Genomic DNA, 55,274 nt, shown 5'->3' on the forward strand with positions numbered 1-55,274 from the left:
TCCCCCACCCGAAGATAACTCATTTCTCCAGTGTGACCTAAGAGCCCCTCAGAGGGGATTGGGCGGAATTGAGAAGGTGGGATTAGCTCTGGAGAGGGTTGGAGACTGGACAGAGCAGGGAAGAGATGACTGATAAGCCTGGGGAATTCCTTTGCGAAACAGCAGGGAGGCCAGGGGAGAATTTTAGAGCCAAAGAAGGTAGAGTGTGTGTGTGTGTGTGTGTGTGTGTGAGAGAGAGAGAGAGAGAGAGAGAGAGAGAAACAGAGAGAGAGAGAGGGAGAAAAAGAGAGAGAGAGGGAGGATGGGAGGAAGGAAGGGAGAAAAGAAGGAGGGAAGGAAGGAAAGAATGGAGAAAGAAAGGAAGAAAGTGATCTGTATCCCAGATAGAAGCTGCCTGCGGGCAGAATGAAATTCCTCTAAATTCCTTTCTTTCTGTCAAAGGCCATTTGGATATTTATAACGTCCTTTGCAGGCCATACAAAATTATCAGCTTAAAAATTAGCCTTCTACATTTGGTCAAACTCACTCCTAAAGCCGTGGCAGAGCCAGACCAAAGGATTTCGAGGGCCTTATATGGCCCATAGGCAGTTCCCCATCCTGCAAAGGCAGCAGTCAGGGAGGCAGGTAAGGACCCTCAGCTGGAGTAAGTTCTTTTTTTTAATATATATAATTGATTTCAGAGAGTAAGGGAGAGGGAGAGCGAGATAGAAACATCATGATGAGAGAGAATCATTGATTGGCAGCCTCCTGCATGCCCCCTACTGGGGATCGAGCCCGTAACCCTTGACAGGAATCGAACCCAGGACCCTTCAGTCTGCAGACTGTTGCTCTATCCACTGAGGCAAACCAGCTAGGGCTGGAGTAAGTTCTCAGACTTCAGTGTGATCAGAGCCACTCGCCAGGCTTGTTAAAACGCTGATTCCCGGGCCGCGGTGGGCTGTGCTCAATCCCCAGTGACCTGAGGGAGGAAGTTCTGAGAGGCAGGAAGAAGCTTGGAGTTGGAGGGCTGGCTCATCCTCGGGGAGCCGGGTGACATTTCTAATGTTGTTATAAAACCTGCGAAAGCCTTTCAGGATGTGCAGCTGTGGAGTTTCAGAGCCAGAGGGTCTTGAGAAGCCGTTTAGTACAGCCCCAGCCCCTCATGGCATAGATGGGTAAACCGCGTCTCAGGAAAGTTCGACTATACGAAGGACCATTTCCCCCCAGCCTTCTGTCTTCCCTAAGAGGGAGCCCCTTGGTCTTCCTCAGAAGAAAGCCAACCCCAACCTGGCAAATTGCCTCCCCAGCTCAGCAACACCCACCTCCCCTACTAGCAAACTTCCACTAGCAACGTATCAGCCACGGAAGCAACTGTGTTCCTATTCAATAAAGTCCTAGACTCTACAACTCAGAAACTTCTGAGATCACCTAGTCCCACATTCCATCCCTAGCAGGAATTCCTTCTCACAATTCCTAAATCCCTATCTTCAATTCTCATCTCCTCAAATTGCAGATGCCTTATACATCTTATCGCCACTGGAGGCCTAAGTGCTCCCAGGCCCCCCCACCCCCACCCCCACACACAACCCTTCCTGGTCTCAGCTAATGGCCACTTCATCCTTCAAGTCCTTCAGGCCAAAGGTCATGGAGTTGACTTCCCACCCCCCAGCTATTCTTAAAAGCAAAAGTCAGATCATGCCACACCCCTTGTTCAAAACTGGCTCCCCATTTCGTTCAGAATAAAAGCCAGAGCCTGTCCAATGTGAGCTACTCCCCACCCCTCATCCCTCTTGACCCTCTCTCTCTCCATGCACTCTGCTCCGGCCTCACTGGCTGTTCTAGAACTTGCCCGACCTGCTCCCACCCGACAGTCTGTGCTTGGCTGTTCCCCCCATTGGAACACTGTTCCTCCAAATATCCGCATGGTTAGCTTCCTCCCCTCCACAGGTCTTTGCGCAAATGCCACATTCTCGGTGAGCCTTCCTCTGGTCATTCCTATTTGAAATTGTATTCCCTGTCCCCTCCATTCCAATGCCCCATCCTCATTCTCCTAATACTTACTGCCTGTTGATATAGTATATACTTTTTAAAGAGGATATTAAATTGTTTCTTGACTGCAGATGATAATAGATGCCACACAAGCTTTTTTCCCATCAATAACTGTGTCTGGTACTACAATTCAACTTAGATATATTGCATAGGATGTGCCAACATTCATTCATGACCAAATACACTTTTAATGGTGAACTCCAGGTCACAGCACAGTAACTGTCCATTCGACCACACCCAGGTTTCTGAAGACAGCGGCTTCTTGCCCCAGCATGCTGTGAATACATTTCAAATGGAAGCTAGCATCACCCTGAAGGAATTCTAACTTCACCTGATGACTTCAGAGTAGACAAACTTTACACAGCACATTTTTAAAAAGGCATTTATCAGCATCATGATCAGACGATTACATTTAGCAGTCAACAGCACAGGCACACAAAAAAATCTACATGAAAACCCTTTGTGGGAATGCTTCCCACTTTCCACTGAACAGAAATGAAAATAACCTGTTTCACAATTAGTCACAAACACAGTCCTCGTGGTTCTTGCCCTTTCACGTGAGTGGTGTCTAAACCATGTCTTCTTGGTAGCACGAGGCCCTGCCCCCTCTGAGCTGGGCTGCGTTCACAAATCGCTGTAAGCTGTGGCTGCCCTGGCCCTTCGCCGGCTCTCCTCTCCTGCTAAGCATTGTTTCTGGCAGCAATTCAAACCTTCGGCCACTGCCACAGCCACGGCCACGGCTACTGCTGCTGCCGGCACCGCCCAGCCACCTCGGTTGTGGGTTTGGCCAAGTGCGGCCTCCACCACCACAGGGGTCAGCGCTTCTGCCTCCCAGGTTTCCTCCTTTCATGGATCCAACATTTGAAGTTTAATTGTAATTGCCGAAATCATTGTAGCCTCTGCCCCCTCCCAAACCACTTCCCTCGTTACCAAATCCGTTACAGCCATCCCCATGCCGCCACCACCATATCCACCACCACCCGCTGCCACCTCTGAAGTTTCCTCCACGGCCAGAGTTGTCATTCCCACCAAAACCACCTCCACAAGCAACACCGAAGTTTCCAGAACCACTGTGGCCGAGGAAGCACTGGCCGTCTCTGCTTAGACGGGGCTCTGCGTACTCCACAGCCGTGGCATTCGCAGTGTGGTGCTTCCGAACGGCAGCCTTGTCTAGAGTCACGGTCAGCAAAGGTCACCCAAGCAAAGCCTCCTTCCTGCCACTGCCTCGGTCAGCCGTGATTTCAGTCACTTCATTCTTCCCACGCTGTTCAAACAGCCTCTCGGCGATGTTCTTCAGTTAAGCGGGCACCGGGTCTTTGAGAATTCTCTCTTGAGACAGCCCTCTCAGTCCCTCCCTCTTCCGTCCACCCCGTGTGGCCCTCACTCGTGGCTGCATCCACCTCCCCCACAGTGGCATCGTGACAAACCAGAGCCCCCGGAGCCCTTGGTGTTTGGGTCTCTCGTCCCCACAGCCTGTGAGCGTCCCCATGGCTCAGGATGGCTCCTCAGCGCCCATCGGCTGTTTCAAAGCTCAAAGCTCCGCTGAAGAGCTTTCCGCAGCTGTTCCAGCCCTTGGGGGGACTGACTTAGACATGAGGACCACGGGAGAGACGTCCATCGGCGGAACGTGATATACTATGTAGTTTACTTATCTATCACACCTATGGCTTTATCTTCCTCCACTAGAATGGAAGCCCCGTGGGGTGGAGATTGTTGTCAGTTTGTTCAATGAATCCTCAGTGTACAGGGTAGGCACTCAGTAAGTAATTACTTACGGAAGGAATGAATGGACACATCATGTAGCCAGCTGCCCTACAAGCGGAATCCTGGCTCTCAGGACCCCCTACCCAGGTCTCGGTCCTGCTCTCTGAGCCTTGAACCTACAAGTCTATTTCCTCTTTTCAGAAGACCACGCCTACCATCTATTATGTGGTTTCTCCTCCGTCTCCTCTTTTGCTTAAAAATGCCAAGCTCTTGCCGAAACCGGTTTGGCTCAGTGGATAGAGCGTCGGCCTGCAGACTGAAGGGTCCCAGGTTCGATTCCGGTCAAGGGCACGTACCTTGGTTGCGGGCACATCCCCAGTAGGAGGTGTGCAGGAGGCAGCTGATCGATGTTTCTCTCTCATCGATGTTTCTGACTCTCTATCCCTCTCTCTTCCTCTCTGTAAAAAATCAATAAAATATATTTTAAAAAAAAAAAATGCCAAGCTCTTCAGCTAATCCTTTGTCCTGGGTCCATCCTGGTCTTCAGTCCTCAGGACATGCTTCAACTGCCAGTCAGGTGTCAGATTCTGACTTGAGCTGACCCAGAAGCTCCAGCAGGATGTGGGCACTGTGCCTGGAGGGGAAGGTGTTCCCCACACAGCAGAGTCTGAGTCCCCATGCCCCTTCACTTGGGCCCACCAGGAGGGTCCAAGGCAGCCCTCTGAAGGGGTGGTCCTGACCTGGGGACAGGCTAACATGCCAGGGGGTGTCCCTCCTTCCACACAGAGGAGACTTGGTTCTACGAAGGGACTTCCACTCAGGGACAGCCTGGATGGACTTGCCCAGGAAAGGGCTGAGGACGGGAGAAGATTCTGACCAAGACATTTCTTGTCTTGGTTTCCGAGGGCCCTTTCCTGTCGCCCAACACTGGCCCTTGTCTTTGTCTGGGTTATTCACATTCCGGAAGCGCTCATGTGGCACTAAATATTCCTAGGACTCCAGCATTCTCCCCTGGGGTCCAGCGTCATCTCTCGGAGCCTGCTTCAGGAATGTTTTTGGTATGAAGCTTCGTGGCAGGTGAGGCGAAGGGCTGTGCTGCGTGGGATTCACAGCCCGCGTCCCGGTCTCTTTAGGGCGGAGTAATAGGTATTCTCTATCCACCCAGATTCTCCTTCCCTAGCAGGCTTCCCCCACATCACCCCCTCTGCCTGTGTGCCCTGCCAGCCCCGGGATTAGAAGGGGTTAAGCAAACAGGTCAGTAGGCGGACAGCTATCGCAGGATCTTTAAGTTCCTTCTTCCCTGAAATGCCAACTTCCCCCCTGCTGAGATAGTGCTAATGGGATGAGGCAGCAGGGACTATGGCCTCCTTCTCCCTCCTGCTCCCCCATTTTCTTTATGTGGCTGCCCTTCCTGCCAGTCCCTCCTCTCACTTTAGCTTCTCCCACTCACCCTCTTCTTTCCCAGCTTCCTTTGGGGCTTGTAGAGATAAGGGGAAGACATTTTTGTAGGAGGAACTACTATATATTTTCTACCTGGAAAAGAGCCTGGCATGTAATAAATGCTCAATAAATATTTGTAGTTCTATTCACTTATATTCTTGCTCTCAACTCTCCAATCCAATCCAGATAAAATGTACCCCCACCCCATCCCACTAAGATTTGGCATCCCACAGACCTGGATTTGAAGTCTGGTTTTCCCACTTGCTAAGTAGGCACGTTATTTAATGTTTTAATTTCTTCTTCTGTAATACGAGAATGAAGAAAATTGTATTGAATGAAATAACGCAACACAGTGCTTGACGCATAAGCACTTAATAAATGGTAGCCCCTATTATATTATTTTTTTAAAATATATTTTTGTTGCCGAAACCGGTTTGGCTCAGTGGATAGAGCGTCGGCCTGTGGACTGAAGGGTCCCAGGTTCGATTCCGGTCAAGGGCATGTACCTGGGTTGCGGGCACATCCCCAGTAGGAGGTGTGCAGGAGGCAGCTGATCGATGTTTCTCTCTCATCGATGTTTCTGACTCTCTATCCCTCTCCCTTCCTCTCTGTAAAATATCAATAAAATATATTTAAAAAATATATATATATATATTTGTTGATTTCAGAGAGGAAGGGAGAGAGAGAGAGAGATAGAAACATCAATGGTGAGAGAGAATCATTCCTGCACGCCCTCAAAGGGGGACCAAGCCTGCATCCCGGGCATGTGCCCTGACCTGGAATTGAACCGTGACCTCCTGGTTCATAGGTCGATGCTCAACCATAGGCCGGCCAGGCTGTAACCCCTATTATTATCTCCTAAGTTTCAGTTCTTTTTTCCATCATTCAAAGTCCCCTTCCACATTCTCTGAACTGACAATTTCTATGTTGAATTTTACTTATTTTTAAAAATCATTTTTATTTTTCAATTACAGGTATAAAAGGCTAATATGTGAAGTGTCCCCTCGGGATTTCGACTGGGAGTTCAATCACTTGCTATGATGTGCGCTGACCACCAGGGAGCAGCACGGAATGAAGGAAGTCCCCAGCTGGCAGCCAGAAGGCCCCAATTGGCCCTGATCACTGGCCAGGCCTAGGGACCCTACCCATGCATGAATTTCATGCACTGGGCCTCTAGTAATATTATATTAGATTCAGGTGTGCACTACAGTGATTAGATATTATACAACTTACTAAGTGATTATGCTGATAAATCTCATACTCATCTGACACTATACAAATACATTTTTATTGATTTCAGAGAGGAAGGGAGAGGGAGAGAGATATATAAACATCAATGATGAGAGAGAATCATTGATCAGCTGCCTCCTACACTCCCCACACTGGGATCAAGCCCACAACCTGGGGAATGTTGAGAAATCAGCTGACAGTCTAATGGGAACTCCCCTGTAGGTAATTAACTGGTTTTCTCTTGCTGCTATTAAGATTCTCTTTGTCTTTAAACTTTTGCATTTTAATTATGATGTATCTTGGTGTGGGCCTCTTTGGGTACATCTTGAACTCTCTGTGCTTCCTGGACTTGTATGTCTATTTCCTTCACCAGGTTAGGGGAGTTTTCTGTCATTGTTTTTCAAATAGGTTTTTAATTCCTTGCTGTCTCTCTTCTTCCAGCACCCCCATGATGCAAATATTGGTACGCTTGAAGTTGTCCCAGAGGCTCCTTACCCTGTCCTCATTCTTTTTGGAGGGGAGGGGGGGTTCTTTTTTCTTTTTGGGTAGTTTTTGCTTCCTTACATTCCAAATTGCTGATTTCATTCTTGGCTTCATCTACTCTAATGTTGATTCCCTGTAAATTATTCTTTATTTCAGTTAATGTATCCTTCATTTCTGACTGGTTCTTTTTTATGGTTTCCATGTCCTTTTCTACGCTGTTGAAGTTCTCACTAAGTTCATGGAGCATCCTAATAACCAGTGTTTTAAACTCTGCATCTAGTAGATTGCTTGTCTCCGTTTTGTTTCGTTCTTTTTCTGGACTTTTGTTCTGTTCTTTCATCTGGGCCATGTTTCTTTTCTCCTCATTTTAGCTGCCTCCCTGTATTTGTTTCTAGGTATTAGGTAGAGCTGCTATGTCTCCCAGACTTAGTCAAGTGGTTTAATGTAATAGGTGTCTTGTAGGGTCCAGTGGTGTAGCCTCCCTGGGCACTCCAGGTATATCCCTCCCCCCACCCCATGTGAGCTGTGTAAACCCTCCTATTGTAGTTGAGTTTTGATTAATGTTGGCATGTTAGGGGGAGGGGCCAATCAGCTGCAAAGACTGGCTGCGACCACTAACCACCAACCTCTGAGGAGAATCAACTGTGCAGGTGCCCACTCCACAGAGCTGGACTTACTTCAGCAGGGCTCTGTGCCTGCTGGGTCTGCCCCTTGAATATGTCACTTGCGGAGATGATTGGGTGATGCTCCGAAGCTGCCCACCAGGTGCACTAGCTTTTGGGCCTCCTGGAAGGTGCAAGCCAAGGTCAGCTGCTGCCTGTGTTCTGCCTGGGGTCACCTTGGAGGTGCTCAGGTGAGGCTCAAGGCTGTGAACCAAGTGTGGCTGCTGCTAGTGCCAGGCCTGGGGCCACTTAGTGAGAGGTATAGGGAATACTGAGGCCAGATGCTGCTTGTTTGAGAGATTTTAGGAAAGTCTGAAGCATGAGCCAAGACAGGCCATTTGTATTGAAAAGCCACTGGTGGGCACTCAGGTTGGGTGGGGCAGGTTCTCTGGGAATCACCAGGGCAGAGTGAACAGTGTGATCCAGGTTGATTGAGATTCAACTATGGAGCCCACCTGCTGGCTCTAGGAGGGTAATGGAGGGGGGGGGGTCTCTAGAAAGGAGCAATGGCCTCTGCCAGCACTTTTGTCGGCAGAAAGCTGCTCCCCTCCAGCTCTCCCCCTGATGCCAGACAATTCAGTTCCTCCCTATATGTTATTGGTGCCTTTTGAGTTGCTGCTTGAGCTCAGAGGGAGTGAGTCTGAATAAGTCTGTGTGTAGGCCCTTTAAGAGAAACTGCCTGGGACTCCAGATGTCCTCTGACTCACTGAGTTACAATCCCTGCTGGGTTTTATAACCAGAAGTTATGGGGACTTCTCTTCCTGGTACTGGAACCCTGGACTTGAGGGCCTGATGTGGGACTGGGGCCCCTCACTCCTCAATTTTTATCCATCACACATGGGTGTGGGACCAGCCCGTTCCGTTCTCCATCCTCCTACCAGTCTCAGTGAGGTTTCTTCTTTAATTCCCTAGTTGTCAGACTTGGATTCAGCCAGATTTCAGGCAGTTCTGAAAGATGGTTTTGTTCTGTAGTTTAGTTGTAATTTTGATGTGGTTGTGGGAGGAGGCGAATATCACATTTACCTACACCACCATCTTGACTGGAAGTCCGAATTTTACTTATTTTTACGCATGCCACCTTACTGTCCAATCTGCAGCCTCCTTGAGGCTAAGATCTTATGCATTGCACCAGAGATATAGCAATAACCTTTGTCTCCACAGAGCTTAGCAGAGAATAGGGCTGATTCCTAAGCTGAATGAATAAAGGAGTCAGCCAACTCTGCAGCTGAACTCTATGCTTCTTGAGTGTAAAAACCCGGCGTTCACCCGGAGTTTATAGCCCAGAGCTCCAGTCCTCAGTAGGACCTTGAAGATATCAGGCTGAAATATTCCAGGTAGTCTGAGCAATTTCTTGTTAGCTCTAGCATCTTGCCCCATACTTGCCTGGACTCCTCACTTATTCCCCAGACCCAGCGACTTTGCAGAGAAGGGGAGGGAAGATCTTGAGGCTCCGAGGCTCCACCCAGAAGAGCAGGTGTGCTGAGGAAAGGGAGCTGGAGCTGGCTAGGACTGGGGATGTGTTGGGGGTAGGGAGTAGGGCATAGGGAGGGAGCCTGCTTGAAGCTGGAGCCTTCAGGCTGCTTGCCTGCACTTTGTCCTTATTCTCCCTTTCATCTGTCCTCATGGAACCCTGGAGTTTCTCTAAGGAGCAGAGCGGGCTGGGCATGCTCTGCTGGGGGTTGAAGGACAGCCTTCGAGGGGGGGCATTCCAAGCATTCTTTATTTCACTAGGGGTCAGGCGGTGGGGGCAGAGTGGGGGCCCGCCCAACACTGAGTAAAGAGGATTTCTTTGGGGAGAGAATAAAGGCAGTGGGGGTGTCTTCAAGCAGCGGGGGACAGAACTGGGTGGGGGAGGGGTGGAAGAAGAGGCAGAGAAGGCTGGGGGCAGGGCTGGACAATCAGCCAAGCCTAGTTCTCCCTTTAGTGCCAATGATGGGAAGAGCAAATTGGGACCTTCAGCCCAGGGCTCCCCCACCTGCGTTTAACAGGGCAGAACTGGGAATGCAGGTATCTCAAGGAGCTTTTGGGGGCTACAGCTGGGTGTTTGTTGTTGGCTTGTTTTTATTAAGTAGCTTCTCTATTTCTCAGCAGGAGTGTGTTAAGGCTCAAAGATCTGTGCCCCACCTCCTCACAGAGAACAACAGAGGCTGTTTTCAATCGCAGTTCTGGTTTTTAATGGAGTGGTTCTTTTCCTGGCCACAGAGAAGGGAAGAGGGACCATCAGGTAGACTGAATCAGGGTGTGGATGAGGGAGCCAGAGAACTCCTCTGGCCAGTGCAACGGAACACGCGGATTTATAAAAGGGCCCCCTTCCCCATGATCAGTAGGGAATCACTGCAAAAATATTCCTCTGTACACAAAAGTTACACATATAGCGGACTTTCCAGAACACAGTATTCACAGTATAGAAAACAGCAAAATCCACTTTTTTAAGAACACAGAGCTTGAAAACATAAATAGGACATTCTAGGGTCCTGAAAACCCAGAGAAATAGGCACATCCATTCTCAGGAGCCGGAGCAGCTTAGAGGCCGGAGAAGGTCACAGAGCCGATGAGGTTCAAGGTGGGGTCCTGAGGCATCTGGGCCCCTTGAGATGAAGTCCAGTAGCAGCCTGAGCCTGTTCAAGTCTTTTAGATTCATAGCAGCGACGCCAGGAGGCCTGGGCCAGGCTTGAAGGACAGGAAAGGGGCGAGAGCCTTTGAGGAAACAGGTTGTGTGCTCTCTTACTGCTGGAGAAATAAGGACGGGCACACGCAGGAGACTGTCCGAGGATGTCCCAGGCACATAAGCGGTTTCCATATTCCAGTTTTAGTGCTGGGTGGGGATGGGGTGGGGATGTGGAGAGTTTCCATCCCTACCGTGGCGCAGGCACCATGCACAGCAAGGAAGGACATGGCTGCTGAAAAGAGTGCTGTGTACACGAGACAGAGAACCTGGACTTGGCCACAGGCCTTCCCTCTACTTCTCTACCCTTTTCCCCTCCTCTATCTTCTTGGTTCCACAGAGCTGAGGACATTGAACCCTCAATGCCTTTCACGTGCCCATTGTGCCCATATCCGTTCCTCCCCAGGACTAAACTGCCAACCATCTCAGCCTTCTGGGCTGGGATGCTGGTCCTAGGAGGCAGGGGAGAAGGTGTCTCCCCTCAGGGTGTTGCCAGGTGCATCTTAGAGCCTATCCGCTGGGGCGATGCCCCCCACCCCCTCAGCTGAGCTTTGAGCAGATGCCCAGGGCCTGTCGGTAGGCCTCCGTCACCTCCTGGCAGTCCATCAGGGAAAAGCAGCTTTCCCCCAGGGGGTCTTGCCTCCAGCGCCTCAGGCCCCTGCTTCCTGGGCCCTCTGAGGGGGGCTCCTCCAGCCCCGTGAGGTTGTCCACAGACACACAGCCCCGCAGCAGAGGCTCGGGGAACCGCTCAGGCAGGTCCAGCTGGTCAAAGGACTCGGAGGACAGGATGCTGTCCTCACTTACAGCTCCCGAGGGGCGGCTGGCCCTGGACGGAGGGCGGGGTGAGGCCAGTTCATTCAAGGAGCAGAAGGTGGCGGGCGTTGTGAGTTGCCGGGCCATGTGGGAGAACTTGCCGTTGTGTTTGAGGATGCCCTTGCGATGGTGGAGCAGCCCCGAGGCCTGGGGCGGCTTCTGCTCCACGGAGTCCCCGCCCATAAACACGTCCCCCGCATCCAGGAGCTCCCCAGAATCGCTGGGTTCAGGAGAGGAGTAGTACCCGGATTCCCGCTGCCGAGACTTCTTGAGGATGCCCTTCTTGGGGAGCAGGGGGGCAGCCTGCTCTGGGCCTGCGGGGGCCGGGCTGAGCTCAGAGTCCTCCCCCGCCCAATCCGAGGAGGCAGCGACCTTCTTCTTGAGAATGCCCTTTGGTAGTTTCAGGTTGTCCTTGCTGGGGCGAGGGGCAGTGTCATCAGCCGGGTCCCCCTGGAGAGACTGGGCCATGTCGTTCTCTTTGCGGGACTTCTTGAGTGAATGCTGGCGCTCCAGGCTGGGGGCCACGCTGCCCCCTCCAGGCGCGTGCTGCTTGAAGAAGCTGCACACCTTGGCCCCGTTCTCCAGGAGGGGGCGGGAGGACCGCCGGAGCCAGTCGGCCATGGAGGCCCGGCCAGAGTCACTGCCAGGGTGCCCTCCCTCATGCAGAGCCTCCTGCTGCCCCACACGGGTGGCATAGCCCCAGTTGACCCACCAGTGACTGGTTACATCCTCCAGGGTGGCCCGGCGGGTGGGGTTCACCATTAACAGCCACCGGATCAGGCCACAGGCGTCTGGAAGACAAAGACAAGGGGCTTCAGATTGGCAGCCATGAGAACGGGCACCCACCGCCCCTCTCACTGGCTTACCCCCACCTGTGCTAAGATACCACTCACTCCGGGGTAAGTTACGTTGACTCCCACTGAGGGCTCTACACACTCCCAAGCCCGGCCACCTCCCAGCCTCTGGCTCTTCTGGATGGACTCTGCCAATTTCCTCTCTCATGCCACGCCCCTCAGGGCTCGGGCCCCTTCATTAGCCTTGTTGTATGTGAGTGCATCCTCGTTCTCCCCAGAGATGCAACCCGCCGAGGATGTGGACTGTGCTGAAGGGTAAACCAAGGTTCTTACAATGTAGGTAGAAAGGACAAAAAGATTTCAAAGGATGAGGGCAAAAGCAGTGGAAAGTGAGACAACTAAAGCAAAAGGGATCTAAGTTAGACCTTAGGAAGTATTTCCCAAATACAACAGAGCATGTCCATAAGGGAAGGAAGAGATATCCCTCCTTTTCCAGGTCACAGACACTGGAGGCAGAGAGATAACAGCAGGAGGTGGTGGAGGGTCCTCTCATCTGCATGGGGTGTCCTCCTCACTCTGTTGCCACTAACTCCCGCCTCAGGAATTAGCTCAGGACACCAGGTCCTGGATGCGAACACCCATACGTCCCACTCACCTGAGGGTTTAGGTGGCTCCCGGTAGGCCCCGTTGCTGATCTGTTTCACCAGTGTCTTATGGTCTTGCCCGTCAAAGGGCATGGTGCCATGCACCAGGATGTACAGTAGAACACCCAGGGACCAGCTGTCCACCTGAGAGGGGACGGGGGGAGATCAGCAAGGATGCTGGAGGGCCTCCAGCCCCCCTTGCACACCAGAGAGAGAGGCCAGTGCATCTGAGGGTCACCTCCCTCTAGTATCTGGGGGCAAAGGGGGCAAAGGAGTGACGCTTCAGGAGGGACTGAGGCTCAGGGGAGAGGTGCTGTCCATCATCTCTCCTTGGCAGGGGCAGCCACAAACATGAGAGCAGTGGCGAGGCCATCCTTCGGGGACAGGAAGGGGTGGCTGGCTGGGTGCTGGGAAAGGTGATGGGAACCAGGAAGGTGAGCAGCACAGAACCAGACTGAGGGTCAAGAGATTTAAGTTCTTGTTCCAGTTTGGCCACTGCTGGCTACAGACCGGGCAAATCACTACTTTGGAGGAGTGGGGGTGAACGAACAGTGTTGAATTTTATGCTCTGCGGAGCTAAAGTCACACAGGAAATGCCTGAGGAGGCTGGTGGTGGAGGGCGGATACCCACCTCTGGGCCCGTGTAGGGCTTCCCGTTGACGATCTCGGGCGAGGCGTAGAGAGGGCTCCCGCAGAATGTCTGCAGGAACTTGCCTTGGTGGTAGAGGTTGGAGAGGCCAAAGTCAGCAATCTGCAGGGTGGGACAAACACGCAGGGTCACGCCAAGGCCTGGGATGGTCTGCTGCTTTCAGCCTGCCCCTCCCAGACCCTGGGGAAACCCAGGCCCCAGCAAGAGGAAAGGCTGCCCATGACTCCCACCCCACACTGGGCACTGTCAACCCAGCTCAGGCCCTGGAAGAAAGAGCCCTGTGGAAGTTGTGTCAATGAGCACTCCGGTAGAGGTGTGGGAGGGTTCCAGGGTCCTCACTGTTCCCAGGCTCCTCTGCTCATGCTTGTACTCCACCCCAGGCATATGCATCCCCCGGATCCAGCAGGCCCACCTCCCCTGGGAAGCCCTCCATTGCCCTGAGATCTTCTCCCCCGAAGCCCTACAGTTTCCAATGGCTTGCTATAGCCACTGCCTAAAGGGGTCCTCAAACTACGGCCCGCGGGCCACGTGCGGCCCGCCGAGGACATTTATCCGGCCCGCCGGGTGCCGCTGCCTGTCCTGCTTAGCAGCCAACTTGTCCCAGGCCCGCAGTGCGCATAGGAATTTGTTCATAGTTGTTTTTTTTTAAACTATAGTCCGGCCCTCCAACGGTCTGAGGGACAGTGAACTGGCCCCCTGTTTAAAAAGTTTGAGGACCCCTGGGGCCCTAGCAGTTCTGTCTCCTCATATTGCCACATCAATGCTCCCTGTGCGGACTTCCTTCTGTCTCCATCCCTCCCGCAGCTCCTAGCACAGGTGTGACCCATGAATGGGACTCAGTGGGAAGGTTGACCAGATGGAGGAGGAGACTCAACATCTCATGCCAGTGTCACGACCCTCAGCAGCATGCCACCCTAGCTCTGAGTAAGCACGCAAGGCTGGGCCGCCCTTCCTAGCAAAGGGTTTGTTTGTGTCCACACCCGGGCAGGATCATGGGGTCAGCCCAATATGGCTGAGAAGCAAAAGCGAGGACAGAACAAAGATCATGGTCAGAGTTATAGCCCAGGAGAGGGAATCTCTTCACAGGACTCCCTGAGCCATCTGATACTGAGGCTGTGAGAGGCCCCAAGTCCACCTCTTGTTCTCCAGAGAGACCTTTCCCCAACCAGCCTCTCAGCAGAGGCTGAGGCCAGTGCCCTTCTGCTCCTGACCTCTTCACCCCCAGCAGAGGGTCATGTGTGTCCAGGGTGGAGAGGGCCTGTTTATGAAACCCTGGCTCCTTCATTTATGGTTTTATTGGCCTCTTATCAAGCGGTTTCCAGTTGAAGCCCATAATGAGGCAGGTGATTGGTGCAGATGGAGAGTTTGTGCCAGTCCAGGGTTTATTGGCTCTGCTCCCCTCCCCCATCCCATACATCAAAGCAAGCTCCACCTGCTCCGGGAATTGGCTGGGAAGGGGGAATGAAGTCAGCACAGGGCACCTCAAAGCACAGGTCAGGAGCCACTGGAGAAAGGACTATGCCCTGAGTTCAAGAAGATTCTGAGGAAGTCTGAGTGCAGAGTCAGTGCTCTCCCAGGTACATGCAGGGGCCGGCCTGGCATCTCCCCCTTCCAGCGCTGTGATCTGAGTTTATCTCATCAGTGTGCCCTTCTCATTCCTAAATTAAACTGCTTAGGCTCAGGGAAGCAGAAGCTGCAGGAAGCTGGCGCTGGAAGGCCTGGCCTTTGGGGAAAAGTGCCAAAGGGTTACCTAACTGCAGCAGATTAACGTGTGCATGTGTGTGCGCATGTGTGCATGCATGCACATAGGCAGGGAGAACTAAGGCCATGGTCTGCTCCCTGCCAGTCCCAAATGAGCAAAAACTGCCCCTAGACCTAGACTTCCGTCAGTCTTGTGATGTCGAGAGCACTGGTTGTGGAGTCAGAAGACCTTGGTTCTAGCCCATGCTCAGCCTCTCGTTAGCCATAGAACCTTGTGCAAGTCACCCCTTATTTTGAAGCCTTGGTTTTCCATCCACAAAACAAAGTGGGAACCAACATGTAAGTTGGAGCTTGTTCGACTCCTCCTGGGACCCCCTAAGGGCTTAGAGATACTTGGCGAAAGGCTGCGGAAAGGCTGGGAGGAGTGGGAGCGGCTGGAAACAAGAAGTGGGCTCACCTTGATATTGCCATTGGCATCGAGGAGGATGTTCTCCAGCTTGAGATCCCGGTGGACAACCCCATTCTGAAAGAGGGAGGAGGAGGTTCAGGGGGAGGTCAGCAGGGAGGGCAGTGCATGAGGGCCTCGTCTGGAAAGTGAGGCAAACACAAGGCGATGGGGTGAAGGGGGCACAAGTAGGCTGGGAATACCCATGGTTATCACAGGCCCTTCCAGCCCTGGCCAAGGGACTCAGAGCCTAGTATCCCCTGGGCCGAGAGCCCAGAATCGAGTCTTGCCTCTGCCCATCTCCCTGTGTGATCCTGGAGAAATCTGGAATCTCTCTGGCCCAAACCAGCCCCGGAGCCCAGGGACCACCCCTCGGAGCAGGGCTGGGTGGGTAGAGGCCCACCTGGTGGCAATAGTGCACAGCGGAGACGATCTGCCGGAAGAAGTGACGGGCCTCGTGCTCGCTGAGCCGCTGCCGCTCACTGATGTAGTCATACAGGTCGCCCCGGCTGGCGTACTCCATGACAATCACAATCTTGCTGCTGTTCTCGAACACTGGGCAGAACAAGATGGGACATCAGGACCCTCCCGAGCACACTGCTCCCCCTGGGGGCCACTGGCCTCTCCCTGGCCCTGGACCAGACACCTCCCTCCAGAACCTTCCTCTAGGGATGTCTGTGATGGGGCAGGAGGGTGGCAAGTAAGGGCAGGAGAAGGACATCTGAAGTTCTCCACATCTTCCAGTATCAACTAGTTAAGGCCAAGGAAACTGGCTCACCCACCCTCTCTGGAAGTTCTGGCTTTTGTGGGTTCTTGAAACCACCTTGCAAGTTCCCAAAGGGCAGAGCCATCATTGGATGAGGATGGAAAGGCTGTCGGATTCAGAATTCGGTGCTTTTTGCTTTGGGACGTAGGGCAAATCTCTTCTAGACCCAGCAGTAAGAATGTCGGTTTGGGGTTGGAATCCTAGCCCCATAACTTACTAGCTGGCTGACCTTGGCAAGTTATTCAACCGGCGTGCCTCAGTTTCCTCATTTGAAGAGGGGGATGATAATGGCAACCTCTGAGGGCTGCGGTGAGAACTAGATAAAAGCCGGTGACAGCCAGGGGCTGGCTGAGCAAGCTGGCAGAGGGGCTGACATAAACAAGCCCTCAATACATGCCACCTACTGTTAGATTTATTAGCAGCGTCCTCCTATGTATAATATATATAATAATGCCCACACAGTGCCTGCCTTGAGGATCAGAAAAGGAACAGAAGTATATGTAAGTGGTTTGTACACTATAAAGTACACTGGAGAGCTGAGTATTCATCTCCCCCAACACCTTTGACTTCCCACCCAGAGTACTTCCAGGGCCTTGTCCACAGAAGCAAACAGTATATTTGGTAACTAATTGACTGGCTGGGCTCCTGGCAGTCAGCCTGCCCCATCTGGCTCATCAACCCGTATAGGAGGGGCCCTCTTGCCCCGTGAGGCCTTGTCCTGGCTCGAGCCCCCTGGAAAGGTAGGGAACGACTAGGTCACCAAACTGGCCCTTCAGCTGGATTGTGTCAGAACACGCATGGCCCTGACATTGCATCTTTGTGTCAAACAGGTCCTAGGAGTTGGGCTTGCTGGGCCAGCCCCGGGCTGCTGCTGTCTAGCAGGTGAGAGGGAGCTGAGGGAGGTGGCTTCTCCCAGGAGGAGTCCCAGCTCCCAGGCACTTGGATACATGGCCGGGAGGACTGAGCTTTTTCCCAGGGGAACATGAGTGAGTGGCCCTGATGGGTGGTGGCCCAGCCTCCTGGGGTGTGTCTAGCTGAGCCTCTCCCCCTGTGGTTCTCCATATCTCTGCAGCCTCTGTGCCATGAAATTGGGGGTCCAGAGCCAGCACATTCTGGACAGCAGCTAGGTCAGTCCCCCCACCCCCCAGTCCATACCTCCTGAAGGCTGTGGCAGGATGGGGATGGATCGGGAGAGCCCTGCCACACACACAGTAACTATGATGGCCCTACATCTGCAGAATTGGAAGGTGAAGGGGAAGCCACATCCTGAGCTTCAGAACTCAGTGCCCAGACCTGGCTGGGGATATGGGTGTGGGACATGCACCCATATGTACACACACACACACACACACACACACACACCGATCACCAAGCTCAGCCGGGCTTAACCAATACTCCGCCATGCCCACTCTTCCCTAGGGGAATACAAAGAGATACAATTGGCTTTCTCAGCTACTTGCCTGGGCTCCTGTGGGACAGGCTCAGGCCACAGGGCCACGTGAGTGGCTCTGCCCTTCGTCTTCCTATGATATAACCCAAGAGAGAAGACTTCTCTCATTTCCCACCAGGAATATTCAGATAGAGGGCAAAGCCATCGTCTCCCTCCCTCTGCTGCTTTCCCTTGGTCCCCTCTAACTGATATTATATAAAGGCTGGAAGCAGACAGATGTGTGTGGGAAGGTGTTCCCCCTCTTTCCCTTGTCCCCCCCTCCTCTTGCTTACTTTGTTGTCTGGGTCACAGGGAACAGGGCAGCTGGAGTGGAAAGCCACCACTGTTGTCAGAGCAAGAGGAGGCTGGGAAAGATGATAAGGAGAGGTGGGAGCCAGGCCCATGGCGGGAATGACTCTGAGGACAGGACAGGCCCTAGGAGTCTGGCTCTTAGCACCCATGCCCCCGAGGCAGGTGCAGGCCTCCATGTTTCAGTCTCCCCCGTATCGCGGAAGTTCTCACTGTGTTGGGGAGGTAGCGTTCAAGTACAGAAACCCTAACAATAACCACAAAAAGCCTACAATACACGGAGTTCCTCCCCTGAGCTGAGCACACGGTGACATTTTATTTGGCCTTTGCAGCTACCCTGTGACGTAGATGGGATTATCCCGTTTTACAAATGAGGAACTGAGGCCCACCCAGAAACTAAATTGAATAGTTGCCCAAGCCACACTGCTGAATTTCAAATCCAGCTTTTGTCCACTCTAAAGCCTGTGTCTCTTTTCTTTCTTTGTACCATCTGTTCTGACTGCTCCTAAACACACACACACACACACACACACACACACACCCAGGTTCAAACGCCTGCCTCTGTACCTTCGTGGATGGCAACGATGTGGGGGTGGTTGAGTGACGACATGATCTCAATCTCTCGCCGAATGTGCATCAGATCTTGCTCATCTTTGATTTTGTCTTTCCGGATCGACTTGATGGCCACCTGGGAACAGAGAATGTTGGAGAATGAAGAGAAAGGTCTGGCAGCTAACAGTGTCCCGGAGGACACTCTCCAAGTCCTGACTGTGGTCCGCCTGCTGCTGCTGCCAAGGCCACAGGATGCACCCAGGGATGCCACTCTGACCTCCACCAGGGAAGATGGCGGAGAGGCTGGAGAGCACCTTCTCTAGGTGTGGCCCACGCAGCAGGAAGGAGTAAGGACCAATGATGAACAAGGAAGGTAACAACCATTCGGAAGGCGGATGCTTTAGGATTTACACAGCAAATTTACCCTTCTACACCAGGAGGACAAGGATTTGCCCACCATTGGATCCCTGATGCCAAGCATAGTTGCTGGTCACACAGTAGGCACTGCATAACCATTTGTTGTGCTAGTAAATTAACGGGCCCTCCCAACAGCCCTGGGAGGTAGGCACAGAGAGTATCTTCATCCCCATTTACAGGCAAGGAAACTGGTACCCAGAGAGGTCAAGTGACCTGCTCAAAGTCATACTGTCACTAACTGGCACCGACCTGATGAACCTAGACAACATTATATTAAGTGAAGTAAGCCAGACACACAAGGCCAAATACCATACAAGTCTATTTATGTGAGGTGGCCAGAAGAGGGAAATGCACAGGACAGAAAGTAGAACAGAGGTTGCCAGGCAAAGGGACTGGTGGCGGGATGAGCAGCGACTGTCTAATGGGTACAGAGAGCTTCTGTCTGGAGTGATGAAACAATGTGAGGAATGCATAGTGGTGATGGTTGCACAACATTGTAACTGTACTGAATGTCACTGAATTGTACACTTAAATGCTTTAAATGGTAAATTTTATGTTATACATATTTTACCACAAAAAAATTATGAAAACAAAAATACCCCACACGGGTCTCTTGAGTCTAGGGAAGGAATGTCCCTCTCCCAGCAACCACATCCTCTGGGCTTTGCTATCTTGTCTGTAAAGGTGAACATCCCATAAAAGGACGAATGCTCCAGCTGGTTTTCATGCTCCAGCTGGTTTTCGTGGCAGGTCAGCAAGGGTGGAGGGAGGCGAGGGAGAATGAAGAAAGAGCTGCCAGATGCCCTTTCGGCAAAGCTCTGGAGACTGAGGGGTCTCCGTCCCCCTCTCTCTCCATCCCACGCAGGGCCAAGGTGACAGAAAGGGGAGAATCACAACTGTGCAGTGTGTGTGTGTGTGTGTGTGTGTGTGTGTGTGTGTGCGCGCGCGCACACAGAAGACACAGCCTGGGGAGCCAGGAGACCAGGGTCCTCCTCCAGGCTCTGTCACTGTCCCTATGGGCAGTCCCACCCCTTCTCAGAGCCTCAGCTTTCTTTTCAGTGAAACAAACAGGCTGAACGGACATGTGTGGTACTTTCCTGCTTTGGCTGTGAGATGAGCCACGCAAATGCCACAGCCGTAGAGGCTTGCCTTGCTGGCATTGGGTGCTGGGCAGGGGCGGGGTGTCACAGGGCTGGTCACTTCCTGTCAAGTCTGGTGCAGGGACACAAATGGTAAATACAAGACTTCCCCTTCAGGGAGACAGGCAAGTTAGGAGAAACCCCAAGGCACAGACTGAGGTAAACAGCTCCTCATTCAGTTTCCCAGGAGAGTTTCAAAAGGAGACAGAGAAAAGGAAACCACTTCTGGAAGGGAGGGGCCCCTAATCCCCCCTTTCACAGGCTCCGGAGGCAGACAATGGCTTCCTGCTCACAGGGACAGCGACAAGAATGCGGAACAGCCCCGCGTAATCCGTAAGAGGAGCTGCTGACAGTGCCCAGGGCCGTCACCCCGGCAACGGGCCATCGGCGTGCCCTCCTCCCTCCGTAAAAGAGCCAGGCCCAGCTCTCTGTGTCCCTGAGCAGGGCAGGGAGGACAATGGCAGCAGGAGGGACTGTCACCATGGAGCCTCCCGCCAAGATGCTGTTGAGGCCCACGCTGCAGCTGCAGGTGCTCGCTGCACACCCCCACCCCTTCTGCTCCAAACCACCCCGCGAGCTGTGCTGCAAAATCCCTGATTTAGAATTGGACAGGGGGTGGGGATAGGGACAAAGGGGCTGGAATCCTCCATCAGCTCTGAGGTTTCAGCCTGGAGCGCGGCTTCCGCACACCTCTCTCCCCAGGCCCCTCTCCTCTCCCGGAAGATACGATTTTATGGACTAATTCTTTCCTCTCTAAATGTCTGCACTTTAATAATCGGACAATGGATAAAGTACTATGTACTCTTCAGATAAAGGGCCATAAAAACCTATTAACAGATAGTAAAAAATCATACATGAATCACATAACTTGATAATGAGACAGAACTATTTGAGGGCTTAAGATGCACACATGAAAAGGCTAAGCACATTTTGGATGTATAATTGTGTACACACAAACAAATACAACAATGAGAGAAACCATCCTAGGCTTAGGAGGCAGAGCTCTCAGAACGACAAGACCTAAAAGAAAGGAGGCCCCCCCGCCCCCCCCCGAATAAAGGGGTCTGAGCCGTGCTAGAAACAGCACTCTGATGGATAGAGAGAGGGTACAAGTCAGACCTTGAGATCCATTTCTCTAAAATTTGGAAGCCTATGGCTCTAAATCAGAATTGTTAACCTCCATGGACAGTCCCATCCTCCTGTTAGCATATGCTCTGGCCTCGGGGGCGGGGGGAGGGCAAGGACCCCAATCATCTACATTAGGTCTTAGGAGAGCACACTGTGGCTGGCACTTCCCAGGAAAGAAACAAGTAATGTCAGCAGGCCTCCACCAGTCCCTAAGCAGGTGACAAACCAGAAGAGCAAGATGTCAGTGCCCTGGTGAGGCTGGGCCACTGTTCCTCAACCTATCCCATGAGAAGGGCCCCTAGCTACCTGCTGGCTAGCTTAACAAAGTAGATCAGATGTAGCCAAAGCTCAGGCCTAGACAGAGTTCCGCAATCGAAAGTACTCAACAATTGTTTACTGGTGAACACAAATCGCAATCTAGATAGACTGGTGAGGTCATTGGGCTGATCCCTGACTGATGGGGGCAGTGCCAGGTAAGATTTTCTGCCTTTCTTCCTGGGCATGGGTGGAGAGGCAACCTCTGCTACAAGCACTAATTTGGAGGGACCTTTGTTCTCCATCTGCAAGGTAGTTGAGCAACCACTCTCTAGAATAAAAACACACTGACTGGAGCTGAATGGATCACCCAGAGGTAGAGAGATCACATGCCCAGGGACAATCCTGATTCATCCCAGCAATATTACTAACAGGGACCCCTTCCTCTCCAAAGTACCCAGGTTTAGATAACATAGTATGCGGCCACTCTACTCAGAGGGAACAGGGAACCCAGACACAACAATTATATTAATGGACATGTGAACACTAGGTCTGTGGAGTGGGTGTCAGGAGCTCAGGTATCTCTATTTGCCACTACTGAACTCTGCAACTCAAGACAAGTCACTTAAATAATCTGGTCAACTGGTCTGGCTGGTTTTATTGTCCTCATTTGAAAAATGAAAGGTAATTTATTCTCCAAACACTTGCTGAACACCTACTATGTGCCTGGTGCTATGTGAGGTGTTGGGGATTTAGACAGCAATTAGACAGTCCCTCTGCCAAGGTCTTCAGTCCAGCGGTAGGACTGGCAATGAACATCAACTCCAGTTGAGTGTGATGAGTGTGAAAACGGAGGCCCCTGCCTGCCAGGGGCTCCAGGAGCACTGGAGGAGCTTCCTTTACCTGGAGGAGCGGGGAGAAAACTGCTTTAGATCTTGACAGATGAGTGGGGTTTGCCAAGCCAAGGAGGGCAGGCTAGGGAGGGGCAACAGGGGCATGCCAGGCAGAGAGAAATGTTTGAGCAAAGGCCAGAAAGAAAGGGACCATTCACAAATTTGCACACCAGGATCTCTAAGCTCCCCTCCAAACGCCAGCATTGTCTGCTGAGCGTCTTCAGAAATGGGTCACCTGCTACTATGCCAGGAAGGTGCTAGCCAAGGATTGTTATAAAGAGCTTGTTCCGAGGCCCTATGCTATATCTCTGTTAACCTGCCTGAGCACAGTTCCTTCTGATACCAGCCCAGTGATTTTCTCGCTCCTGTGGCCCTACAGGGCTAATTCCCTACAAATGGCAAACACTGCAGGAAAGGTGCACTGACTCTTTGAAGGCTCCCTGGTACATCAAGGCAGAGTCAGGATCCAAGAGGGAGAGGTGTTCCCTGGAGAAGCTGCCATCTCAAAAGACAAAAGATCCTTGCAGATGTCGCGCCTTGCCTCCAGCTCCCTACCTCCCACCCCTGGAGAAGGGAATGCCCCACACCCTGCCTTGGGCCAAGCTGTACACTATCACCAGCCACCCCCATCCCACTTACACAAACACTGGAGAGATGGGTGCTGGGGTTCAATTGGTTAAACACTGCCCCTACCCACCCCCCAACTCAGATCAGAAATGATCTGGATTCAGGAGAGGATGGCAGAAAGGTCTTAGAAAAACAAGATCTAAAGATGCTGGTTCCAGGTCCCAGGAAAGAGGGTGCAAACTGGGCATCTCTGGTCATAGCTATTGCCAGGAGTTGGAGCCAAGGTCCTTGGCTCCTCTCTGACCTTTCACGAAGCAGCTGCCATCTGGGAGGTGGGGAAGGAGATGGAGGATGACCCACTTAGATAATGGAGGAGAGGTTGAGCTGGGCTGGGCTGGGCAGAGTGGGGATGGGCCTAGAGTGTGGGGGCTCACCATCCCACCAAGCTTGCCAGAGAACCAGCCAGGGAGAGGAATGGGCTCCAGGAATGAGGGGAATCTGAGCTGCTTCCCCTAAACCACATACTGTGCCCACCCCTCCTTGCCACCCTCCTGCCCACTCTGCCAGGTTGCTGGGCAAGGCACTTCCCTGCCCAGCTCTCTTGTGTGGTTTGGCCAGAGCCCAAGGACAAGAGTCGCCTGCAGCCGGAGCCTCCTCTCTGCTGCTGAGCAGGCAGGTGCAGGAGGCGCTGGGAGGGCAGCTGGCCAGGTGGGAGCCCTTCTCTGGAGTAGGGGCTGAAGCAGAGACTAGGACTTTGAACAAAGCAGAGACCAAAGTGGTTAGGCTTAAAGAAGCTGAGCACAGCCCAGTGTCTTGCTCAGGGCAGAGAGACCCAGGATGGATGCCTCCCGGAGAGGGGAGGGTCTAGTCAAAGCAGCCTCGCTGGGATGACACTGTATCAGCTACTGTGCTCAGCACTTCACCATATATTATCTTATTTAATCCTATGAGAATACCATGCAGTAGGAGTTACTATAACCCCACTTTACAGATAAGGAGACTGAGGTACAGAGAGGTCACAGAGCTGGTGAGCAATAGAGGCAGGATTTTGAACCCATGCACTCTGACTCTGAGTTAAGCAGCCTTCCTGACAGGTAAAAACCAGGAATGCAGTGTAGTTTACCCAACCAGGATCCTTCATAGGCAGCGTGTGTGTGTGGGAGTTGGTTCTCAGTGATCCTCCAACCCTCGGCACTGCCTGAAGCGCTGAGAAAGGTGACTGGAGCAGACTGTTGGAATGACAAAACACACTGAGCCAGGCCGGGCCCAACTGAAGGCCAACTCCCAGACCAAGACTCAGTAGTGGTGATCTAGGAATTGGGGTGGTCAGATCGGGGGCCTATGTTGTAGGCATGCTACTAACCAGCCATAGAACAAGTCTCATCTCCTCTCTGGGCCTCAGTATCCCCATCTGTCAATGAAGGAATAGGAACATCTCAGTCATTTTCAAATCCCAACAAACCATTTAATATATCAGACAGAAGCACCTCTGCTCCAGATCACCAGCCATTTGGACCCCCCTCATGTTCCTCATGAAAGCCCTTGGAGGTTAAGACATCCATGCAGATCATCCCAAAGGCTCTGGTCAACTCTACCAGCAGGTGTTTTTCTCTTTAGGGGGAGAGGGATTGAGGGAGCTGGGAGGGTCACAGGAGGAAATGTCATCGGGATACCAGGAATGTACTTGGAGACTAGAAGATCCAGAGCAAATATTTGTTTTTCCTTTGATGCTCTCCTGGAGTAGCCATTAGTTCTGCCCACCTGCCCCTCCCTCCGGACAGTCCCATCAAGCCCCTGATAATCTCATCTAGGCAGGCTGGGGATGGGAAAAGGTCTGTAAAAGTGGAGAGAAAATTGGGATGGGAGTCACCCAGCAGGTTTTCCTCTGAATTTAGTCTCTACCAATAATCTCAGTTCATTTTGAGGGGGGTTTGGGTGGCTCCCATGTCCTCTCTCCCATTGAAGATCCTGACGTTGGTCTGTCTTCAGGGGGGACAGTGAAGAGGCAGGAATGAGGGTGGGGTGGGGAAGAGGACTCCTCTCCAGAATTGAGGAACCATTAGCACAGCAGGTAGCTGCTCCACAAGGAGAAGAGAGACTCTGAGCAAGTGCCCAGCAGAAGCACAGAATGGTCTACGGATCAGGGAGGTTCGGAACAGGTCCCATTCCTACAGATCTCAGCTCCCTGCATACAACAAAAGGCATGGGGTGGGGAGTACCTTCTGGAGTCAGTGTTCTGATTTAACAAGAGCCGGAATCCCTGCCTACAGACACTGAGATCTGAAAACTGAAAACTGGTTTATCTAATTCCAGAATCAATAAGATCTCTCTATTGCTCCCTCCCTCCCCACCTTCCGCCCCCTCTCTCCTATATGCAGTGACCTGTCAAAAGCCTGATGGGATCTCTAAACTTAAATCTCAGTTTCCCAGTTTTTGGGGCCTCCAGGCCCCCCAACCCAATCTGCACCCCCCCCCCCCCCCGCCAATCAGCTATTTTCCAGCTAAGCCCCTGACAAAGCCTGGGCCCAGGAGTCTGAAGCCTGGAGCCTCACCAGGCCCTCACACTTTATAGAAAGAGAAAGAAAAGGAAAGTCAGGAAGTACATGATTGCCCAATAGCTGTAACCTGGCAGCAGGCAACAGGGGACCATGCCAGGCATTAGCAGAAAAAACATACTCAGTCCTATTGATGGGGCCATAAATCCATCCCCTTTTGCCAGCATCCACTCTCCTTCACCAATGAGATGACTTCTTGAATTTCAAACCAGCTACTGGCTGCTAAAGCAAACAATCTGGGTAGGCGACTGCAGCCATAGCCGATAGGGCAAACCATGGCCACACACACACACACACACACACACACACACACACACACCTGTGCTTCCATGGCTACACACACACACACACACACACACACACACATGCACACACACACACACACACCTGTGCTTCCACACATCTCATAACCAGCACCCAATTGGATTTGGCAAAACAATCCCTAGAGCACCTGCCCTAAAAGGCTTGTTAAAATACAGACTATTTGGTCCCATCCTGGATCTTCAGAATAAAACCCTGTGGGTGTGGAACCAGAGAATAAGGATTTCAAACAAGCACCCCAGTTGACTCCTGTGCATATTAAACTCCAGTTTGAAAACCACTGTTAACTAACTTTCGGCAAGCTTGCCACTCTTTCATTCAGGGTTGGCCTTCCAGATATAAGCATCAGTTCTCACCGTGGTTTCTTCATGTCAGAACAATTTACATTCCCACTTACTTCTCATTCAATCCTCATAGCAGCTTGTGAGGGAGGCTGAGGTTTCTCCGTATTTGCAGAAGGGGAAACTGAGCATACCGAGATAAATTAATTGCTCAAGGTTCCACAGATTACTACTACTATTACTACAATATGTGCACACACACACCCCAAATTAACAGGACACCTTTCTGAAAAGGCCTTAGACCCAAAGGAATCTTGGGGCACAGTGGACCTTGCACCAGACCCTGGTTTCACATGTCTCAGAAAAAAAACCTCATCATATTGCTGGTGTTGCTTAGTGGTTGAGTGTTGACCTATGAACCAGGAGGTCAGAGTTGGATCCTAGCCAGGGCACTTGCCCAGGTTTTGGTTTCGATCCCTAGTAGGGGGTGTACAGGGGTAGCCTATCAATGATTCCCTTTCATCGTTGATGTTTCTATCTCTCTCTCCCTCTCATTCTCTGAAATCAATAAAAATATATTTTAAAAAAACTCATCATACAGACACTTCGCCTCACTCTTAGATTTAGAAAGGACTTAAGTGTTCAACCCACCCCCACTCCACCCCTGTGCAGATCTCTGTAGTGTGCTGGGCTGCCAGACTCATAGAACTGAGTCGAAAACTGGAGGCCTCACTCATTCATCCAAACACACACATTTACTGGTACTAACCCCCTACTAGGATCGGGTGCCTTCTACTTCCTCTTCCCATTCCACTCTATTGGAAGTCTGTTCCAAGCAAAATCCAACTGAAGTTCCCATCTTCTTTAGGGGGACCTCTCATCTCTAAGGACGCTATTAGACTTCTAGGCACCCTGCACCAACTGCCCGCCTCACTAACTGGCCATCGTCACATGCTGTCCGGTGTTGCTGGGGTTCTCAGGTCCACGACCATTGTCCGTACAACCGTGGACAGACACATCTGCGATAAACACCACCACCGCCCCGTCCCCGCAATCTCAGCGTGGTAAAGACTGGATGAAGGGGGCCACTCCCCGGAGCAAGGCTCTAGCCCCCCGCCCAGCCCGAGCCGCCCGCCCGCCGGCCGGCGCCGCGGAGGGAGCCGCACTCACCAGGCGCCCCGAGCTCTCCCGCGCTTTCTTCACTTTGCCGTAGGTGCCCTTGCCCAGGGTCTCCAGGAACTCGTAGCGGTGCCGCAGGTTGTGCTTGTGGTGGTGCCGCTTCACCGCCTGCTTCTTCATCACAGGCTTGGGCGACTTGAGCCCGTCGGCCAGGGCGGCGGCCGCCGGAGGAGCCGGGCCGGGACGCCGAGGGAGAGCCAGCGACTCCATGACGAGCAGGAGCTGAGAGAAGGCGGAGTAGGGGGTCGGCTGCGGGGGTAGAACTAGAGCACACGTCCCGCACCCCGCACGGGAGCCCACCGCCGCCTCAGAGCGCGCGTCCAGGCACCGCATTCCAACTTGTTATAAATGCCCCGAGCCCGAGGTCCTGGCCACACCCCCCACGCCCATTGGCCCGCTCGCCGGCTTTGTGTGACAGGGGCCGCCCTCATTGGTTCGCCCAGGCCTCCGGCCCCGCCTCCCCTCTCCGCGCTGCTTGGAAAGGTGTCAATGGGGCCCCGCCCACACCCACCCGCGCAACCCTCGCAGGGACAGGCCCGGCCTTAAACCAGCGGTCGCCAGCCTTTCGGACCGGACCACCGGTTGGCGACCGCTGGACTAAAGGACACCGGTGGACGCTGCTGGGTGGGTTGTCTGGAAACTTTGAAGGGCCCTGGAACTGCTCTTGCCTCTGAGTGGCGCTTGGTCCTGATTGGGGTCACCTGTTGTCCTTCTATTGTGCTGTGTTCTCAATGAGCAAGGGGCAATCTGACAGGACTAGAAGTCACCCAAGTACTTCGCTATCCTAGTAATTTGCATCTCTCAAGCCAAAATCTATAAAGTCACTTACCATTCTTTAAGACAAAGGGAAAAGGAGGATGGGATGGGATAGAGGTAGGCTCCAGCTACGTGGGAAAAAATAAAATTACACTCCCATTACTTAATTTGTATCTCTAAATTCTTCAATAGTTGTCTCTCCAAGGTTTTCCTCTCTTCGATTTTGGAGTCCGGAGTACTGATGGTAGGTCATAGCACCAGGTCCATGCGGAGTGTCATTTAGAGTGAAATCAGGTTCTCCTCCTCCCCTAACATTTCCCCTTGAGTCTTCATGATAACCCAATCCTGCGAAGAAACTGGGGCCAGACCCCCAGGAGGATGGTGCCTTCAGCTGTGTCTTCAGGGCATGCTGAGGATCAAGAGGGACTAGATCCTGAGCGACTGAGTTTTGTATTTGGTGTCTGCCTACTTTTTTACTTCCACTGATGCTCTGATCCGTTCTAGTGGGAGTTAAGGATGGAGAATGGGGCCCTTTGCCCCATTGTGGCTGGAGAAGATCCACTTACGCAGTAAATCCACCCCCTTTCCCAAATCTGAAAGGCCGTAGGAGCGGGGAGCCAGTGTGGCACTCTTCCCTCTACTGGCCTCCCCTCTTGCTCTGGGTTGTCTTCGAAAACAGAATGCGGCCCAGGTGACAGTTCCCCTGACCTGCTGTTTCCTTTCTCCCTTGAGATCTGCATCCATCCCTAGGGGCTCAGCTAGCTGGGATCATGCAGATGGATAAGGGCTCTCAAGTGGAAGTATGGGTACTATAAGAGCAAGCACAGGGCCCAGTGTTGGGAGACCTCAGTTCTAGTCCTGACATACCAACCAGTTCTGGGGCCTTTTACCAATCACTTATTCATTCTACAGATATTTGGTGCTGGGCCTATGGATCTGATGGTGACAAGTTAGACATGGTCTCTGTCATTAGAAAATTCTCAGTCTAGTGAGAAAAAAACAAGCAAATCTTAGAGGAAGATGTGTCCAGATGGGGGAAACGAATATCCTTGGGGTGTGTAACAGGAGGGCGCCCTTAGACCAGACAGGAGGAGGTTGGTCAGGAGCAGCTTCCTGCATACAGGGTCTTTTAAGCTGAGACCAGATGGGTGTGAGAAACAAATCAACATTCCCTCATAAGTAAGATGAAAGAATTATACAGATGAGCCTAAGGTTCTCTTTCATGCTCAGACTCCTATGAATGCTTCCAGGTGTCCCCAACCCCAAAGGACACTCAATAGACGCTATGAACCAAGGGAATGCAATGGAATTGAAAGGCTAAAGTGAAAGCAACTGCAGATGAGCGATTTCCTTCCCTCCATTATCAGCGAAACTGTGATGGCAGTGGGGGGTCGATCTCCCTTCCCTGTTGCCTCTTCCCCACCCCCACTTCAGCTTCCTTTGACCAGAATGTGAATCTCCATTTAGGGGCAAACTGTGGTTGACCAGACACCTCAGAGAAAAGCGATCTCCCCTGTTCCCGCCAAGCGGCAGCCTGACAGCTCCTGTGGGGCTGCAGGACAGAGCTTTAGTGACACGTGCATCTGGCTGATGTCTGTCCACAGCAAACAGGCAAGGGAGGCAGACAAACAGACATGCGACTCGGAAATGATCTTAACTGCTGAAACTCAACTCTCAAATTCCTTAGAGGGAGACCTGAATGCCTGATAGGGAATCTAATTACGTCAGGTGACTCAGCTGCCAGCAGATCCTGGGGAATTCCTGGGCCATGTGCTCCGAAATGCGGGAATCTGGGCTGAGCTATTTCCAGCCTGCCTGTCCCACTGTCCAGTCCTAGGAGGAGGAAGCCTACCGCCCCCACCCCCATGCTGACATTTAATCACTGATCGAAGTCAGAAGGGCTCAGTCTAGTGAGAAATAAACAAGCAAATCTTATCTGGGGATAACCATTCATTGGGCCTACTAGGTGCCACACGGGGAAAACTATTAGGACCAAGTGTGTGTCCCAGTCCTTACACATGTGGCAATTTGTGTGTCTGTGTGGATCTGGACTCGTGAAGGGAGTGTTAAAATTCAGTTCAGGGTAAGGACTGCAGTGATATGTGGAGTGCAGGGTGCTTGCAGGAGGGCAGGTGAGGGACACCAAGGTCGGGCTTTGGGGGTGAGGTGGGAGTGGGGAGTAAGACAGGTCGCATGAAAAAGAAATTCTCTGGAGTCTTGAGGGGTGCCTAAGAACTAGCTCCCCGCTCTCAGGAAGTTACCGTTTAATAAGGGAAATAAGATAAACACACAATTTACTGTATAATTCAAGACAGAAAGTGGGAAGACTCTCAAGAAAGGTACAAAGTGCCATGTGGGGCTTAAAGGATGGGTCTTTAAGGGGTTTGAGGGAGGGCCTCACAGGAAGCAGATTGGGCGTTGGAGGGGTGCCCTCTTGGAGGGAAGGTGGGATTCGGTAAACTGAGGAAAAGCCTTCAGGGCTGGGGTGGAGTGGGGTGTGAGGTGTGGGAGCGTGGGGCGGAGATGCTGAGAGTGGTGGGGATAGGAAAGACAGTAGAGAAGGGCCAGCTGAGTGCTCTCTGTATCTGATGAGCTAACGCCTCCCTTGGAATTTGCCTTCGTCTAGATGTCCGAGCCCCTCTCCCCTTTTCTCTGGAAAATGGGCTGCTGCAGGCTGGGGGCTCAGCTTACCATCAACTTTCACCTTGAGACCTCAACTATTTAATTCCCTTTTCCCAGAACTCTGAGGGTGAGTGCCAGCCCTCAGTCACCCCGGGTAGTGAACTGTACCACCTTTAAGGTGCTGCCCTTCCCTTCTCAGGGCCTGGCGGAACTGCCTAGATAGGAACCTGCCGGTTAGAAGAGGTGGGCGCCAAAGGAGAGGGTTGTAGATCTTGGAACTATTTGGGCAAATTGGGATTGCTGACTCAATGCTGCCCTCTTCTGCCCAAAGTAAGTCTAGCAAATTTTATGGGATGTCCAAAGCCTGTAGCACAACTTGGGGTCCCTTAGGCAATTTGTTCCTTCAAGGATTCAATCATTGGTTCATTCATTCATTCAGGAAGTATGTACTGAGCAACTACAATAACAGTTATAATAATAAATCTAACATTTACTGAGCCAGCCCTGGTTCTGAGTGAGCATTTTGGATCCAGTGTCATGCCCTACACCACCCTCCCCTAGCTGGGAGTAACGGAGCGGAGCGGGAGGCAAACCCTGCCAGTCCAATGTCACAGCTTGTTCCTAAGGATTGCATTGCTTTGTAATGCCCAACTGGGCTGGAGAAACACAAGATGGAACTAGTGAGCTGCTTACAATCTAAATCCTAGCAAGGCTTACCAGGAATTTAGGGGGATTTTGTGCTGCAAATACCAAAAACCGTCCCCAAGCTCCTGATTGCAATGGGAACTTCATGTTATTCACTGTCCAGGCCCAGGAGGGATGTGACCCACGAAGAAGCTAGCTCTTCTCCCCAAGCCAGAGAGTTCCCTGTCTCCCCCACTGAAGCGGCAGGAAGAACACACACAGATGGACGGAAGTCAGGAGTCCTGGGTTCCAGCTCCTTTTTTTATTAACCACCAACCCACACTGTAGTCATGGCCAAGGACTTTCACTCTTGGGGGCAGTTTCCTCATCTATAAAAAGGTATGTGGCCCTAGCCGGTTTTGCTCAGTGGGTAGAGCGTCAGCCTGCGGACTCAAGGGTCCCAGGTTCGTTTCTGGCCAAGGGCACATGTCCAGGTTGCAGGCTCGATTCCCCGGTGGGGGGCGTGCAGGAGGCAGTCAATCAATTATTCTCTCTCATCATTGATGTTCCTATTTCTCTCTCCCTCTCCCTTCCCCTCTGAAATCAATAAAAATAATTTTTTTTAAAAAAAGGCATTTGGATAAATCAACTGCGTGTTCCATTTCCACTCAGCTGTAACTTCTCTGCAATGTCTAAGTAGGAACACATTAGACATCTCAGTCACTCAGCTCTTTTGTTCACCTGGTAACTGATCCCTTCACTAGTAGATTCAGGAGCCATTCCCTCTCCCACCCCCAGACTTGCATGATGGGGGTGCTCTGCTCTGCCACTGATTGGCTATGACTGTCTTCCCTCGGCAACTCTGTAGATGAGAATGATTCTCGCAATACAGCTAATCCACGGTGTGCTAACCACTGTATGAATGAGTTCAATCCTCACCGCAACTGTAAGAAGTGGGTGATTATCTTCATTCCACAGATGAGAGAACTGAGACCCCGAGAAACTAGGTAACTGCCTCTGGGGATCACGAAGCTGGCAAGTAGTGGAGCCAGATCGAAGCCCTGGCCACCTGGCCCCAGAAACAGTGCTCTCAGCCATCATGCTTTGGCTTAGAGTCTTCTTGATTTGCTCAAGTCTCAAGTAGGCCATGCTTCTTTTTAAAATATTTTTATTGATTTCAGAGAGGAAGGGAGAGGGAGAGAGAGAGATATAGAAACATCAGCGATGAGAGAGGATCATTGATCGGCTGCCTCCTGCAGCCCCCTACTGGGGATAGAGCCCGCCACCCAGGCATGTGCCCTTGACTGGAATCGAACCTGGGACCCTTCAGTTCATAGGCCAATGCTCTATCCAGTGAGCCAAACCGGCTCGGGCTAGACCACGCTTTTTGATGTCCCAGTTTACTCACCCTGCAATGTGGCTCATGACCGCCTTGTGGGCTTGCTGTGGGATGTCAGGAGATGTGAAGCCTGCCCCCATCGTGTCAGATTGATGGTTTCCTATAGTCTGCTTGGGGTCTCCTCAGGGCTCTTGTCCCCCCAAGTCTCCTCCCCCAATCCTGGCAGAGATCCAGTGTGTGTGTGTTGTGGGGAGGGCGGCTATGACGGCAAGGGGCTTATCAGACTCCCTAAGCTACAGCTGCTATGACTGGGACAGAGGACAGTTACGATAAGCTCAGAGCTAGGAAGTGACCGTGAAAACTGGCCACGGCTGGAGTTGTGTGTGTGGGAGGAGGGAGCAGCCTGACGTGGCGGAGGAGAGAAAAGGCCTTTGAACTACTCTCAGAGCTGTTTTTGACATGCCAGACAAGGGGATTCTGAGAGATGGGAGGTGGGGCGGGTGGATATTTGTGTAGATTTAGTCTAGGGCTTCGGGTCAGTGGTTTTGAAAGGATCTCCTCATCTCATTGTTAATGGCAAAACCAAAAGGTCTTTGTCTTGTTCTGGCCCTCACTCCTGTGTCCAGTCCTGGTCTCTGAGGTGTGTACCTCGTGCTGTGGGGAGGGAAGGGGGAACCTATGCTCACGGCTGGGGTAAAGGTTTCATGGCTCATCCACCGGGCACCAGGAGTCACCACGTGCTTTCCACTTACTAACGCTGCTGTACGATTGCTGGAAGTCATCTGGGATCCTTGATGGACTGAGATGGGGTGTAAATAAATATAAATAAAGACAACCCTTCATCTTTACGGGGGTCAACACTTTCACATCCACTATTTTATTGATCCTCCACTAACCCTGTGAAGCGGGGGCCTTGGGTTAGATGCTGGGATACAGGATCTGTTGATATGGATGAGGCAGGGGGTACATGAGTCTCAGAGTAGAAGTCAGAGGGTGGGGTTCTACATCCAGTCTGTCCCTTGCTGGCCACTTGATGGGGGCAGATGTCTCAGTCTCCCTGGTCCTTAGGTCCTCAATGATCAAAGGGGACCCTGCACAGGGGGCTCTCTGTAAATTGTTAAAGGCTCCCAGCAGCCCGGGGGTTATGGCGGTGGGTACTGGGCTCAGGGCTCAGGACTTCATACTCCCTTGAAGGGGCTGAGTGTCTTCTTCCTCCGGGTTCTGCTTCCACAGCTGCCAGCGAGGACAGGGCAGGGCAGGGCATGGGCTGTGTGCCCAGGAGGGAGCGAGGGAGGTCTGCCCAGTGCTGCTGCCCTGCCCTGGGCCTGGCTCCCACTGGCAATCTCCCTTGGCCTCCCAAGCTGGTCCTGGCCTGGAAATCCCAAGCAAAGCACATTCTTCAGCCAGGTCACCAGCTCCTGGCCGTGTTAAGGGAAAGTGGGAGGCAGCATTTCTCTTGGCCCTGAGTGACACTGGCACAGATGGGTGCTGGGGCTGTAGCCTGGATCAATAGGCTGGCTGTCTCCCCCCCAACCCCCGCCCCACAGTATATAAAAAGCCCCATCTTTCCCCCCCAACCCCCCCCCACAGTATATAAAAAGCCCCATCTTTCCCCCCCAACCCCCTCCCACAGTATATAAAAAGCCCTATCTTTCCCCCCACCCCCCACAGTATATAAAAAGCCCCATCTTGACTTATGGCACTCCTGTCAGAGCCCACAGCAAAGAGAGGGTAGCCCATCCCTAGGCAGGAGGTTTAAAATACTGCTAATTCCTGGATCCGATCCTGTGCCAGCCACGGGCTATAGATGGTCCGGGAGGTTCCGCCCAATGTCCCATGTGGATGAAGTCTAGACTCCTTAAGGCCCATGTTGATGTGCCCGCCTGCAATGACAACCCCATCTCCTTAGACTCTCCAGGTGGTGCTGCCCGCCCCCCCACCACACCCGGTAAATCAAACCCTTTTCCCAGTGGGCTTGTGAACCCCTTTACCCCTCCCTCAACAACAAAAATAACAATGGAGCTCCCCACCCAATGTAAGTGAATTGTTTTATGTGAAGTAGGGGGCTCATAACCTCATAGTGAGGCCTTCTTTTGCCCAGTTGACAAATAAGGAAACTGAGGCTCCCAAGATCAATGAGCACAAGACGATCATGATTCAACCCCTCTCTCTTGCGACTCTCCTCCCGGCCTGGCTGGTCTCCCTCTTCTATCAGAGTGCAGCTTGAGATTTGTTTCCTGGAACCCTGCCCTGACATCCACAGCTTGGCTGGGCTCTCTGTAGCCACCATGGGCGAGTCGCTTCTGGGCTGTGCTAGCAAAGGCTGACAGCGATCGCGTCTCATTAAATAGTAACTGCAGATTTAGTCCCATCTGCCTCTCCAGGCTGCAACTCCTGGGCGGCAGGAAGCTGGCATCGGGTACTGAGCCAGGCACAGGATAGGCGCCCAGGGTTAAACAAAGCACGGGAATAGCCAGTGGAAGGAGAGAGCGAGAAGGGAACTGTCCTTGGAGATTAGTGTAGGACTGTGCTATGCTCTATGTTCACGTTACCCCTTCCCAATCTTTCCTTGTCAATCCTCATACTAATTCCTTGGGAGGTTTGACATTTGGGACCTAAAGCGAGGCTAGTGCAGTTGATTTTCTTGATTTTCCCAGGTGCTATTTCATTGGAGGCAATGCAGTGTGGTCCTAAGTTTTAGAATCAGACCTCGTTCGGTCCCTTACCAGCTTGTGACCTTGGACAAGGTACATAACCTCTTTGAGCCTTAGTTTTCTAATCCACAGGATGGGACAGTCCTACTTGCCTCACAGAGGGGATCTGAGGAGGAAGCAGGGCTCTACCACCTTGTGCGATGGCATCATAGTGGCTTTGTTTTACAGATTGGGGCGTGAAGGCAAGAAAGGGATGGGAACTTCCCAGAGTAGATGGTGACAGGAAAGCCTGTTGGAGGTGGGGCAGAGGAGTCAGGCCTGGAGCCATACCATCCAACCCTAGATCCTGAGCTGCCTCCATGGCACCGTGCGGTATGGCCATGCAGTTTGCCAATGCACGTTTTCTACTTCCCTGGCACCCCCAGTCTTCCCAGAATGGACCTCCACGAGGTGAGTCCTCAGAAGATACCAGCTTTGGCCCTGGGTGGCCCTCACAGTGGCTAATCCCCCATTCTCATGATGGGAAGAACCTTTTAGGGTTGCCTGTATCCCTAAGGTTTCGACCATCTTAACACAATTCAGTCCCATCCACGGATCTGGTACCATTTTGTGCACATGGAAAGCCCCATACACCCCACCCACACACGTGCTAGGCTTGGCTTCCTCTAGGAAAGAGTGTGGGAACCCCTTTCTTGGGGAGGGTGGTGAGGACAGTGCAGAAATGGAAGTGGCCTGGGGAGACCAAACCAGGGCTTCCCTTAATGAGCTGTTCCACCCTCAGTATCTGCAGCTCCTTAGCCCCGTGTTCTAACAGTTATTCCAGGGGGCTGAGCTGAAAGAGGGGTGTCCAGAATCAATAGAAAAGGCCTCTCTGCCGTCGGCTCACCAGGGGGCACCCTTGGCTACAGGATGCCTCTAGCTGGGTGGGAAGGCAAGGCAGGGCCAGCAGGTGGCAGTACCCTCCTAGGGACCATGTAAGGACAAAGGCCAGGTGCCAGAGGAGAAAAGGCCCAGCTCTGAAAGTCCCAGGTTCCACTTATGCAGCTTAGGAGTCACCGCCTCTGGGAGGCGACTCCCAGAGTCCCTGCCCCAGATCCAGGCCGGGGGGGGGGGGGGGGGCCTTCTCCCCCTGTTCCTGCCTCACGAGAAGCCACGGAACATCAGCGTGGTGTTCTCTGGCTCCCCCGCAGCCGCGCAGGAGCAGTCTTTTTTCATGTCTGTATCCCTGGTGCTAGCACAGCTTTTAAAAATCACTGGGAATCAGAAAGAGGTGCTCTGCAAGCTGAAAGGAGGCATGTTCTTCAGGTTCTGGGGCCAGGCAGAAACGAGCTGAAGCTGAATGAGTGGAAGCTGGATGTGAGGAGTAACCTGAAGCAGTCGGTTACTGAAGGCAACCTTTTCTCAACACATCCGTGGAGCCTCCATTCTTTCGAAAAGGAAGCGAGGCTGTTTTACTAGAGGTGAGGTGCCTGGTTGGGGGAGTGCTGGCTTGAAAGCGGAACCTCTTCAGAGGGAACAGCCAGGAATAGATGGTCCCTTGGGACCCTCTTTAGCCTGAGAATGTCAGAGGGAGTGTTTCATGGGGTCCCCCTCTAACCATCAAGACACCAGTCTACCCCACCCCTGTACCAAGATGCCAGGGAAGATAGGAATATAGATTTTTAATCATTGTGCTGCTGCAGATAACCGGAGTGCAATTAATCCATCCTTTGTGGATTCGGATGCCACAGTGTAAATGAGGTTTCACACAGAAACACTCTGGGGCTATTGGTGACAGAAGGGCCAGGCCTCTGGTCGGCGGAAGGGGTGGCAGAAGGAGAAACAGTGAGGAGAGGAGTGGGGAGCAGAGCCTGGGTGGAGTTGGCTCCTTCCCCAGCATCACATTCCCATCGAGGACCCTGGAGAGGCCTGGATCCTTCCTGGCCAAGGCTGCCAACAGGGATCAGTCCATGACTTCACTTCCAAAGCTGCCTCTGAGGCCAATTCTTGCTGCGGAGACAAGGTCCAGGGCAGGCTCACTGTTGACCACCAAATGGGGAAGGGATGTAGGCCAAGGGAGAGAAGAGGCATTTGGGAACCCCCAACCCTTCTCCATTTTCCATCCTAAGAGACCCTCAAACTCGTTGAGAACTGGGGAAGGACAACGGCAGCAGCTCATCCTCTGGAGATGGGGAGAGGTGGGACTCAGAGAGGGGCAGGTAGCGGAGACTCCTGTGCATTTCTCTGCCTGAGCAGTAAGTGGGGACTCTCCTCCAAGGTCCGCTGAGCTCCAACCAGGGGCTGGAGGTCATTAGGACTTCCTACAGTTTCCTAGGAGTTGGTAGGACGAGGAGGTAGAGAGGTCATTTAAGCCCCAGAGCCTGGCCCCACTGGCTGCTGATAGGAGCTGGCCTCTGGGAAGTAGCCCAAACTGCTTTGACAAGACCACGCCTCTTGTCAAGAGTCAGGTGATCCGGTCCAGGGCAAAGGCGCCGGGCCCAGGACAGCTAGGAGTCAGAGACACACAGGGCTTCTACCGCGTCACTCAGACCCTGGTTGACGCCCCCCACAGCCAGGAGGCAGTTCTTGACGACAATGCTGGAGCAGGCACAGCGGGGCGTGGGCATGGCTGGGAGCACCTCCCACTTGCTCTTCCCTGGGTGGAACGCCTCTGCCGTCTCCAGGACAGTGGGTTGGTTCCCTGAAAGGGAACCGGAACGTACAAAGGAGTCCAGCCACCCATCCATGCCTTGCAGTCACCCCACCTCCCTCGCTCCCACTAGTAGAAGCCAAGCAACCTCAACTTCCTTGGCTGCCCCTCCCTACCACTCTGCCCTCCCTGCTTCCCATCTTTTCATGAGTAAGCTTTCTTTCCCCGATCTCCTGCTTTTACCAGAAGTTTCTAGACACTGTTACCCCCCTGCCTTGTACGAAAAGCAGCCCACGTGGTCTAGGTCACACTGTGCTCCTTTTACGAAGTAGTGAAATGGAGTCTGTCCACGCTGAGTGAACGCTGGATGCCTGGAAGGACGCTGCCCATATATCTCTCCCCTGTTGCTGCTGGGGTTCTGCCTCTGGGCGGGAGGGTAATACAGCAAGTCCTGAATTCATCACACTAACATGTGTGATCTAATTGCTTCCTGTTCCATGATAGAGCTGGGAATCCAGGGAGAAGATGTGGTCAGAGAGGACCAAGGCCAATCCCCGCCACACTTCTGCCTCTGTCACTCCCAGGGGTCTGTGCTGAGCACCCGAGTTACATGGTCATCAGTATGCTGCCTGTGCTCTCTGGGCCTCAGTGTCCCTTGAGTAAGTGGACAGAAAGACTACATCGGGGCCCACGTGTGGACACGTGAAGTCCAGGCTAGGAGAAAGGGAGTGTTGTGAATTCTTTGGAATAAAGCAGAGGCAGGCCCTCTCCTGTTTGGCTCAGTGGATAGAGCGTCGGCCCGCGGACTGAAGGGTCCTGGGTTCGATTCCGGTTAAGGGCATGTACCTTGGTTGCAGGCTTGATTCCCCAGTGGGGGTTGTGCAGGAGGCAGCTGATCGATGATTCTCTCTCTCGATATTTCTAACTCTCTATTCCTATCCCTTCCTCTCTATAAAAAAATCAATAAAATATATTTAAAAAAAAAAAAAAAAGCAGAGGCGGGCAGAGTGCAAGGAGCCAGCTCCTTCTCCTGCTCATGCAGAGTGCCAACGATCCACCCAGCACCAGAACCCCAGTACCAGCCTGAAGCCCCATCCTTACCAAGTCCTCCGGCCACTATGACCCGCCCACTCAGAGAGCCAGCCACAAAGTCTGCTCGGCGCTTCTTGAGGAAGAAGGAGCGTTCCATCTTCAGCCATCCCCCTGCAGACCATGGGACAATACAGAGAGAATTAGATGCGACCCCAGCACCCCTAATACACACTGAGTCCCAAACAGCTCTCCACTCCACTTACACAATGCCTCCTGCTGTTTGAATGAACACTCTCTGTGGCTAACACCCTCTCGCAAGTCTGCTGCAGTCCTAGGAACTATGATCCCCTACAACAAACTACTTGCTCTACCTCTGATCTCACAGGCTCTAAGCTGGGAAAAAAGCTAAGGAGAGGCAGTGAGCATAGGGGTCAGGATCCTTCGGATTCTCTATGATGATTCACGTGGCCCTGCCTGGATGTTGTAAGAAGAGACAATGGGTGGCAAAGGCTTTGATAAAAACAAAACCAACCCACCAAAGGGCGCTCAGTACAGATGAAAGAATTTGGTCTAAAAGAATCCCTGAATGGAGAGGGGTGTTTAGACGTCTGAAAGGCTCACCCAGCTGGGCAAGTGGCCCTGGGAGTGCGGATGGGAGAGAGGTACGGTGGGGGGGGAGGGGGTCAGCCAGAGACAGATGGCACCCAGCTCACCCTGTTCCATGTCAAACATGTCCATAGTCCGGAGGAACTTGGGTTGCCGGTAGAGCCGGCCCTGCCGCAGGCCTCCCAGGCTGTACAAGCGGTCGTCCAAGGTCACGAAGCTGGAGAAGGCCCGTTTACAGGGAATGTTGGGGAACTTGGTCCAGGAGCGAGTCTCAATGTCAAAGACCTCGAAGGCGTTGACTGCATACTTGGACTGTCGTCCTCCTGGAGACCAGAGCAGGGTGGGGATGGGCGGAGGAGTAAGCCCCTGAGGACTGGCCTGGGCTTCCCTTTCTGACTGTTACCTAGTCATAGAGGAGCTCCCTGAGGGACGGGGCAGCATGCTTTCCCCCTAGTGCCAAGGAGATGCTCAACACACAAGGAGATGCTTCCCGGGGGAACTGACCGGAAGGAGGGAAGGAACGCCTGATGTGGGACAGACAACCCGTCCTTACCCAGCACATAGATCTTGGAACCTCTAAGGAAGGAGGTGGCCGCGTATCGCGGAGTGGGCATGGGTGCTAGTGACACCCACATGTCCTTGAGCATGTCATAGTGTTGAAGGTGGTTGTGCGGACGAAGGTCCAGGCCCATCCCGCCTGCCGCGTATACTCGGTAATCTAAGGAGAAAGGCCACATGCAACCCCTGGCTCAGCTCACAGACACCATGAGACAGTCCCACCTGTGCTCATCACCTATCATAACCAGGTTCTGGTAACTCCCTGAACCCCAGCAATCAAGCCAGGCCCCGGCTCCCACCCACTGCTCTGGCCGAATGAGACACACACACACAGGAGGGTTGAGGCAACATTGAAAAGACCCTGCTGTAGTTGAGCCTGGGTCTCCTGGAAGCCATGTCAGGCCTGCATGCCTTAGCTACCTTGTGTCCAGCTGTTAGCTAAGCCTGAAACACCAGGCCTCATGTAGGGCAGATTGCGGTGGAGTCTAGACCTGGACAATCCTCTGCAGGTCTGGTCCCCTCCATTCTCCTTCCTGGGAAGTCAGAGGGACTGGGAAGAGGAGTGACGTGGCTCTGATACCACCCCAGAAGTGGCCTGGCCCAGGTACTCTGAGACTGGAACTCTCTACAACTAGCAGGAGCCTTTGGAAATGAGGTCAGCCCTGCTGTCATTGGCCTTGTGGGACACTGGACTGCTGCTGGTTCTTCCATTTTCTGCCACCCCCATGGGGTCTGCAGAGCCACTGCACTCCCCGCTCCCCTCCCCTCCCCACTATCTTCCTTCACAAACTGGGAAGCCTGTGGGCTCCAGGAGGCACTGCACTGAGCTAGGGGTGTATGAGGGCGAGGCTCGGAGGAGAGAAAACTAGCCCCTTCGAGAAGCTGCCGGGCAGTGAGCTGGACGCTCTGGGAGAGCAGCTCTCCCTCATGCTCTACTGCTCTGGGCTGCAGGTGTCTTTTCAAGGCGCTTCTCTGCCATTGTACCTGAGAGGATGGGCAAGGCATCCATGTGTCCCTGGGCCTCGCCCCAGTACCTCCTGCAGCCTGTCAGAGGGACAGCCCCCCACAGGGCTATTTCCCTGGAGCCCACTCCCACCTCTCAGGAGCCAGTCCTCCCCACATACATCTGGCTCTCAGAGGCCTTTGTTCTTCAAGAGTATTTCAGGGATGAGTACTATTTCCTTCTACTTTCTCATCCTACTGGGGGGAAAAAACCAACCAAACCAAACCAAAACCCCAACCCTAGCCTGAGGCGAGGAGATGGAGCCTGCTAATGAATTTACCTTCTATAAGCTCCACCGCTCCCAGCCCTGTGCCGCCTGGAACACACCTGCAGCTGGGAATCCTCCAGTCCCCTCCACTCATTCCTTCAGACTCACCTGGGGTCCCTGAACACCCAGGATGGGCTGAGAGCACCTGCTCAGTGCTTCCATGACACTTGCATCAGTCTAGGCACCACACGCTCCTGAAATAATCTTCGTCTATTTCTTCCAATAGATTGTAGGTCCTTGAGAATTCGTTAATCTGTGACCCCAGCATCAGGTACAATGCCTGGCATGCAGGCATATAAATGCTTTTTAATTAACTGATGAACCCGTTCGGTGCCACAGTTAAGAGCATAGACTCCATCATCATTTACTGTGCAACTTTGGCAAGTTTTTTAACCTCTCTGGGCCTCCCATTGCTTCTCTCTAAAATGAGGATAAAAATAGCACTCACCTCATCAAACAGGTTGTGAGGATCAAAGATGCTAATACATATAAAACACCTATGGTAAGGGTTCGATAAGTGTTAGTTCTTAATCTTTTAGCACCATTTATTGAGTCGTGGGGATAAGCATGGGCCTCCATGCCTTCCATCTTCTTACTGGGAGTCTGTGGAGGGTCCACTGACCATTGTGCCCTGAAGGATTCTGGGCTAGAGTTTCTCTCTGGTCACCTTCATTGGTCAGACCTGGGTTCCTGAAGGCAGAGACCAGACCTGCATCTTTCTCTCCTCCCTGGGACCTAGACCTGTGGCAGGGACAGAGCAGGTGCCCGGGGGATACTGGTGCCTACTCTACCGTAGACCCAGCAGGCAGCTGGATGCTTTTGCCAGAGCGGGAGGGAAGGTTGCATCCCATTAAGTCTGTCTGGATTTGGACTATCCTCATTCCTATTGGGCCACTTCCCACAAAACCCTTTATGTTTTAACAAAAGGGACTTTTGGAGCTCCCTCTATGTTCTGGGCTGTTCCAAGCCAGAAGCGAAGGGAAGTAGAGGCTTGGAGAAAATGAAATGAGAATCATAAAACCACGTGGTCAGCACACCATGCCCTGAGACCTCAAGGTGGGTAAGATGCTGCAGGAGTACAACCCTTTTCCGTATCTCAGAGATTAGGAGACAGAGGGAGAGCCTGAGGGTGGGGAGAGGGCCCTGGAATCAGACCCCAAAGCCCCCTCAGAGGAGCCTGGTGTTGGGGCAATGATGGTGTGAACACCCCCAGGGCCTCAAATATGTGTCTGGAGGTGGTGGCAGGTGCAAGGCAGTTTCAGGGGATGGTGTTGTGGATGGTCGGCTGGATCATGCTGCTGAGAGAAGGGGTGTGCAGAGCCATTGCACTCCCCCCTCCCCTCCCCTCCCCTCCCCTCCGGCCCAGCCTGCCAGTTTGTTGGGAGGAGCCAGGTGGAGTGGAGATGTGGCATCATGTGGGATTACCAGACCCTTCACTGACTGAGTCTGTTTTACCATCTGTAAAATACGGCTGGCCACTGGGTCTCCAGTTTTAGTGTCTACTGTAAGGATCAAATGGGATCGGGAATGTGATTGCGCTGCCCCCATCCCTTTCCCTGTGGTCTCCCCATCCCTTCTCGCCGCCCACCCTCAGCCCTTGCCCCACTTGCCTTTGGCCGTGACAGAAATGCCCATGGCGGCCTCGCGCAGCACGCTCCTCTTCTTCCACTTGCCCTCGTCGATGTGGTACATCTCCACCACCTTCAGGGGCAGCTGGTTGGTGCCCACCCCCCCAATCACCATGATCCTCTTCCCCAGGGCGGTGACGGCCATCCCAGCCCGGGCTGTGGGCAGGGGGGGCAGGGCCGTCCACTGGTCGGCCTCCGGGGAGTAGACCTCAAAGCAGTCCCTGGGGACGCCGTTGTCGTCACAGCCCCCGATGGCATAGACCTGCCCCCCAGTCTCCAGCAGGGAGCAGTAGACGCGGCGGCTGGGCAGTGGCGCCAGGCGCTTCCACTGGAAGTCCTTGACGTTGGGCACCTCCATGGCAGCCTCTCCCGCCGCACCCCCAGCCGCGGAACGCCAGGGTCCGGACGAAGGTGCGAATCCGGGAGGGGGGGCGAAGGCGCCGGCTACTCCGCGTCCCCTCTGCCCGCCTCCATCCACTCCCTTGCGCCGGTTCCCGCCCGACCCCGCCAGGGCCCCGACGCCGGCGAGCGCTTCACCGTCCCTCAACGCTCAGCATCCCGTGCGTCCACGCTGGGCCCTGGGGGAGGAACGCGGCGAGTCAGGGGCTGTCGTGCCACGGGCCCTCGCCTTCCGTTGCCGGCGGCGGCGGGGCCGCGGAGCGGGCTCCCAGCCATTCACCAACTTTAAAGGGAGGTCGCCGCGGCCCAGAGCGCCACCCCGTGGCGGCATCACGCCCTGTAACTCTTTGTCCTCCACCCCTCCGTGCGGGCTGATTGGAAACCTGCGGGGTCGCAAGGGCGCAGGGGCGCGGAGAGCGCGGAGGACGCGGGGCGTGCGGGTGGGGCGGGGCTTTCTCGGGTTCGGGGTGCCTGGCTGCCTCCCCGTAAGCAAAGAGTTAACACCTTTCGGTATTCACGCCTCCACCTCTACCCTTCTCCTCCTCCCCGCAGTCTGCCGCCCCCGCACCACTTACCCAGCCTGGCGGAGCCGCGTGGCGCTAGGCGCAAACAGCGCATCACCGAGAGCGGAGAGTCCCCGCCCGGCGGCGCTGGGAGCCAGGGACAGGCGCTCTGTCCTTCCCGAGTTCGCACTCCGCTGTCAGGCAGGCAGAGGAAGAGAATAAATGGACAGCAGGAAGGAGAAAGGCTGCTGCGGGGGAGGAGGCCGGCCCGCCGGCTCCACGCACTCCCACCCGCAGCCGCCGCCACACCTGTGCAGGAACCCGCGTGCGCCCCGCGGTGGAGCAGCTGTGACCTCTTTACATAAGCCCTGGCAGCGCCTGGCCGCGGGGGAGGGAAGGGGCCCGGCGGAGACGCTGGTCTGGTCTACAGGATCAGGAATAGCGGGACACTAGACCCAAGTACCCAGATGACGGGGCCCAGACTCCCTCCAGTGTGGGGGTGGGCGGTTTGTATGTGTTTGTTTTGGATGAGGAGGCGGAGAGTCCAATTACCCAGTTTATCTACAGTACACAGACCCAATTCGCGACAGGCTGGCTCCATAGTCAGCTTTGCTTTGGGGGAGCTATTATCAAGTGGTTTAACCTAATAGAAACAAGTGATGTGGGTGTGACCTACGCAGAGCTGACACAGGTGCATCCAAGTAACGTATCCACTATGCAAAACTTACACATCACCTCTCCCCACCCCCACCCCCACCTCTGCCCCCTGCAAATCGAGATACCCCCGGAGGAACTGACAAATGCATGGATATTAGGACACAACTAGAGACACCACCGTAGATACATTCATAGGCTATCTTTCCCCACCCCCGCGGGAAGGGGAAACCCGGTTATCCAATCTTGGCCCTCAGCACCAACCCACAGGGCTTGCCAAATATTCCTTTGAAACCACTCTCTAATAGCTTTTTCAGGGCAGTTGTTCCCAGCAACAAAACTGCCCGTGACAACAGCGGCTACCTGTCTGATGGACTGCAGGGACTATGGGGTGCTCGTCCTACTTGAATACAGCCAAGTCTTGAAACACTCAGGCTTGGGAGTCTGACAGACCTGGGTTTGAATTCTGGCTCTGAAATTATTTAATCACTCTGAGCCTCCGTTTCCTTCTATTCTTTTAACTAGCCTTTTTATTTTGAGATAAATTGTAGATTCACATGCAGTTGTAAGAAATCACACCCTTTACTCAGTTTCCCTCAATGGTAACATCTTGCAAAACGTATAGTGCAACATCACAACCAGGATTTGGAAATTGATCAGTGAAGATACAGGACATTTCCATCACCCCAGGGATGCTGCATGTTGCCTTCTTAGAGCCACACCTACTTCTCTCCCATCCCCTGGCCACCACTAATCTGTTCCCCATAATTTTGTCATTTCAAAAATGTTACATAAAAAGAATTGTACAGTATGTAACCTTTTTGGATTGTCTTTTCCTCCTCCAGCAGAATTCTGTGGGGATTCATTCAAGTTGTTGCCTGTTCCAATAGTTCATTCCTTTTTATTTCTGAGTAGCATTCCACAGTATGGATACATCCTTGTAGGTTTTTGTGAAGATTAAATGAGATAATATTGGTAAAGTGTTCAGTTCATTCAGCTTCTGAGACAAAGCAAGGACCTGGTACATTGTATTAATATCATTATTACTACAACTACACTCAACAAAACCAATAAAAAGGAAACCTGAGAACAAGCCCAAACATTCCGCCCCTTATAGGTCACACTCCCAATAGGCCCACCTTAATATCTTGAGTCCTTGGCTTAGAAATTCCACTGTGTTTTAGTCTGAATTCTCTGTACTTACAGAGTAAGCATCTCTAGAACCTCCACATGGGAAAGTTGTGTTCTGTTTTCTTTATTCATTAAGAAATCATAAATTAGCCTTAGCTGGTTTGGCTCAGTGGATAGAGAGTAGGCCTGTGGACTAAAGGGTCCCAGGTTCCATTCTCCTCAAGGGCACATGCCCGGGTTGTGGGCTCGATCCCCAGTAGGGGGCATGCAGGAGGCTGCCAAACAATGATTCTCACCATTGATGTTTCTATCTCTCTCTCCCTCTACCTTCCTCTCTGAAATCAATAAAAATATTTTTTAAAAAACTCATAAATTACAAAAAAATATGTTCTGAATTAATGAAGTTTCCTAGGAAACACCTAACATTTCTCTTTTTCCTAGGGATCACCATTTGCCCAGAGGAACAGAGAACAAAACCTCAGCCCTCAGCTTGAACTGTGTTCACAAAATCAGGAAGATTGAAAGTCATAGGCCTTCCTCAAAGACGCTTGTTTCGATCCTTCTTCAGCCTCTTTTGCCCACTGAGCCTCCTACCAGAGCAGCGAGGCAAGGCTTCCTGTGCCCTCCCCGGCGGGGCAGCTACATGGAGTGCCATACTGCGTTATGTGTGCACAGCTCATTGCGTTAAACTAAGCCCTTGCACATCCATTTTCTCATCATCTTAAAACAACCCTGGGAAAGGTTGCCAGGGCCGGTATCTGTATCCACTTTTTACAGACAAGGAACGTGAGACTCATTGAAAGGACATAACTGACTTATGACCATGTGAGCTGTTCAGGGTGCATCTAGTTTGTGATGTTTGTATCCAGTGGCCTTTCACTTTATCACAATTAAATCCCAAATGAAAGAATTGTACACAATTAAGGACATCACGCTTTCTCTCTCTCTTTTTAAATACATTTTATTGATTTTTTTACAGAGAGGAAGGGAGAGGAATAGAGAGTTAGAAACATCGATGAGAGAGAAACATCAATCAGCTGCCTCCTGCACACCTCCCACTGGGGATGTGCCCGCAACCAAGGTACATACCCTTGACTGGAATCGAACCCGGGACCCTTCAGTCCGCAGGCCGACACTCTATCCACTGAGCCAAACCGGTTAGGGCGACACCACGCTTTCTCACTCTCACCTGGCTTTTTGTCCAATTACAGTGAAGGAAGGAGCCCAGACCCCAAAGTGTTCCCATCCATGTACTGTTATTGCTGGGCAGCCCGGACAGGAAGGACTGGAATAGGCCCCAGAATGGGCCCCTTTCAAACCCAATGCTTATGTCCCACAGCACCACCCTCTATGAGGACCATGGGTTTAGGGACTCAGATCCTTGAGAAATACTAAGAACAGGACCCCCTCCAGGCCGTGGTATCATTGCTTGTTCTGGAAGTCCTGGCTTCTCTCCATCTCCCCCACTCCTTCCCCCATGGCTCTTCCTCCTGCCAGGTGCCAGGTGACGTCCTTTAGGTCTTTCAGTCTTTATGTTGAGTGCACTTTGAGGAAGCTTGTAACCTAGCAACCGTCACTTAAGATTCCCTGCATCACCTGGTCTCCATGCCTCGGCTGCTTGCAACAAGCTGGGGCTTTAAGTAGTGCCAAGCAGAGGCGGGGATCCCGTGACCCACCACCCCATTCTAGGGTGTAACCGCTTTTCCTGTGTGGAGTTTCCTCCTCATGTTAAACCCACATCCTTCTGCTCTGAGGCCTTGCGTTGCATTGGGCCTGCGTTTCGCTTTTCTCTTAAAGAGTGTTTGACTTTTTGCCTTGGTTACACTGGGAGGGGAGGGAAGGGGGGAAGGAGTGTTTGTGAGACTCTAAAGATAAAGCCTTTGGTACCTTAGAGTCTTTATTGTTGTGATGCTAATGCATCAATCAAATTTGCCGAGTGTGGCTCAGGAATCAACCAATGAATGCATAAATGAGTGGAACAACAAATTTATTTTTCTCTCCATTCCTCTCTCACTAAAAAATCAATTTTAAAAAATCTCATTGAGGGGTGCTCAGCCCCAGAAAAAGTCACATCTGGGTTGTTTTTTAAAAATACATATTTTTTTATTGATTTCAGAGAGGAAGGGGGAAGGGGAGGGAGTGATAGAAACATCAGTGATGAGCGAGAATCATTGATCGGCTGCCTCCTGCACTCCCCCTACTGGGGATGGAGCCTGCAACCTGAGCATGTGCCTGAATTGAACTGTGATCCCCTAGCAGTAGTCAGCAAACTGCGGTTCGCGAGCCACATGCAGCTCGCAAGCCATGGTTTGCCGCTCTGTTGACTAATGAGTTTGCCGACCAGTGACCTAGACTCTCGATTCCAATAATTATAGGCTGTTGTTGTTCCTTGTGATTAAGCCCTAGGACTTGGTTCATAGGTCGATGCACAACCATCCAGCCACACCAGCCGGCCACATCTGGGGTTTAATCAGGTCTAACTTACATGCAATAAAATGCATACTTTGGCTCATTGAGTATTACATTCAGCAGGGGCCTGACTTCCCTGAACTCTGGTAGGTTTGGGGGAAGCTGAGGGGAGGGGGGGCAGTTTCTTCCCTGCAAACCAGGCGGATTCCCATGGCAAACCCTGGCTGGAGTCACTCACTATGTGCGGGGCTTGAAGGAACTGGTGAAGCCCCCAGTGTAGGGCACACTGGGGATGGGGTGGGGAAAGAGGAGTCATTTAGCTCCTGCACGGCTCCTTCTGCCTCCTCAGAAATACTGACCTACCATCCTGTCAGTGGACACCACCAGAACGCCCCCGGGGGGTACCATTCTGCCTGGCAGAACCCGCCTGGAGCTCCCAACGCTGGGGTCCCCTCCTCTCCGTCATTCCCTCTCTGCAGTGCCCCATGGATCATGGGGGAGTGGGAAGCGTGTGGACTCCGGAATCAGAGAGACTGGGCTTGACTCCTGGCTCGGCCACCCCCTAGCTGTGTGGCTGTGAATAAGTCAATATCCTCTGCATCTCAGCTCCTCGTCTGTGGACAAGGAAGAAGGAAACCTACTTCCTGGAGTTGCGGGAGGAACAAGAGGCCGGGCACAGTTCCTGGGCAGGCACTAGGTACTCTATCCAGGTCTTCTTTCCTTCGGACTGCTGACTGTGTGAATTCAGGCCCGTGTGCCCGAACAGCAGGTGCCAATGTCACAAGGCAGGCACCCCACCAGGGCCCACTCCCTCCCTGTGGCAGGCATTTCTGGAGCCTCTGAGTTGGACAGACTATTTTTTCCTCCTAGAGAAAAAGATCTTTTCCTCTGCAGCTTGACGACATTCTCATCTGGAGAGCGGCTGACGCCCTTCCTTTATTATCGCCTCCTACTCCCCACCAGAAGCTCAGCTGGGTTCCGGGGGTGGAAAGTGAGATGACTCACCCAGTGGGACTCAGGCTGCTCCGGACCAAAGGGAGAGGAAATTCCCCCCAACCTGGGAGAGTCCCTTCGGGCCTGCTCCCGCCCTGTCCCCACCTCAGCCCAGAAGAGGGATTTAGGGATCCAGGAGACTTGATTGGCGATGGCGTGACGCAGGTGCCAGCAGTCAGAACCATAATCTGCAATTGTTCACATGACACTGGGGTGAGCTACTCACGTGGGGTCCTTCGAAATGGCCTCAGACATTGGGGCTTCCCCTGCGGACCACACAGCCTGGAGGAGAGTTGAGTTGGCCAGGTGTCTTCAGCTACCCTCCTGCTCCCTCCTCCTCGGCCTAGCTTTATGCCGGGAGAGACTTAATGGGTATCAGAAGAGGAAGGCATCTGTCCACTTGTGAGCAGCTTCCTGCCCACTTTGGTAGAATCGGGAAGTGGATCTCGGGTATGGGATGGTGGGGTGGAGGGAAAGGCCATCTTGGTTTTCAGATTCAGGAGTTGCATGATTTGGGAAGAAAGAGTTCAGAGGGTGGTTTGGTGTTTCTGAGGAGGGGGAAGGAGCTGCCACCGGATGTAAACAACCCCTGTGCTCTTGAGCGTAGGAGATGGTCATGCCCGCAGGAAGGGACGCGTTCTCTAAATGACCTTGGCTAGGACTTCCCTGTGTTTATTGAGGAAGCTGCAAAAGGAAATGGGACTTACAATAAAGCCTGAGGATCTGGGTTATACACAAGGAAGAATTTCCTGCCCGGAGCATCAGGAAATCCAAACACCAGCAGGAGGTGAGGTGAGAGGCCGTGGGGCCATCTCCCCTGGGAGAGCCTGGGACTAGGAAAGGCACAGGACAGAGTCAGGAGACCTCTGTTCCAGCCCACGCTTCGTCTACCTGGCCTCTGCACCTCTGGGAGAGTCGCATCCATTCTTACGTCTGCAACATTAGAAGGGAAAAAGATGAAGAAGACAGCAGGCTGTGGTCTCTCCCAGCTGGAGTATTCTCCCTCCTAGGGGCATACAGGGCAGGAAGCGCTGAAGAAAGAATCATTTAGCCATCGGAACAAAGCAGCAGATTCCAGAATGGGCGTCCTCACATTTTTCCGGGTGGTACAAACGCACAGAGGTCTGACCCCACCTGCTCGTGTAGGCACTGCCGGTACCCCAAGGTCCAGTGACCAGAGGCAGTTTCCGGGGGCCTTCCCTGCCCGAGCAGCTGCCACTATCTTCATTCCCCCCCAGTCAGCCAGGACGGGGCCCTATGACAGCTGCAGGTGTTGCCACTGGGCTGGCACGGTGCAGACCTTGGGCACCCACCTGGAAACCTCATCACACTTTCCATGGGGTCCCGACACCTCTGGGTGCGTGTTGCCTTCCCACAGGACCGGAGGCAGAGGACTCCAGGGCTCAAGGTGTCCCAATTCTGGCCCTTCCTCCAAAAGCAAAAATGTGTCCATGTGTCCCAGGTCACCAGGCTGGGGCGATGCTCCACCCCCTCTAATGGAGGGGATAGCAAAGCCTCGGGGGAGGGGGGCCCGGCAGCTCTGCAGAGAGCAGAGGCCACAGGCCAGGGAAGGCAGCAGCTGAGCAGGCAAACATGGCTTTTTAAGTGCCCATTAGTAAGTTAATATCGCCGCTTCCCGAGTCAGCAGCATCCTCCATTCTTCTTAATTAAAAAGAGCTCACGTCCTGGCAGAGCTGAGAGAGGCCCTGAATGATTTACACACTGGCCCGCTGCTGCAGCTGGGAAATCGGCACCGAAGATTGATTGGCAGATGGGCCAGCCTGCCCGTCATGGATGGCGTGTGCCTGAGCTGGGGGGTGGGGGAGATAAAGGGGGGCCGGCTCTCCTGACGGCAGACTCAGAATGGGGGGAGCCCTGGAGGGAGGCACTGACCCACAGAGCTCCTCAGGCCCAGTGGTAAGGCCTCCCTTCCACCAAAGCCTGAACAAGAGGCTCCCTGCTTACCTCCTGCTGGGGTCCCTCATCCCAGCAACACTGACTCATCTGGGGGGGCCAGAAGCTCCGGCTGTGAGGCTGTCTCATCCCGCCCTGGAGAGAAAGGGGCCCCTCCCCACAGACTCCCCTCATTTCCCGGTGGATGTTGCTCACCCGATAAATAACACTTACTGGGCTTCTGTTTGATCACTCGCTCACTGTAGGGGGGTGTCTCATGGCCTATCTCCTTCCTGGCCTCCCTGCTGGCCTACAGTCTTGTCTGAACCTGATGTCGATGGGCTCCCTTTTACAGGGCGGGGAAGGGGGTTGGGGGCTCACAAGGGTGTGTGATGACCCTCAGCCCAGGCCTGTATGGAACAGGAAGTGGGGGCAGCCGCCTTCAGAAGTCCCAGCCCTCCTCCGCCTCTCCCTTCCCCCCAGGCCAGGGCAGTGTCTCAGGGAGCAGCCTGTGCCCCTGCTCACCCCCGTCCTCCACAGGTGCCAGAGAGGCAGGCCAGCTGACCCTCCAGCCTGAAAGAGGCGCCTGTCCACTGTGGGCAGGACCTCGACAGGAGTGGCTTTCACTGGCACTGTCTCTCCTCCCCTTGTCCCCTTCTCCTCTGGTGCTTCACATCACTCACACATGCATGAGCACACACAGACACACACATACACACAGACACATGCATGAGCACTCACAGACATACACATACGTGCACGCACACATGCCCTCCTTCCCAGAGGTTCTGTAGAAGGGACCAGACAGAGGCATATAGAAGGGAGGGGTGGGGACTGCAGAGCAGCAGCACCCAGTGCCCTGCTTTATCCCTCCCCCCCCCCACCCCCGCCGGGAGGTAGTGATCTGCCTCAGCAGCAAGGTTGCCATCCAGTATGGTGACCTGTGTTCTCTGTGCTAGAGACAGAGGAGGGGGAGGTATGATGGGCTGGCTGCAAGTGGGCTGTGTGTCTGTTAAGAATAGATGTGCCCGACTGGCGTGGCTCTGTGGTTGAGCATCGACCTATGAACCAGGAGGTCATGGTTTGATTCCCGGTCAGGGCACATACCTGGGTTGTGGGCTCGATCCCCAGTGTGGGGCATGCAGGAGGCAGCCGATTAATGATTCTCTCTCATCATTGATGCTTCTATCCCTCTCCCTTACCCTCAGAAATCAATTAAAAATATATATATTTTTAAAAAGAATAGATGTAAGAGAGCCCAGGGAAGGGGAGAACAGGCCAAGCCTTTGGTGAATCCGAGGGCCTGTGTCCTCATGAGCAGGCTCCCAGCGTGGCAGGTCTGCACTGGGAGGGGATCTGTACCTCAGGCAGGTGGGCACTCAGAGGGGACCTGCACCTCAGGCAGGTGTGCACCGGGAGGGGATCTGTGCCTCAGGCAGGTGTGCACCAGGAGGGGATCTGTACCTCAGGCAGGTGGGTACAGGGAGGGGATCTGTACCTCAGGCAGGTGGGTACAGGGAGGGGATCTGTACCTCAGGCAGGTGTGCACCAGGAGGGGATCTGTACCTCAGGCAGGTGTGCACCGGGAGGGGACCTGTACCACAGGCAGGTGGGCAAAGGGAGGGGACCTGCACCTCAGGCAGGAGGGCACAGGGAAGGGGACCTGTACCTCAGGCATGTGCACACCAGGAGGGGATCTGTACCACAGGCAGGTGGGCACAGGGAGGGGACCTACACTGCCTTCCCAACTGAGAGAGCAGCAGGGCACTCTCCCCTAGACTGTCACCAGGAGAATGTGGCTGCCTGCTTAGTGCCCACAAGCCATCATTCCTTCCCCGGGCATCACCAGGCAGGAAGTAGAATGACACCTCTATTCATGTCCTGATCTAGTGGCTGGCACCCCAGCAGGGACCACCACCAGGGATCCTGTGTGTCCTTTTGTCCTCGGCAGTCCTGGCCCCAAAAGTGCTGTTTGCTTCTTGGATGACACCCCTCCCCTGAGGTCCCAGGAGTTATGTTCTGAGAGGTTCCTTGGTACAGACACCCCCAAATCAGAGGTGCAAGCCTCTGGTAATAGCCTGGGTCAGGGGTTTGCAAAGGGTGACATGGGGCCAAGTCCAGCCTGTGATGCTTTTGTACAGCCTGTGATCTAAGAACAGTTTTTACATTTTTAAATGGTTGAGGGGGGGGAGGGGAAATCCAAAGAAAAATATTGTATGATGTGTGAAAATGACGTAAATTTCACATTTCAGTGTCTATAAATAAAGTCATATTGAAACACGGCCATGCTCATTCATTCATGTCTGTGGTTGCTTTCCCATTACAGTGGTGGAGTGGAGTAGCTGCAATAGAGTGTATGGCCCTCAAAGCGTAAAATATTTACTATCTGGCCCTTTGCAGAGAATGCTCGCCTTCCCCATCGTAGGCTTTTTTAAGGGAAAGAAGGGCCACTGTTTTCTCAACAACCTGCTTCTCACTTTCAGCAACAGCTTGGGACAATGGAAGGAGAGTACCATTTGTTGGGCACCTATTGTTTTCTCTGTTTATCACCTAATCGTTACAGCAATCTTGACAGGAACAAGCATTAACAGCTGTTTATCCTATGAAGACAGAGACTCAGAGGAATTAGAAAACTCACCAAACTCTCACAGCTCATCAAGAGGATCCTGAATTCAAACCCAGGCCTGCCTGATGCCAAAGCCCACATCCTCTCCTCCCCAGGCCACCAGGCTTCTAAGATGAGCTCCGGCAGCCCAGCCCAGTGAGGACCCACCCAAACGGCCATGCGTTTGGGCGTCCCCGTGAATGACAGGAACTGGGCTCCCTCAGCCTCAGAGCCTGGGCTTTGGGTGAGGGGAATGTGGGCCACAGGCAGGAGTCACCAACACGACATCAGTGACAGCTCTGACAACGGCACATCAACACCACTTCCCCCCTCCAGCCTGCTTCCTCAGGGCTTGCTATCTCTTTTCATCACTTATTAGCTTTCCTTCGGGAAGATTCAATTTGCATTTAAATAGGATATCTCTTCAATGGCTCCGATATAATGATATAACGTTAAGGCACTAATTACAAATGCATTCCTGTTTAAATATTAAGGCACTTCGGTTCATCTCAGGGGTGATGGAAAGCAGCAGGAATGCTTGGTATTTATGAGTAATGAATATTGAACTGTTTACTACGGCAAGGCTTTTATAACTCCCCACCAGCAGAGGGCAGAGGGGAGGTGTTCGCAAGACCCAGGGGCAGGGAGGTGGGAGGGGTGCAGGGTGGGAGAAGGTCTTGGGAGCCTAAAATCAATGAAAAATAAACGTGCAACAATAACAATCTTTGAAAGAAGTTGCAAGACGGCCAGCAGGATAGAAGCACAGGTACGTTTTCAGGTGGCTAGTTCCCCAAGTTGCTTATAAGCATCTCAGGGCTGGCTCCCTGCCTCTCTTGTTCATCACTCTCATCACCAAGCCTAATGCCCGGCATGCAGTGGGGGCTCCAGAAATATTTGCCCAATGATGGATGAGTCAGCCAATTAATCAATTATGGGAGAGATCATTCATTCAAAAACTACTATGAGTCAGGTGTACTAGATTTTCTCGTCTCCTTGTCAAATGATTTATTTCTCCACATTCCCCCAGAGCCATGCAGATGATAGACTAATTCTTCTTTATCTCGAAGAATAGCACTTTGCATTTTACATCCTGATTTATAATTTTAAAAAAAGATTTTTAGTTGATTCTTAGAGAGAGAGAGGAAGGGAGAGGGAGAGAAACATCCATCAGTTGCCTCCTGCACGCTCCCTGCTGGGGATGAGCCCACAACCGGGGAAGTGCCCTGACTGGAATCCAATTGGTGACCTTTTGGCGCATGGGGTGATGCCCAACCAACCGAGCCACACAGGCCAGAGCTGATTTATAATTTCGCCTTCCTGTGCCATGGTAAATAATGATAGTAAAATTGTCAGGTAAACCAGATTTTAGTATTCCCACTGCACAGGTGAAGAGATTAGCTTAAGAACACCCGGTTCAACTGGAGTCTCAGGCAGGACCTGGACCAGGCGTCCTCAAACTACAGCCCGCGGGCTACATGCGGCCCGCTGATGACATTTACCCGGCCCGCCGGGTGCCGCTGCCTGTCCTGCTTAGCAGCTGACTCGTCCCGGGCCCGCAGTGCGCATAGGAATTTGTTCATAGTTTTTTTTTTTTTTAAACTGTAGTCTGGCCCTCCAACGGTCTGAGGGACAGTGAACTGGCCCCCTGTTTAAAAAGTTTGAGGACCCCTGACCTGGACCCTGGTATCACGGTCCCCAGCCTGAGTCTCATTCAAGTGTCACCCTCCCCCACACCCCCAGTGTTGGGCTGGTTACTCTAGTATTCACAGTGTCACACCCCAGACTGGGAGCCCAGAAGAGCAGAAGATCAAAAAGTTCAGCCCAGCCCCTCGGCTGGTGCCCAGGAGGCCCCCACACCTTGGCTTGTGCTCTCTGGGCAAGCACTCCTCCCAGCGGGAGGAAACCCCATTCATTCTTCA

General features: G+C 53.0%; 2 protein-coding genes across 2 annotated transcripts; both read right to left on the reverse strand.

Annotated features, from left to right (window-relative positions):
- Positions 1-9,701: 9,701 nt before the first annotated feature.
- On the reverse strand, positions 9,702-27,389 carry NUAK2 (NUAK family kinase 2). Its single transcript, XM_080648445.1, has 7 exons — positions 27,041-27,389; positions 18,330-18,450; positions 15,662-15,813; positions 15,271-15,336; positions 13,095-13,214; positions 12,475-12,607; positions 9,702-11,816 (listed from the first exon to the last, which is right to left on the reverse strand). Exons 1-7 carry the CDS (start codon positions 27,380-27,382, stop codon positions 10,753-10,755), a joined length of 1,998 nt encoding a protein of 665 aa, XP_080504571.1. The 5' UTR covers positions 27,383-27,389; the 3' UTR covers positions 9,702-10,752.
- A 9,301-nt stretch (positions 27,390-36,690) lies between these two features.
- KLHDC8A (kelch domain containing 8A) lies at positions 36,691-44,004 on the reverse strand. Its single transcript, XM_080648802.1, has 6 exons — positions 43,743-44,004; positions 42,751-43,346; positions 39,865-40,029; positions 39,419-39,634; positions 38,775-38,876; positions 36,691-37,724 (listed from the first exon to the last, which is right to left on the reverse strand). The coding sequence occupies exons 2-6, from the start codon at positions 43,124-43,126 to the stop codon at positions 37,531-37,533; spliced, it is 1,053 nt and encodes a 350-aa protein (XP_080504928.1). The 5' UTR covers positions 43,127-43,346; positions 43,743-44,004; the 3' UTR covers positions 36,691-37,530.
- Between the last annotated feature and the right edge of the window lie 11,270 nt (positions 44,005-55,274).

This window comes from Plecotus auritus (assembly GCF_963455305.1).
Source record: "Plecotus auritus genome assembly, chromosome: 12".
NCBI lineage: Eukaryota > Metazoa > Chordata > Mammalia > Chiroptera > Vespertilionidae > Plecotus > Plecotus auritus.

What these genes read in the sequence shown, in the direction of transcription:
- NUAK2 (XM_080648445.1), bottom strand. Translation starts at nt 27,382, where the DNA reads ATGCGGTGCCTGGACGCGCGCTCTGAGGCGGCGGTGGGCTCCCGTGCG. An exon ending in GGGAGAGCTCGGGGCGCCTG is followed by an intron (nt 18,451 to 27,040) that starts GTGAGTGCGGCT and finishes CTCTGTTCCCAG; the next exon opens with GTGGCCATCAAGTCGATCCG. An exon ending in GGAGCCACCTAAACCCTCAG is followed by an intron (nt 11,817 to 12,474) that starts GTGAGTGGGACG and finishes TTTGTCTTCCAG; the next exon opens with ACGCCTGTGGCCTGATCCGG.
- KLHDC8A (XM_080648802.1), bottom strand. Translation starts at nt 43,126, where the DNA reads ATGGAGGTGCCCAACGTCAAGGACTTCCAGTGGAAGCGCCTGGCGCCA. An exon ending in TTCCAAGATCTATGTGCTGG is followed by an intron (nt 39,635 to 39,864) that starts GTAAGGACGGGT and finishes TCTGGTCTCCAG; the next exon opens with GAGGACGACAGTCCAAGTAT. An exon ending in CATGTTTGACATGGAACAGG is followed by an intron (nt 38,877 to 39,418) that starts GTGAGCTGGGTG and finishes CATGGTCTGCAG; the next exon opens with GGGGATGGCTGAAGATGGAA.